Consider the following 72,089-nt stretch of genomic DNA (forward strand, 5'->3'; position numbering starts at 1 on the left):
TAGGATAGCAGATGAACAAGGAGGCTTTAGGAAAGGTAGGGGGTGTGTGGACCAGGTGTTTACAGTGAAACATATAAGTGAACAGTATTTAGATAAGGCTAAAGAGGTCTTTGTGGCATTTATGGATTTGGAAAAGGCGTATGACAGGGTGGATAGGGGGGCAATGTGGCAGATGTTGCAAGTGTATGGTGTAGGAGGTAGGTTACTGAAAGCAGTGAAGAGTTTTTACGAGGATAGTGAGGCTCAAGTTAGAGTATGTAGAAAAGAGGGAAATTTTTTCCCAGTAAAAGTAGGCCTTAGACAAGGATGTGTGATGTCACCGTGGTTGTTTAATATATTTATAGATGGGGTTGTAAGAGAAGTAAATGCGAGGGTCTTGGCAAGAGGCGTGGAGTTAAAAGATAAAGAATCACACACAGGGTGGGAGTTGTCACAGCTGCTCTTTGCTGATGACACTGTGCTCTTGGGAGATTCTGAAGAGAAGCTGCAGAGATTGGTGGATGAATTTGGTAGGGTGTGCAAAAGAAGAAAATTAAAGGTGAATACAGGAAAGAGTAAGGTTATGAGGATAACAAAAAGATTAGGTGATGAAAGATTGAATATCAGATTGGAGGGAGAGAGTATGGAGGAGGTGAACGTATTCAGATATTTGGGAGTGGACGTGTCAGCGGATGGGTCTATGAAAGATGAGGTGAATCATAGAATTGATGAGGGAAAAAGAGTGAGTGGTGCACTTAGGAGTCTGTGGAGACAGAGAACTTTGTCCTTGGAGGCAAAGAGGGGAATGTATGAGAGTATAGTTTTACCAACGCTCTTATATGGGTGTGAAGCATGGGTGATGAATGTTGCAGCGAGGAGAAGGCTGGAGGCAGTGGAGATGTCATGTCTGAGGGCAATGTGTGGTGTGAATATAATGCAGAGAATTCGTAGTTTGGAAGTTAGGAGGAGGTGCGGGATTACCAAAACTGTTGTCCAGAGGGCTGAGGAAGGGTTGTTGAGGTGGTTCGGACATGTAGAGAGAATGGAGCGAAACAGAATAACTTCAAGAGTGTATCAGTCTGTAGTGGAAGGAAGGCGGGGTAGGGGTCGGCCTAGGAAGGGTTGGAGGGAGGGGGTAAAGGAGGTTTTGTGTGCGAGGGGCTTGGACTTCCAGCAGGCATGCGTGAGCGTGTTTGATAGGAGTGAATGGAGACAAATGGTTTTTAATACTTGACGTGCTGTTGGAGTGTGAGCAAAGTAACATTTATGAAGGGATTCAGGGAAACCGGCAGGCCGGACTTGAGTCCTGGAGATGGGAAGTACAGTGCCTGCACTCTGAAGGAGGGGTGTTAATGTTGCAGTTTAAAAACTGTAGTGTAAAGCACCCTTCTGGCAAGACAGTGATGGAGTGAATGAAGGTGAAAGTTTTTCTTTTTCGGGCCACCCTGCCTTGGTGGGAATCGGCCAGTGTGATAATAATAAAAAATATATATTATGTGTGTGTGTGTGTATATATATATATATATATGTATATATATATATATATATATATATATATATATATATATATATATATATATATATATATATATATATATATATATATATATGTGTGTGTGTGTGTATATATATATATATATATATATATATATATATATATATATATATATATATATATATATATATCACATATATATATATATATATGTGTGTGTGTTTATATATAATATATATATATATATATATATATATATATATATATATATATATATATATATATATATATATATATATATATATATATTCAAAAAGGAAATGTTTTACATCTATATTAGTTTAGAGTTATATAAATTTGATTAATTTAGAATTTTTAATTCATTCACGAACGAGTGATTTTAAGTAATTAATAATACCATGACTGGCCTGTTATCGAACCCCCTGATCTTTTAGCGTTCCTCATGACAAGCCCACCAAAATTCCAAGACACCTTAGTCCACTTGGCCAACAGCGTTTCATACATCATGTGGCCAGTACCACTGGACACGTTACCCCTGATGAGAGGTCATACGAGGCCGCGGAAACTACAAGACTAATTTCCTTCTCTTATTTGGAATATCAGTCATCACGAGCAGTACACATATTAATACATCCATGAACTCGTGGTTTTAAGTAATTAATTCAATTCCCGGGCAGTTGCAGTGTTGTTACTAGCTTAAAACCACGTAGGTGCTGACATCAGGGGTGACATGTTCAGTGGTACTCGCCAACTGATGTGTGAACTAGTTAAGTCGTCTCGGAATTTTGGTAGGCTTTTCAGAGGCACATATGGGTAAATATAAGAGTGATAAAGCACCTAAATTACTGAGAACGGTTAACACAAAAAGTGTTAGTGGCCCAAGACTGTTAAACTGCCTCCCAGCATATATAAGGGTGATTACCAATAGGCCAATGACTGTCTTCAAGGCGCTGGACAGGGACCTAAAGTCAATACCTAACTAGTTGGGCTGTGGTTCATACGTCGATTTGCGTGCGGTTAGCAGTAAGAGCCTGGTTGCTCAACCAGGCTGCTACTGATGACCAGGACTTGATACACCATGGGTCCTGGTCACGGACCGGTCCGTAGGAGCGTTGACACCCGAAACCACCTCCCGGTATAATCCACTTAGAGAGAAGTTAAAGACTCGGTGTTTAATTATCGGCCAGTCGCAGTACTGTTAATCATAAATAATATAATTTGTAAGGAATTCAAGCTATGTCTGACATGTCATAACTTGACACAGCATGCTGGGTCAGGTGTCAGGTTATATGTGAGGCGATATCTCAGCCTTATTAGCCTTCTGCTGTCCTCTTCTATATATATATATATATATATATATATATATATATATATATATATATATATATATATATATCTATATATATATATATATATTATAGTACTGGAAATCATTTTGAAAGCCTGTCATTGAATTAACAGAGAAATGGACGGAAAGTCAGATGGTGGTCCTGTCTGGCAGCAGGTTTAGCGTTGTTCCACGGAGAAAATTTCCCACATTACTGCAGTGTGTTGTCTGCATGAATGGCCACGTCTGTGACCCAGTTGCTCTCTCCCACAGCCCCAGTAGCTATCACAGAACATCTGTGACCCAGTTGTTCTCTCCCACAGCCCCAGTAGTTATCACAGAGCATCTGTGACCCAGTAGCTTTCACAGAACATCTGTGACCCAGTTGTTCTCTCCCACAGCCCCAGTAGTTATCACAGAGCATCTGTGACCCAGTAGCTGCCACAGAACATCTGTTTTCACACCCCTCGACTGAATCGGGCTGATACGAAAAGGGAGAGCGGACGGCCGGTAATGACCCCTGTAATAGATTCTGATTGCTTTGCCGTGATTATAACAGAATATTCTGTGTGCAACAGAATATTCACCTTAATACATCAAGTGCCCCCTATTTCAGGACTCCATTAACTCATTTGGTCAACAGTGAAAGTAATAGCGCCTGTGTTTATGGATGCTGTAAACATATGAATTATCTGAGTGGTGTTTTGATTTAGAAATACCTGATTATACTTTAACACTCAGTGGCTGTCGAAGGAGGATACACGTCTACTAAAGTAAGCAAAGTAAGTCCCTGGATCCAGTATGTACCTTTGATCAGGTGTAGACGTGTGAATGGTTCATTACCTTTGTAACCTGTTCAGCTATCAAACTTTGGGACCCAGTCCCTGGACCCAATATGTACCATACCCCCGGCCGGGATTGAACCCGCGGGTTCAATCCCGGCCGGGGGTATGGTTTATTTGCAATCGTGTCATTACGATTTCTTGAGCCAATATGTACCTCTGTAATCTTTTTGACTACCGCCCTCAGGACGGGTATGGGGTGCACAATAAAGATATAAAACTAACTACAGTAAGCAAGCCTGGGCAATATCAATCACCTTTTAAAAAGACAAAAGAATTTGGGGTTATTAAAACCGCCTATTAATTGTTCCAGTCTCTGTAGATCATTCAGCGTGTCCTCAAGGATTGCTGCAGTATCTTGAGAATTTGTAGGAGCTCCCAGCTAGCCACTTATTTGGTGTGATAGTTGAGGTTTCAGGCTGGTGGAACTAACTACAGCTAAAGTGGTTTAGTTGGATGAGATTTCGTAATACATCTCAGTGTGGCTTCACGACCTGACAGAGTATCAGCATCCAGTAACTAGATATTAAATTTACTTACCCATTTGCTCAGTTTCCTTTGGCTTTATTCCGATGATGAATGTGGTGAGTGGTTCTTCACGCTGGAAGCTTCACAAACAACAACAGAGAAGTGAAGACGTAGAGGATATGGAAGTTACATTTGAAACTATTAAAACCAAGGCTTTTGATCTGTTTAGAAAGTAATTACTTTTATGTAATTCTAACATTGCTTTATTTCCGCACACGTCATTGATGAAAGCTTTATTAACGTTAGGTTCTGCCTCACAACATTGTGTTGTACACAACCAGGATGACTGTGGGTCACACAATGCTAGAAGAATCTCACTTCAAGTGGTACTGAGTTCGGTAACCAGTGATATTCCAGCTCAGCGTCCAGCTAACTGGGACGCTAGATCAAAACATCGAACTGATCAAGCAAGATGTATGAATATTTTAGAATGACAGAGGCGTCAGCATACACATAGGTGCTGATTCCCATATATTAAATGATCGCTGGAAGGAACTGAGAAGATGTTGTTGTGAGGGGAATACTCTGTGTAAGGAACTGAGAAGACAATACTTAAATGAATACTCGCTGCAATTAGAAGGCAGTATTAAGGTGAATATTCATTATATTAGGGTGAATAGTCATTGAATTAAGGTGAACAAACACTGTATTAATGTAAATACACAATACATCGAGTATTCATCTTAATACATCGAGTATTCACCTTAATATAAGGTGAATACTTGATGTATTAAGGTGAATACTTGATGTACTAAGGTGAATACTCGATGTATTAAGGTGAATACTCGATGTATTAAGGTGAATACTCGATCAATTAAGGTAAATACTCGATGTATTAAGGTGAATACTCGATGTATTAAGGTGAATACTCGATGTATTAAGGTGAATACTCGATCAATTAAGGTAAATACTCGATGTATTAAGGTGAATACTCGATGTATTAAGGTAAATACTCGGTGTATTAATGTGAATACTCGATGTATTAAGGTGAATACTCGATGTATTAAGGCGAATACTCGATGTATTAAGGTGAATACTCGATGTATTAAGATGAATACTCGATGTATTAAGGCGAATACTCGATGTATTAAGGTGAATACTCGATGTATTAAGATGAATACTCGATGTATTAAGGTGAATACTCGATGTATTAAGATGAATACTCGATGTATTAAGATGAATACTCGATGTATTAAGATGAATACTCGATGTATTAAGATGAATACTCGATGTATTAAGGTGAATACTCGATGTATTAAGGTAAATACTCGGTGTATTAATGTGAATACTCGATGTATTAAGGTGAATACTCGATGTATTAAGGTGAATACTCGATGTATTAAGGTAAATACTCGATGTATTAAGGTGAATACTCGATGTATTAAGGTAAATACTCGGTGTATTAATGTGAATACTCGATGTATTAAGGTAAATACTCGATGTATTAAGGTGAATACTCGATGTATTAAGGTAAATACTCGATGTATTAATGTGAATACTCGATGTATTTAGGTGAGTACTCGATGTATTAGGTGAATACTCGATGTATTAAGGTGAATACTCGATGTATTAAGGTGAATACTCGATGTATTAAGGTGAATACTCACTACAAAGAAATAAGGTATACGAGAAAAAATATAGATGGTAACACTGATAATTGTGACGGCAGTGAAAGTCTCTTGTACAGAGCATCAACAAGTCTTGTGCAGAGCATCAACAAGTCTTGTACAGAGCATCAACAAGTCTTGTGCAGAGCATCAACAAGTCTTGTGCAGAGCATCAACAAGTCTTGTGCAGAGCATCAACAAGTCTTGTGCAGAGCATCAACAAGTCTTGTACAGAGCATCAACAAGTCTTGTACAGAGCATCAACAAGTCTTGTGCAGAGCATCAACAAGTCTTGTGCAGAGCATCAACAAGTCTTGTACAGAGCATCAACAAGTCTTGTACAGAGCATCAACAAGTCTTGTGCAGAGCATCAACAAGTCTTGTACAGAGCATCAACAAGTCTTGTACAGAGCATCAACAAGTCTTGTACAGAGCATCAACAAGTCTTGTACAGAGCATCAACAAGTCTTGTACAGAGCATCAACAAGTCTTGTGCAGAGCATCAACAAGTCTTGTACAGAGCATCAACAAGTCTTGTACAGAGCATCAACAAGTCTTGTACAGAGCATCAACAAGTCTTGTACAGAGCATCAACAAGTCTTGTGCAGAGCATCAACAAGTCTTGTACAGAGCATCAACAAGTCTTGTGCAGAGCATCAACAAGTCTTGTGCAGAGCATCAACAAGTCTTGTACAGAGCATCAACAAGTCTTGTACAGAGCATCAACAAGTCTTGTGCAGAGCATCAACAAGTCTTGTACAGAGCATCAACAAGTCTTGTACAGAGCATCAACAAGTCTTGTACAGAGCATCAACAAGTCTTGTACAGAGCATCAACAAGTCTTGTGCAGAGCATCAACAAGTCTTGTGCAGAGCATCAACAAGTCTTGTGCAGAGCATCAACAAGTCTTGTACAGAGCATCAACAAGTCTTGTACAGAGCATCAACAAGTCTTGTACAGAGCATCAACAAGTCTTGTGCAGAGCATCAACAAGTCTTGTACAGAGCATCAACAAGTCTTGTACAGAGCATCAACAAGTCTTGTGCAGAGCATCAACAAGTCTTGTACAGAGCATCAACAAGTCTTGTGCAGAGCATCAACAAGTCTTGTACAGAGCATCAACAAGTCTTGTACAGAGCATCAACAAGTCTTGTACAGAGCATCAACAAGTCTTGTGCAGAGCATCAACAAGTCTTGTACAGAGCATCAACAAGTCTTGTACAGAGCATCAACAAGTCTTGTGCAGAGCATCAACAAGTCTTGTACAGAGCATCAACAAGTCTTGTACAGAGCATCAACAAGTCTTGTGCAGAGCATCAACAAGTCTTGTACAGAGCATCAACAAGTCTTGTGCAGAGCATCAACAAGTCTTGTACAGAGCATCAACAAGTCTTGTACAGAGCATCAACAAGTCTTGTGCAGAGCATCAACAAGTCTTGTACAGAGCATCAACAAGTCTTGTGCAGAGCATCAACAAGTCTTGTACAGAGCATCAACAAGTCTTGTACAGAGCATCAACAAGTCTTGTACAGAGCATCAACAAGTCTTGTACAGAGCATCAACAAGTCTTGTGCAGAGCATCAACAAGTCTTGTACAGAGCATCAACAAGTCTTGTGCAGAGCATCAACAAGTCTTGTACAGAGCATCAACAAGTCTTGTGCAGAGCATCAACAAGTCTTGTGCAGAGCATCAACAAGTCTTGTACAGAGCATCAACAAGTCTTGTACAGAGCATTGTACAGAGCATCAACAAGTCTTGTACAGAGCATCAACAAGTCTTGTACAGAGCATCAACAAGTCTTGTGCAGAGCATCAACAAGTCTTGTGCAGAGCATCAACAAGTCTTGTACAGAGCATCAACAAGTCTTGTGCAGAGCATCAACAAGTCTTGTACAGAGCATCAACAAGTCTTGTGCAGAGCATCAACAAGTCTTGTGCAGAGCATCAACAAGTCTTGTACAGAGCATCAACAAGTCTTGTACAGAGCATCAACAAGTCTTGTACAGAGCATCAACAAGTCTTGTACAGAGCATCAACAAGTCTTGTGCAGAGCATCAACAAGTCTTGTGCAGAGCATCAACAAGTCTTGTGCAGAGCATCAACAAGTCTTGTGCAGAGCATCAACAAGTCTTGTGCAGAGCATCAACAAGTCTTGTGCAGAGCATCAACAAGTCTTGTACAGAGCATCAACAAGTCTTGTGCAGAGCATCAACAAGTCTTGTACAGAGCATCAACAAGTCTTGTACAGAGCATCAACAAGTCTTGTACAGAGCAACAAGTCTTGTACAGAGCATTAACAAGTCTTGTACAGAGCATCAACAAGTCTTGTGCAGAGCATCAACAAGTCTTGTACAGAGCATCAACAAGTCTTGTACAGAGCATCAACAAGTCTTGTGCAGAGCATCAACAAGTCTTGTACAGAGCATCAACAAGTCTTGTGCAGAGCATCAACAAGTCTTGTACAGAGCATCAACAAGTCTTGTACAGAGCATCAACAAGTCTTGTACAGAGCATCAACAAGTCTTGTGCAGAGCATCAACAAGTCTTGTACAGAGCATCAACAAGTCTTGTACAGAGCATCAACAAGTCTTGTACAGAGCATCAACAAGTCTTGTACAGAGCATCAACAAGTCTTGTGCAGAGCATCAACAAGTCTTGTACAGAGCATCAACAAGTCTTGTGCAGAGCATCAACAAGTCTTGTACAGAGCATCAACAAGTCTTGTACAGAGCATCAACAAGTCTTGTACAGAGCATCAACAAGTCTTGTACAGAGCATCAACAAGTCTTGTGCAGAGCATCAACAAGTCTTGTGCAGAGCATCAACAAGTCTTGTACAGAGCATCAACAAGTCTTGTACAGAGCATCAACAAGTCTTGTACAGAGCATCAACAAGTCTTGTGCAGAGCATCAACAAGTCTTGTGCAGAGCATCAACAAGTCTTGTACAGAGCATCAACAAGTCTTGTGCAGAGCATCAACAAGTCTTGTACAGAGCATCAACAAGTCTTGTACAGAGCATCAACAAGTCTTGTGCAGAGCATCAACAAGTCTTGTACAGAGCATCAACAAGTCTTGTACAGAGCATCAACAAGTCTTGTACAGAGCATCAACAAGTCTTGTACAGAGCATCAACAAGTCTTGTGCAGAGCATCAACAAGTCTTGTGCAGAGCATCAACAAGTCTTGTGCAGAGCATCAACAAGTCTTGTGCAGAGCATCAACAAGTCTTGTACAGAGCATCAACAAGTCTTGTACAGAGCATCAACAAGTCTTGTGCAGAGCATCAACAAGTCTTGTGCAGAGCATCAACAAGTCTTGTACAGAGCATCAACAAGTCTTGTACAGAGCATCAACAAGTCTTGTACAGAGCATCAACAAGTCTTGTGCAGAGCATCAACAAGTCTTGTGCAGAGCATCAACAAGTCTTGTGCAGAGCATCAACAAGTCTTGTACAGAGCATCAACAAGTCTTGTGCAGAGCATCAACAAGTCTTGTACAGAGCATCAACAAGTCTTGTGCAGAGCATCAACAAGTCTTGTGCAGAGCATCAACAAGTCTTGTGCAGAGCATCAACAAGTCTTGTACAGAGCATCAACAAGTCTTGTACAGAGCATCAACAAGTCTTGTACAGAGCATCAACAAGTCTTGTACAGAGCATCAACAAGTCTTGTGCAGAGCATCAACAAGTCTTGTACAGAGCATCAACAAGTCTTGTACAGAGCATCAACAAGTCTTGTACAGAGCATCAACAAGTCTTGTACAGAGCATCAACAAGTCTTGTAAACAACAGAGCATCAACAAGTCTTGTTCAGAGCATCAACAAGTCTTGTACAGAGCATCAACAAGTCTTGTACAGAGCATCAACAAGTCTTGTACAGAGCATCAACAAGTCTTGTACAGAGCATCAACAAGTCTTGTACAGAGCATCAACAAGTCTTGTACAGAGCATCAACAAGTCTTGTACAGAGCATCAACAAGTCTTGTACAGAGCATCAACAAGTCTTGTACAGAGCATCAACAAGTCTTGTACAGAGCATCAACAAGTCTTGTGCAGAGCATCAACAAGTCTTGTGCAGAGCATCAACAAGTCTTGTGCAGAGCATCAACAAGTCTTGTGCAGAGCATCAACAAGTCTTGTGCAGAGCATCAACAAGTCTTGTGCAGAGCATCAACAAGTCTTGTGCAGAGCATCAACAAGTCTTGTGCAGAGCATCAACAAGTCTTGTGCAGAGCATCAACAAGTCTTGTGCAGAGCATCAACAAGTCTTGTGCAGAGCATCAACAAGTCTTGTGCAGAGCATCAACAAGTCTTGTGCAGAGCATCAACAAGTCTTGTGCAGAGCATCAACAAGTCTTGTGCAGAGCATCAACAAGTCTTGTGCAGAGCATCAACAAGTCTTGTGCAGAGCATCAACAAGTCTTGTGCAGAGCATCAACAAGTCTTGTGCAGAGCATCAACAAGTCTTGTGCAGAGCATCAACAAGTCTTGTGCAGAGCATCAACAAGTCTTGTACAGAGCATCAACAAGTCTTGTACAGAGCATCAACAAGTCTTGTGCAGAGCATCAACAAGTCTTGTGCAGAGCATCAACAAGTCTTGTACAGAGCATCAACAAGTCTTGTGCAGAGCATCAACAAGTCTTGTGCAGAACATCAACAAGTCTTGTGCAGAGCATCAACAAGTCTTGTGCAGAGCATCAACAAGTCTTGTACAGAGCATCAACAAGTCTTGTACAGAGCATCAACAAGTCTTGTACAGAGCATCAACAAGTCTTGTGCAGAGCATCAACAAGTCTTGTGCAGAGCATCAACAAGTCTTGTGCAGAGCATCAACAAGTCTTGTGCAGAGCATCAACAAGTCTTGTACAGAGCATCAACAAGTCTTGTACAGAGCATCAACAAGTCTTGTACAGAGCATCAACAAGTCTTGTGCAGAGCATCAACAAGTCTTGTGCAGAGCATCAACAAGTCTTGTGCAGAGCATCAACAAGTCTTGTGCAGAGCATCAACAAGTCTTGTGCAGAGCATCAACAAGTCTTGTGCAGAGCATCAACAAGTCTTGTGCAGAGCATCAACAAGTCTTGTGCAGAGCATCAACAAGTCTTGTGCAGAGCATCAACAAGTCTTGTGCAGAGCATCAACAAGTCTTGTGCAGAGCATCAACAAGTCTTGTGCAGAGCATCAACAAGTCTTGTGCAGAGCATCAACAAGTCTTGTGCAGAGCATCAACAAGTCTTGTGCAGAGCATCAACAAGTCTTGTGCAGAGCATCAACAAGTCTTGTGCAGAGCATCAACAAGTCTTGTGCAGAGCATCAACAAGTCTTGTGCAGAGCATCAACAAGTCTTGTGCAGAGCATCAACAAGTCTTGTGCAGAGCATCAACAAGTCTTGTGCAGAGCATCAACAAGTCTTGTGCAGAGCATCAACAAGTCTTGTGCAGAGCATCAACAAGTCTTGTACAGAGCATCAACAAGTCTTGTACAGAGCATCAACAAGTCTTGTGCAGAGCATCAACAAGTCTTGTGCAGAGCATCAACAAGTCTTGTACAGAGCATCAACAAGTCTTGTGCAGAGCATCAACAAGTCTTGTGCAGAACATCAACAAGTCTTGTGCAGAGCATCAACAAGTCTTGTGCAGAGCATCAACAAGTCTTGTACAGAGCATCAACAAGTCTTGTACAGAGCATCAACAAGTCTTGTACAGAGCATCAACAAGTCTTGTGCAGAGCATCAACAAGTCTTGTGCAGAACATCAACAAGTCTTGTGCAGAGCATCAACAAGTCTTGTGCAGAGCATCAACAAGTCTTGTACAGAGCATCAACAAGTCTTGTGCAGAGCATCAACAAGTCTTGTACAGAGCATCAACAAGTCTTGTACAGAGCATCAACAAGTCTTGTGCAGAGCATCAACAAGTCTTGTGCAGAGCATCAACAAGTCTTGTGCAGAGCATCAACAAGTCTTGTACAGAGCATCAACAAGTCTTGTACAGAGCATCAACAAGTCTTGTACAGAGCATCAACAAGTCTTGTGCAGAGCATCAACAAGTCTTGTACAGAGCATCAACAAGTCTTGTACAGAGCATCAACAAGTCTTGTGCAGAGCATCAACAAGTCTTGTACAGAGCATCAACAAGTCTTGTGCAGAGCATCAACAAGTCTTGTACAGAGCATCAACAAGTCTTGTGCAGAGCATCAACAAGTCTTGTACAGAGCATCAACAAGTCTTGTGCAGAGCATCAACAAGTCTTGTACAGAGCATCAACAAGTCTTGTGCAGAGCATCAACAAGTCTTGTGCAGAGCATCAACAAGTCTTGTACAGAGCATCAACAAGTCTTGTGCAGAGCATCAACAAGTCTTGTACAGAGCATCAACAAGTCTTGTACAGAGCATCAACAAGTCTTGTGCAGAGCATCAACAAGTCTTGTACAGAGCATCAACAAGTCTTGTGCAGAGCATCAACAAGTCTTGTACAGAGCATCAACAAGTCTTGTGCAGAGCATCAACAAGTCTTGTGCAGAGCATCAACAAGTCTTGTACAGAGCATCAACAAGTCTTGTGCAGAGCATCAACAAGTCTTGTGCAGAGCATCAACAAGTCTTGTACAGAGCATCAACAAGTCTTGTACAGAGCATCAACAAGTCTTGTACAGAGCATCAACAAGTCTTGTGCAGAGCATCAACAAGTCTTGTACAGAGCATCAACAAGTCTTGTGCAGAGCATCAACAAGTCTTGTACAGAGCATCAACAAGTCTTGTACAGAGCATCAACAAGTCTTGTACAGAGCATCAACAAGTCTTGTACAGAGCATCAACAAGTCTTGTACAGAGCATCAACAAGTCTTGTACAGAGCATCAACAAGTCTTGTACAGAGCATCAACAAGTCTTGTGCAGAGCATCAACAAGTCTTGTACAGAGCATCAACAAGTCTTGTACAGAGCATCAACAAGTCTTGTACAGAGCATCAACAAGTCTTGTACAGAGCATCAACAAGTCTTGTACAGAGCATCAACAAGTCTTGTACAGAGCATCAACAAGTCTTGTGCAGAGCATCAACAAGTCTTGTGCAGAGCATCAACAAGTCTTGTACAGAGCATCAACAAGTCTTGTACAGAGCATCAACAAGTCTTGTACAGAGCATCAACAAATCTTGTACAGAGCATCAACAAGTCTTGTGCAGAGCATCAACAAGTCTTGTGCAGAGCATCAACAAGTCTTGTACAGAGCATAAACAAACAGAGCATCAACAAATCTTGTACAGAGCATCAACAAGTCTTGTGCAGAGCATCAACAAGTCTTGTGCAGAGCATCAACAAGTCTTGTACAGAGCATCAACAAGAGGTGTACAGAGCAACAACAAGTCTTGTGCAGAGCATCAACAAGTCTTGTGCAGAGCATCAACAAGTCTTGTGCAGAGCATCAACAAGTCTTGTACAGAGCATCAACAAGTCTTGTACAGAGCATCAACAAGTCTTGTACAGAGCATCAACAAGTCTTGTACAGAGCATCAACAAGTCTTGTACAGAGCATCAACAAGTCTTGTACAGAGCATCAACAAGTCTTGTACAGAGCATCAACAAGTCTTGTACAGAGCATCAACAAGTCTTGTACAGAGCATCAACAAGTCTTGTACAGAGCATCAACAAGTCTTGTACAGAGCATCAACAAGTCTTGTGCAGAGCATCAACAAGTCTTGTGCAGAGCATCAACAAGTCTTGTACAGAGCATTAACAAGTCTTGTACAGAGCATCAACAAGTCTTGTACAGAGCATCAACAAGTCTTGTACAGAGCATCAACAAGTCTTGTACAGAGCATCAACAAGTCTTGTACAGAGCATCAACAAGTCTTGTACAGAGCATCAACAAGTCTTGTACAGAGCATCAACAAGTCTTGTACAGAGCATCAACAAGTCTTGTGCAGAGCATCAACAACAGAGCATCAACAAGTCTTGTACAGAGCATCAACAAGTCTTGTGCAGAGCATCAACAAGTCTTGTGCAGAGCATCAACAAGTCTTGTGCAGAGCATCAACAAATCTTGTGCAGAGCATCAATAAGTCTTGTGCAGAGCATCAACAAGTCTTGTGCAGAGCATCAACAAGTCTTGTGCAGAGCATCAACAAGTCTTGTGCAGAGCATCAACAAGTCTTGTGCAGAGCATCAACAAGTCTTGTAGTCTTGTGCAGAGCATCAACAAGTCTTGTGCAGAGCATCAACAAGTCTTGTGCAGAGCATCAACAAGTCTTGTACAGAGCATCAACAAGTCTTGTACAGAGCATCATCAAGTCTTGTACAGAGCATCAACAAGTCTTGTACAGAGCATCAACAAGTCTTGTGCAGAGCATCAACAAGTCTTGTACAGAGCATCAACAAGTCTTGTGCAGAGCATCAACAAGTCTTGTGCAGAGCATCAACAAGTCTTGTACAGAGCATCAACAAGTCTTGTGCAGAGCATCAACAAGTCTTGTACAGAGCATCAACAAGTCTTGTACAGAGCATCAACAAGTCTTGTACAGAGCATCAACAAGTCTTGTGCAGAGCATCAACAAGTCTTGTACAGAGCATCAACAAGTCTTGCAGAGCATCAACAAGTCTTGTACAGAGCATCAACAAGTCTTGTGCAGAGCATCAACAAGTCTTGTGCAGAGCATCAACAAGTCTTGTACAGAGCATCAACAAGTCTTGTGCAGAGCATCAACAAGTCTTGTACAGAGCATCAACAAGTCTTGTACAGAGCATCAACAAGTCTTGTGCAGAGCATCAACAAGTCTTGTGCAGAGCATCAACAAGTCTTGTGCAGAGCATCAACAAGTCTTGTGCAGAGCATCAACAAGTCTTGTACAGAGCATCAACAAGTCTTGTACAGAGCATCAACAAGTCTTGTACAGAGCATCAACAAGTCTTGTACAGAGCATCAACAAGTCTTGTACAGAGCATCAACAAGTCTTGTACAGAGCATCAACAAGTCTTGTGCAGAGCATCAACAAGTCTTGTGCAGAGCATCAACAAGTCTTGTGCAGAGCATCAACAAGTCTTGTGCAGAGCATCAACAAGTCTTGTGCAGAGCATCAACAAGTCTTGTACAGAGCATCAACAAGTCTTGTACAGAGCATCAACAAGTCTTGTACAGAGCATCAACAAGTCTTGTACAGAGCATCAACAAGTCTTGTGCAGAGCATCAACAAGTCTTGTGCAGAGCATCAACAAGTCTTGTACAGAGCATCAACAAGTCTTGTACAGAGCATCAACAAGTCTTGTACAGAGCATCAACAAGTCTTGTACAGAGCATCAACAAGTCTTGTGCAGAGCATCAACAAGTCTTGTGCAGAGCATCAACAAGTCTTGTACAGAGCATCAACAAGTCTTGTACAGAGCATCAACAAGTCTTGTACAGAGCATCAACAAGTCTTGTGCAGAGCATCAACAAGTCTTGTGCAGAGCATCAACAAGTCTTGTACAGAGCATCAACAAGTCTTGTACAGAGCATCAACAAGTCTTGTGCAGAGCATCAACAAGTCTTGTGCAGAGCATCAACAAGTCTTGTGCAGAGCATCAACAAGTCTTGTACAGAGCATCAACAAGTCTTGTACAGAGCATCAACAAGTCTTGTACAGAGCATCAACAAGTCTTGTACAGAGCATCAACAAGTCTTGTACAGAGCATCAACAAGTCTTGTGCAGAGTAGTCTTGTGCAGAGCATCAACAAGTCTTGTGCAGAGCATCAACAAGTCTTGTGCAGAGCATCAACAAGTCTTGTACAGAGCATCAACAAGTCTTGTGCAGAGCATCAACAAGTCTTGTACAGAGCATCAACAAGTCTTGTACAGAGCATCAACAAGTCTTGTGTACTTGTACAGAGCATCAACAAGTCTTGTACAGAGCATCAACAAGTCTTGTGCAGAGCATCAACAAGTCTTGTGCAGAGCATCAACAAGTCTTGTGCAGAGCATCAACAAGTCTTGTACAGAGCATTAACAAGTCTTGTACAGAGCATCAACAAATCTTGTACAGAGCATCAACAAGTCTTGTGCAGAGCATCAACAAGTCTTGTGCAGAGCATCAACAAGTCTTGTACAGAGCATCAACAAGTCTTGCACAGAGCATCAACAAGTCTTGTGCAGAGCATCAACAAGTCTTGTGCAGAGCATCAACAAGTCTTGTGCAGAGCATCAACAAGTCTTGTACAGAGCATCAACAAGTCTTGTACAGAGCATCAACAACAGAGCATCAAGTCTTGTACAGAGCATCAACAAGTCTTGTACAGAGCATCAACAAGTCTTGTACAGAGCATCAACAAGTCTTGTGCAGAGCATCAACAAGTCTTGTGCAGAGCATCAACAACAGAGCATCAACAAGTCTTGTACAGAGCATCAACAAGTCTTGTGCAGAGCATCAACAAGTCTTGTACAGAGCATCAACAAGTCTTGTACAGAGCATCAACAAGTCTTGTACAGAGCATCAACAAGTCTTGTACAGAGCATCAACAAGTCTTGTGCAGAGCATCAACAAGTCTTGTACAGAGCATCAACAAGTCTTGTACAGAGCATCAACAAGTCTTGTGCAGAGCATCAACAAGTCTTGTACAGAGCATCAACAAGTCTTGTACAGAGCATCAACAAGTCTTGTACAGAGCATCAACAAGTCTTGTGCAGAGCATCAACAAGTCTTGTACAGAGCATCAACAAGTCTTGTACAGAGCATCAACAAGTCTTGTACAGAGCATCAACAAGTCTTGTGCAGAGCATCAACAAGTCTTGTGCAGAGCATCAACAAGTCTTGTACAGAGCATCAACAAGTCTTGTGCAGAGCATCAACAAGTCTTGTACAGAGCATCAACAAGTCTTGTGCAGAGCATCAACAAGTCTTGTGCAGAGCATCAACAAGTCTTGTACAGAGCATCAACAAGTCTTGTACAGAGCATCAACAAGTCTTGTACAGAGCATCAACAAGTCTTGTACAGAGCATCAACAAGTCTTGTACAGAGCATCAACAAGTCTTGTGCAGAGCATCAACAAGTCTTGTACAGAGCATCAACAAGTCTTGTACAGAGCATCAACAAGTCTTGTACAGAGCATCAACAAGTCTTGTACAGAGCATCAACAAGTCTTGTGCAGAGCATCAACAAGTCTTGCACAGAGCATCAACAAGTCTTGTGCAGAGCATCAACAAGTCTTGTACAGAGCATCAACAAGTCTTGTACAGAGCATCAACAAGTCTTGTACAGAGCAGCATCAACAAGTCTTGTACAGAGCATCAACAAGTCTTGTACAGAGCATCAACAAGTCTTGTGCAGAGCATCAACAAGTCTTGTACAGAGCATCAACAAGTCTTGTACAGAGCGTCAGCAAGTCTTGTGCAGAGCATCAACAAGTCTTGTGCAGAGCATCAACAAGTCTTGTACAGAGCATCAACAAGTCTTGTACAGAGCATCAACAAGTCTTGTACAGAGCATCAACAAGTCTTGTACAGAGCATCAACAAGTCTTGTACAGAGCATCAACAAGTCTTGTGCAGAGCATCAACAAGTCTTGTGCAGAGCATCAACAAGTCTTGTGCAGAGCATCAACAAGTCTTGTACAGAGCATCAACAAGTCTTGTACAGAGCATCAACAAGTCTTGTACAGAGCATCAACAAGTCTTGTACAGAGCATCAACAAGTCTTGTACAGAGCATCAACAAGTCTTGTACAGAGCATCAACAAGTCTTGTGCAGAGCATCAACAAGTCTTGTGCAGAGCATCAACAAGTCTTGTACAGAGCATCAACAAGTCTTGTGCAGAGCATCAACAAGTATTGTGTTGAGCATCAAGAAGTCTTGTGCAGAGCATCAACAAGTCTTGTACAGAGCATCAACAAGTCTTGTGCAGAGCATCAACAAGTCTTGTGCAGAGCATCAACAAGTCTTGTACAGAGCATCAACAAGTCTTGTGCAGAGCATCAACAAGTCTTGTACAGAGCATCAACAAGTCTTGTACAGAGCATCAACAAGTCTTGTGCAGAGCATCAACAAGTCTTGTACAGAGCATCAACAAGTCTTGTGCAGAGCATCAACAAGTCTTGTACAGAGCATCAACAAGTCTTGTACAGAGCATCAACAAGTCTTGTGCAGAGCATCAACAAGTCTTGTACAGAGCATCAACAAGTCTTGTGCAGAGCATCAACAAGTCTTGTACAGAGCATCAACAAGTCTTGTACAGAGCATCAACAAGTCTTGTACAGAGCATCAACAAGTCTTGTGCAGAGCATCAACAAGTCTTGTGCAGAGCATCAACAAGTCTTGTGCAGAGCATCAACAAGTCTTGTACAGAGCATCAACAAGTCTTGTACAGAGCATCAACAAGTCTTGTACAGAGCATCAACAAGTCTTGTACAGAGCATCAACAAGTCTTGTACAGAGCATCAACAAGTCTTGTACAGAGCATCAACAAGTCTTGTACAGAGCATCAACAAGTCTTGTGCAGAGCATCAACAAGTCTTGTGCAGAGCATCAACAAGTCTTGTGCAGAGCATCAACAAGTCTTGTACAGAGCATCAACAAGTCTTGTACAGAGCATCAACAAGTCTTGTACAGAGCATCAACAAGTCTTGTACAGAGCATCAACAAGTCTTGTACAGAGCATCAACAAGTCTTGTACAGAGCATCAACTAGTCTTGTGCAGAGCATCAACAAGTCTTGTGCAGAGCATCAACAAGTCTTGTGCAGAGCATCAACAAGTCTTGTACAGAGCATCAACAAGTCTTGTGCAGAGCATCAACAAGTCTTGTACAGAGCATCAACAAGTCTTGTACAGAGCATCAACAAGTCTTGTACAGAGCATCAACAAGTCTTGTACAGAGCATCAACAAGTCTTGTGCAGAGCATCAACAAGTCTTGTGCAGAGCATCAACAAGTCTTGTACAGAGCATCAACAAGTCTTGTACAGAGCATCAACAAGTCTTGTACAGAGCATCAACAAATCTTGTACAGAGCATCAACAAGTCTTGTGCAGAGCATCAACAAGTCTTGTGCAGAGCATCAACAAGTCTTGTACAGAGCATTAACAAGTCTTGTACAGAGCATCAACAAATCTTGTACAGAGCATCAACAAGTCTTGTGCAGAGCATCAACAAGTCTTGTGCAGAGCATCAACAAGTCTTGTACAGAGCATCAACAAGTCTTGTACAGAGCATCAACAAGTCTTGTGCAGAGCATCAACAAGTCTTGTGCAGAGCATCAACAAGTCTTGTGCAGAGCATCAACAAGTCTTGTACAGAGCATTAACAAGTCTTGTACAGAGCATCAACAAGTCTTGTACAGAGCATCAACAAGTCTTGTACAGAGCATCAACAAGTCTTGTACAGAGCATCAACAAGTCTTGTACAGAGCATCAACAAGTCTTGTACAGAGCATCAACAAGTCTTGTACAGAGCATCAACAAGTCTTGTACAGAGCATCAACAAGTCTTGTACAGAGCATCAACAAGTCTTGTACAGAGCATCAACAAGTCTTGTACAGAGCATCAACAAGTCTTGTGCAGAGCATCAACAAGTCTTGTGCAGAGCATCAACAAGTCTTGTACAGAGCATTCAACAAGTCTTGTACAGAGCATCAACAAGTCTTGTACAGAGCATCAACAAGTCTTGTACAGAGCATCAACAAGTCTTGTACAGAGCATCAACAAGTCTTGTACAGAGCATCAACAAGTCTTGTACAGAGCATCAACAAGTCTTGTACAGAGCATCAACAAGTCTTGTACAGAGCATCAACAAGTCTTGTACAGAGCATCAACAAGTCTTGTACAGAGCATCAACAAGTCTTGTACAGAGCATCAACAAGTCTTGTGCAGAGCATCAACAAGTCTTGTGCAGAGCATCAACAAGTCTTGTACAGAGCATCAACAAGTCTTGTACAGAGCATCAACAAGTCTTGTACAGAGCATCAACAAGTCTTGTACAGAGCATCAACAAGTCTTGTGCAGAGCATCAACAAGTCTTGTGCAGAGCATCAACAAGTCTTGTACAGAGCATCAACAAGTCTTGTACAGAGCATCAACAAGTCTTGTACAGAGCATCAACAAGTCTTGTACAGAGCATCAACAAGTCTTGTGCAGAGCATCAACAAGTCTTGTGCAGAGCATCAACAAGTCTTGTACAGAGCATTAACAAGTCTTGTACAGAGCATCAACAAGTCTTGTACAGAGCATCAACAAGTCTTGTGCAGAGCATCAACAAGTCTTGTGCAGAGCATCAACAAGTCTTGTACAGAGCATCAACAAGTCTTGTACAGAGCATCAACAAGTCTTGTGCAGAGCATCAACAAGTCTTGTGCAGAGCATCAACAAGTCTTGTGCAGAGCATCAACAAGTCTTGTACAGAGCATCAACAAGTCTTGTACAGAGCATCAACAAGTCTTGTACAGAGCATCAACAAGTCTTGTACAGAGCATCAACAAGTCTTGTACAGAGCATCAACAAGTCTTGTACAGAGCATCAACAAGTCTTGTACAGAGCATCAACAAGTCTTGTCAACACGTCTTGTTCAGAGCATCAACAAGTCTTGTACAGAGCATCAACAAGTCTTGTACAGAGCATCAACAAGTCTTGTACAGAGCATCAACAAGTCTTGTACAGAGCATCAACAAGTCTTGTGCAGAGCATCAACAAGTCTTGTGCAGAGCATCAACAAGTCTTGTACAGAGCATCAACAAGTCTTGTACAGAGCATCAACAAGTCTTGTACAGAGCATCAACAAGTCTTGTACAGAGCATCAACAAGTCTTGTGCAGAGCATCAACAAGTCTTGTGCAGAGCATCAACAAGTCTTGTGCAGAGCATCAACAAGTCTTGTGCAGAGCATCAACAAGTCTTGTGCAGAGCATCAACAAGTCTTGTACAGAGCATCAACAAGTCTTGTACAGAGCATCAACAAGTCTTGTACAGAGCATCAACAAGTCTTGTACAGAGCATCAACAAGTCTTGTGCAGAGCATCAACAAGTCTTGTGCAGAGCATCAACAAGTCTTGTACAGAGCATCAACAAGTCTTGTACAGAGCATCAACAAGTCTTGTACAGAGCATCAACAAGTCTTGTACAGAGCATCAACAAGTCTTGTGCAGAGCATCAACAAGTCTTGTGCAGAGCATCAACAAGTCTTGTACAGAGCATCAACAAGTCTTGTACAGAGCATCAACAAATCTTGTACAGAGCATCAACAAGTCTTGTGCAGAGCATCAACAAGTCTTGTGCAGAGCATCAACAAGTCTTGTACAGAGCATCAACAAGTCTTGTACAGAGCATCAACAAGTCTTGTGCAGAGCATCAACAAGTCTTGTGCAGAGCATCAACAAGTCTTGTGCAGAGCATCAACAAGTCTTGTACAGAGCATTAACAAGTCTTGTACAGAGCATCAATAAGTCTTGTACAGAGCATCAACAAGTCTTGTACAGAGCATCAACAAGTCTTGTACAGAGCATCAACAAGTCTTGTACAGAGCATCAACTAGTCTTGTGCAGAGCATCAACAAGTCTTGTGCAGAGCATCAACAAGTCTTGTGCAGAGCATCAACAAGTCTTGTACAGAGCATCAACAAGTCTTGTGCAGAGCATCAACAAGTCTTGTACAGAGCATCAACAAGTCTTGTACAGAGCATCAACAAGTCTTGTACAGAGCATCAACAAGTCTTGTACAGAGCATCAACAAGTCTTGTGCAGAGCATCAACAAGTCTTGTGCAGAGCATCAACAAGTCTTGTACAGAGCATCAACAAGTCTTGTACAGAGCATCAACAAGTCTTGTACAGAGCATCAACAAATCTTGTACAGAGCATCAACAAGTCTTGTGCAGAGCATCAACAAGTCTTGTGCAGAGCATCAACAAGTCTTGTACAGAGCATTAACAAGTCTTGTACAGAGCATCAACAAATCTTGTACAGAGCATCAACAAGTCTTGTTCAGAGCATCAACAAGTCTTGTGCAGAGCATCAACAAGTCTTGTACAGAGCATCAACAAGTCTTGTACAGAGCATCAACAAGTCTTGTGCAGAGCATCAACAAGTTTTGTGCAGAGCATCAACAAGTCTTGTGCAGAGCATCAACAAGTCTTGTACAGAGCATTAACAAGTCTTGTACAGAGCATCAACAAGTCTTGTACAGAGCATCAACAAGTCTTGTACAGAGCATCAACAAGTCTTATACAGAGCATCAACAAGTCTTGTACAGAGCATCAACAAGTCTTGTACAGAGCATCAACAAGTCTTGTACAGAGCATCAACAAGTCTTGTACAGAGCATCAACAAGTCTTGTACAGAGCATCAACAAGTCTTGTACAGAGCATCAACAAGTCTTGTACAGAGCATCAACAAGTCTTGTACAGAGCATCAACAAGTCTTGTGCAGAGCATCAACAAGTCTTGTGCAGAGCATCAACAAGTCTTGTACAGAGCATTAACAAGTCTTGTACAGAGCATCAACAAGTCTTGTACAGAGCATCAACAAGTCTTGTACAGAGCATCAACAAGTCTTGTACAGAGCATCAACAAGTCTTGTACAGAGCATCAACAAGTCTTGTACAGAGCATCAACAAGTCTTGTACAGAGCATCAACAAGTCTTGTACAGAGCATCAACAAGTCTTGTACAGAGCATCAACAAGTCTTGTACAGAGCATCAACAAGTCTTGTACAGAGCATCAACAAGTCTTGTGCAGAGCATCAACAAGTCTTGTGCAGAGCATCAACAAGTCTTGTACAGAGCATCAACAAGTCTTGTACAGAGCATCAACAAGTCTTGTACAGAGCATCAACAAGTCTTGTACAGAGCATCAACAAGTCTTGTGCAGAGCATCAACAAGTCTTGTGCAGAGCATCAACAAGTCTTGTACAGAGCATTAACAAGTCTTGTACAGAGCATCAACAAGTCTTGTACAGAGCATCAACAAGTCTTGTACAGAGCATCAACAAGTCTTGTACAGAGCATCAACAAGTCTTGTACAGAGCATCAACAAGTCTTGTACAGAGCATCAACAAGTCTTGTACAGAGCATCAACAAGTCTTGTACAGAGCATCAACAAGTCTTGTGCAGAGCATCAACAAGTCTTGTGCAGAGCATCAACAAGTCTTGTACAGAGCATCAACAAGTCTTGTACAGAGCATCAACAAGTCTTGTGCAGAGCATCAACAAGTCTTGTACAGAGCATCAACAAGTCTTGTGCAGAGCATCAACAAGTCTTGTACAGAGCATCAACAAGTCTTGTACAGAGCATCAACAAGTCTTGTGCAGAGCATCAACAAGTCTTGTACAGAGCATCAGCAAGTCTTGTGCAGAGCATCAACAAGTCTTGTACAGAGCATCAACAAGTCTTGTACAGAGCATCAACAAGTCTTGTACAGAGCATCAACAAGTCTTGTGCAGAGCATCAACAAGTCTTGTACAGAGCATCAACAAGTCTTGTGCAGAGCATCAACAAGTCTTGTACAGAGCATCAACAAGTCTTGTACAGAGCATCAACAAGTCTTGTGCAGAGCATCAACAAGTCTTGTACAGAGCATCAACAAGTCTTGTACAGAGCATCAACAAGTCTTTTGTTGAGCATCAACAAGTCTTGTACAGAGCATCAACAAGTCTTGTACAGAGCATCAACAAGTCTTGTGCAGAGCATCAACAAGTCTTGTGCAGAGCATCAACAAGTCTTGTACAGAGCATCAATAAGTCTTGTGCAGAGCATCAACAAGTCTTGTGAAGAGCATCAATAAGTCTTGTGCAGAGCATCAACAAGTCTTGTGCAGAGCATCAACAAGTCTTGTACAGAGCATCAACAAGTCTTGTACAGAGCATCAACAAGTTTTGTACAGAGCATCAACAAGTCTTGTACAGAGCATCAACAAGTCTTGTGCAGAGCATCAACAAGTCTTGTACAGAGCATCAACAAGTCTTGTGCAGAGCATCAACAAGTCTTGTACAGAGCATCAACAAGTCTTGTGCAGAGCATCAACAAGTCTTGTACAGAGCATCAACAAGTCTTGTACAGAGCATCAACAAGTCTTGTGCAGAGCATCAACAAGTCTTGTACAGAGCATCAACAAGTCTTGTACAGAGCATCAACAAGTCTTTTGCAGAGCATCAACAAGTCTTGTACAGAGCATCAACAAGTCTTGTACAGAGCATCAACAAGTCTTGTGCAGAGCATCAACAAGTCTTGTACAGAGCATCAACAAGTCTTGTACAGAGCATCAACAAGTTTTGTACAGAGCATCAACAAGTCTTGTACAGAGCATCAACAAGTCTTGTGCAGAGCATCAACAAGTCTTGTACAGAGCATCAACAAGTCTTGTGCAGAGCATCAACAAGTCTTGTACAGAGCATCAACAAGTCTTGTGCAGAGCATCAACAAGTCTTGGACAGAGCATCAACAAGTCTTGTACAGTGCATCAACAAGTCTTGTACAGAGCATCAACAAGTCTTGTACAGAGCATCAACAAGTCTTGTACAGAGCATCAACAAGTCTTGTACAGAGCATCAACAAGTCTTGTGCAGAGCATCAACAAGTCTTGTACAGAGCATCAACAAGTCTTGTGCAGAGCATCAACAAGTCTTGTACAGAGCATCAACAAGTCTTGTACAGAGCATCAACAAGTCTTGTGCAGAGCATCAACAAGTCTTGCACAGAGCATCAACAAGTCTTGTGCAGAGAATCAACAAGTCTTGTACAGAGCATCAACAAGTCTTGTACAGAGCATCAACAAGTATTGTACAGAGCATCAAGTCTTGTACAGAGCATCAACAAGTCTTGTACAGAGCATCGACAAGTCTTGTGCAGAGCATCAACAAGTCTTGTACAGAGCATCAACAAGTCTTGTACAGAGCATCAGCAAGTCTTGTACAGAGCATCAACAAGTCTTGTGCAGAGCATCAAAAAGTCTTGTGCAGAGCATCAACAAGTCTTGTACAGAGCATCAACAAGTCTTGTGCAGAGCATCAACAAGTCTTGTACAGAGCATCAACAAGTCTTGTACAGAGCATCAACAAGTCCTGTGCAGAGCATCAACAAGTCTTGTACAGAGCATCAACAAGTCTTGTGCAGAGCATCAACAAGTCTTGTGCAGAGCATCAACAAGTCTTGTACAGAGCATCAACAAGTCTTGTGCAGAGCATCAACAAGTATTGTGTTGAGCATCAAGAAGTCTTGTGCAGAGCATCAACAAGTCTTGTACAGAGCATCAACAAGTCTTGTGCAGAGCATCAACAAGTCTTGTGCAGAGCATCAACAAGTCTTGTACAGAGCATCAACAAGTTTTGTGCAGAGCATCAACAAGTCTTGTACAGAGCGTCAACAAGTCTTGTACAGAGCATCAACAAGTCTTGTGCAGAGCATCAACAAGTCTTGTGCAGAGCATCAACAAGTCTTGTGCAGAGCATCAACAAGTCTTGTACAGAGCAACAAGTCTTGTACAGAGCATCAACAAGTCTTGTGCAGAGCATCAACAAGTCTTGTGCAGAGCATCAACAAGTCTTGTGCAGAGCATCAACAAGTCTTGTACAGAGCATCAACAAGTCTTGTACAGAGCATCAACAAGTCTTGTTCAGAGCATCAACAAGTCTTGTGCAGAGCATCAACAAGTCTTGTGCTGAGCATCAACAAATCTTGTGCAGAGCATCAACAAGTCTTGTACAGAGCATCAACAAGTCTTGTACAGAGCATCAATAAGTCTTGTACAGAGCATCAACAAGTCTTGTACAGAGCATCAACAAGTCTTGTACAGAGCATCAAGTCTTGTACAGCGCATCAACAAGTCTTGTACAGAGCATCAACAAGTCTTGTGCAGAGCATCAACAAGTCTTGTGCAGAGCATCAACAAGTCTTGTGCAGAGCATCAACAAGTCTTGTACAGAGCATTAACAAGTCTTGTACAGAGCATCAACAAGTCTTGTACAGAGCATCAACAAGTCTTGTACAGAGCATCAACAAGTCTTTTACAGAGCATCAACAAGTCTTGTACAGAGCATCAACTAGTCTTGTGCAGAGCATCAACAAGTCTTGTGCAGAGCATCAACAAGTCTTGTGCAGAGCATCAACAAGTCTTGTACAGAGCATCAACAAGTCTTGTGCAGAGCATCAACAAGTCTTGTACAGAGCATCAACAAGTCTTGTACAGAGAATCAACAAGTCTTGTACAGAGCATCAACAAGTCTTGTACAGAGCATCAACAAGTCTTGTGCAGAGCATCAACAAGTCTTGTGCAGAGCATCAACAAGTCTTGTACAGAGCATCAACAAGTCTTGTACAGAGCATCAACAAGTCTTGTACAGAGCATCAACAAATCTTGTACAGAGCATCAACAAGTCTTGTGCAGAGCATCAACAAGTCTTGTGCAGAGCATCAACAAGTCTTGTACAGAGCATTAACAAGTCTTGTACAGAGCATCAACAAATCTTGTACAGAGCATCAACAAGTCTTGTGCAGAGCATCAACAAGTCTTGTGCAGAGCATCAACAAGTCTTGTACAGAGCATCAACAAGTCTTGTACAGAGCATCAACAAGTCTTGTGCAGAGCATCAACAAGTCTTGTGCAGAGCATCAACAAGTCTTGTGCAGAGCATCAACAAGTCTTGTACAGAGCATTAACAAGTCTTGTACAGAGCATCAACAAGTCTTGTACAGAGCATCAACAAGTCTTGTACAGAGCATCAACAAGTCTTATACAGAGCATCAACAAGTCTTGTACAGAGCATCAACAAGTCTTGTACAGAGCATCAACAAGTCTTGTACAGAGCATCAACAAGTCTTGTACAGAGCATCAACAAGTCTTGTACAGAGCATCAACAAGTCTTGTACAGAGCATCAACAAGTCTTGTACAGAGCATCAACAAGTCTTGTGCAGAGCATCAACAAGTCTTGTGCAGAGCATCAACAAGTCTTGTACAGAGCATTAACAAGTCTTGTACAGATCATCAACAAGTCTTGTACAGAGCATCAACAAGTCTTGTACAGAGCATCAACAAGTCTTGTACAGAGCATCAACAAGTCTTGTACAGAGCATCAACAAGTCTTGTACAGAGCATCAACAAGTCTTGTACAGAGCATCAACAAGTCTTGTACAGAGCATCAACAAGTCTTGTACAGAGCATCAACAAGTCTTGTACAGAGCATCAACAAGTCTTGTACAGAGCATCAACAAGTCTTGTGCAGAGCATCAACAAGTCTTGTGCAGAGCATCAACAAGTCTTGTACAGAGCATCAACAAGTCTTGTACAGAGCATCAACAAGTCTTGTACAGAGCATCAACAAGTCTTGTACAGAGCATCAACAAGTCTTGTGCAGAGCATCAACAAGTCTTGTGCAGAGCATCAACAAGTCTTGTACAGAGCATCAACAAGTCTTGTACAGAGCATCAACAAGTCTTGTACAGAGCATCAACAAATCTTGTACAGAGCATCAACAAGTCTTGTGCAGAGCATCAACAAGTCTTGTGCAGAGCATCAACAAGTCTTGTACAGAGCATTAACAAGTCTTGTACAGAGCATCAACAAATCTTGTACAGAGCATCAACAAGTCTTGTGCAGAGCATCAACAAGTCTTGTACAGAGCATCAACAAGTCTTGTACAGAGCATCAACAAGTCTTGTGCAGAGCATCAACAAGTCTTGTGCAGAGCATCAACAAGTCTTGTGCAGAGCATCAACAAGTCTTGTACAGAGCATTAACAAGTCTTGTACAGAGCATCAACAAGTCTTGTACAGAGCATCAACAAGTCTTGTACAGAGCATCAACAAGTCTTGTACAGAGCATCAACAAGTCTTGTACAGAGCATCAACAAGTCTTGTACAGAGCATCAACAAGTCTTGTACAGAGCATCAACAAGTCTTGTACAGAGCATCAACAAGTCTTGTACAGAGCATCAACAAGTCTTGTACAGAGCATCAACAAGTCTTGTGCAGAGCATCAACAAGTCTTGTGCAGAGCATCAACAAGTCTTGTACAGAGCATTAACAAGTCTTGTACAGAGCATCAACAAGTCTTGTACAGAGCATCAACAAGTCTTGTACAGAGCATCAACAAGTCTTGTACAGAGCATCAACAAGTCTTGTACAGAGCATCAACAAGTCTTGTACAGAGCATCAACAAGTCTTGTACAGATCATCAACAAGTCTTGTACAGAGCATCAACAAGTCTTGTACAGAGCATCAACAAGTCTTGTGCAGAGCATCAACAAGTCTTGTGCAGAGCATCAACAAGTCTTGTACAGAGCATCAACAAGTCTTGTACAGAGCATCAACAAGTCTTGTGCAGAGCATCAACAAGTCTTGTACAGATCATCAACAAGTCTTGTGCAGAGCATCAACAAGTCTTGTACAGAGCATCAACAAGTCTTGTACAGAGCATCAACAAGTCTTGTGCAGAGCATCAACAAGTCTTGTACAGAGCATCAACAAGTCTTGTGCAGAGCATCAACAAGTCTTGTACAGAGCATCAACAAGTCTTGTACAGAGCATCAACAAGTCTTGTACAGAGCATCAACAAGTCTTGTGCAGAGCATCAACAAGTCTTGTACAGAGCATCAACAAGTCTTGTGCAGAGCATCAACAAGTCTTGTACAGAGCATCAACAAGTCTTGTGCAGAGCATCAACAAGTCTTGTGCAGAGCATCAACAAGTGTTGTACAGAGCATCAACAAGTCTTGTACAGAGCATCAACAAGTCTTTTGCATAGCATCAACCAGTCTTGTACAGAGCATCAACAAGTCTTGTACAGAGCATCAACAAGTCTTGTACAGAGCATCAACAAGTCTTGTGCAGAGCATCAACAAGTCTTGTGCAGAGCATCAACAAGTCTTGTACAGAGCATCAATAAGTCTTGTGCAGAGCATCAACAAGTCTTGTGAAGAGCATCAATAAGTCTTGTGCAGAGCATCAACAAGTCTTGTGCAGAGCATCAACAAGTCTTGTACAGAGCATCAACAAGTCTTGTACAGAGCATCAACAAGTTTTGTACAGAGCATCAACAAGTCTTGTACAGAGCATCAACAAGTCTTGTGCAGAGCATCAACAAGTCTTGTACAGAGCATCAACAAGTCTTGTGCAGAGCATCAACAAGTCTTGTGCAGAGCATCAACAAGTCTTGTACAGAGCATCAACAAGTCTTGTGCAGAGCATCAACAAGTCTTGTACAGAGCATCAACAAGTCTTGTACAGAGCATCAACAAGTCTTGTGCAGAGCATCAACAAGTCTTGTACAGAGCATCAACAAGTCTTGTACAGAGCATCAACAAGTCTTTTGCAGAGCATCAACAAGTCTTGTACAGAGCATCAACAAGTCTTGTACAGAGCATCAACAAGTCTTGTACAGAGCATCAACAAGTCTTGTGCAGAGCATCAACAAGTCTTGTGCAGAGCATCAACAAGTCTTGTACAGAGCATCAACAAGTCTTGTACAGAGCATCAACAAGTCTTGTGAAGAGCATCAATAAGTCTTGTGCAGAGCATCAACAAGTCTTGTGCAGAGCATCAACAAGTCTTGTACAGAGCATCAACAAGTCTTGTACAGAGCATCAACAAGTTTTGTACAGAGCATCAACAAGTCTTGTACAGAGCATCAACAAGTCTTGTGCAGAGCATCAACAAGTCTTGTACAGAGCATCAACAAGTCTTGTGCAGAGCATCAACAAGTCTTGTACAGAGCATCAACAAGTCTTGTGCAGAGCATCAACAAGTCTTGGACAGAGCATCAACAAGTCTTGTACAGTGCATCAACAAGTCTTGTACAGAGCATCAACAAGTCTTGTACAGAGCATCAACAAGTCTTGTACAGAGCATCAACAAGTCTTGTACAGAGCATCAACAAGTCTTGTGCAGAGCATCAACAAGTCTTGTACAGAGCATCAACAAGTCTTGTGCAGAGCATCAACAAGTCTTGTACAGAGCATCAACAAGTCTTGTACAGAGCATCAACAAGTCTTGTGCAGAGCATCAACAAGTCTTGCACAGAGCATCAACAAGTCTTGTGCAGAGAATCAACAAGTCTTGTACAGAGCATCAACAAGTCTTGTACAGAGCATCAACAAGTCTTGTACAGAGCATCAAGTCTTGTACAGAGCATCAACAAGTCTTGTACAGAGCATCGACAAGTCTTGTGCAGAGCATCAACAAGTCTTGTACAGAGCATCAACAAGTCTTGTACAGAGCATCAGCAAGTCTTGTACAGAGCATCAACAAGTCTTGTGCAGAGCATCAAAAAGTCTTGTGCAGAGCATCAACAAGTCTTGTACAGAGCATCAACAAGTCTTGTGCAGAGCATCAACAAGTCTTGTACAGAGCATCAACAAGTCTTGTACAGAGCATCAACAAGTCCTGTGCAGAGCATCAACAAGTCTTGTACAGAGCATCAACAAGTCTTGTGCAGAGCATCAACAAGTCTTGTGCAGAGCATCAACAAGTCTTGTACAGAGCATCAACAAGTCTTGTGCAGAGCATCAACAAGTATTGTTGAGCATCAAGAAGTCTTGTGCAGAGCATCAACAAGTCTTGTACAGAGCATCAACAAGTCTTGTGCAGAGCATCAACAAGTCTTGTGCAGAGCATCAACAAGTCTTGTACAGAGCATCAACAAGTTTTGTGCAGAGCATCAACAAGTCTTGTACAGAGCGTCAACAAGTCTTGTACAGAGCATCAACAAGTCTTGTGCAGAGCATCAACAAGTCTTGTGCAGAGCATCAACAAGTCTTGTGCAGAGCATCAACAAGTCTTGTACAGAGCATCAACAAGTCTTGTACAGAGCATCAACAAGTCTTGTGCAGAGCATCAACAAGTCTTGTGCAGAGCATCAACAAGTCTTGTGCAGAGCATCAACAAGTCTTGTACAGAGCATCAACAAGTCTTGTACAGAGCATCAACAAGTCTTGTGCAGAGCATCAACAAGTCTTGTGCAGAGCATCAACAAGTCTTGTGCTGAGCATCAACAAATCTTGTGCAGAGCATCAACAAGTCTTGTACAGAGCATCAACAAGTCTTGTACAGAGCATCAATAAGTCTTGTACAGAGCATCAACAAGTCTTGTACAGAGCATCAACAAGTCTTGTACAGAGCATCAAGTCTTGTACAGCGCATCAACAAGTCTTGTACAGAGCATCGACAAGTCTTGTGCAGAGCATCAACAAGTCTTGTGCTGAGCATCAACAAATCTTGTGCAGAGCATCAACAAGTCTTGTACAGAGCATCAACAAGTCTTGTACAGAGCATCAATAAGTCTTGTACAGAGCATCAAGTCTTGTACAGAGCATCAACAAGTCTTGTACAGAGCATCGACAAGTCTTGTGCAGAGCATGAACAAGTCTTTTACAGAGCATCAACAAGTCTTGTACAGAGCATCAGCAAGTCTTGTACAGAGCATCAACAAGTCTTGTGCAGAGCATCAAAAAGTCTTGTGCAGAGCATCAACAAGTCTTGTACAGAGCATCAACAAGTCTTGTGCAGAGCATCAACAAGTCTTGTACAGAGCATCAACAAGTCTTGTACAGAGCATCAACAAGTCTTGTGCAGAGCATCAACAAGTCTTGTACAGAGCATCAACAAGTCTTGTGCAGAGCATCAACAAGTCTTGTGCAGAGCATCAACAAGTCTTGTACAGAGCATCAACAAGTCTTGTACAGAGCATCAACAAGTCTTGTGCAGAGCATCAACAAGTATTGTGTTGAGCATCAACAAGTCTTGTGCAGAGCATCAACAAGTCTTGTACAGAGCATCAAGTCTTGTGCAGAGCATCAACAAGTCTTGTGCAGAGCATCAACAAGTCTTGTGAAGAGCATCAACAAGTCTTGTGAAGAGCATCAACAAGTTTTGTGCAGAGCATCAACAAGTCTTGTACAGAGCATCAACAAGTCTTGTCCAGAGCATCAACAAGTCTTGTGCAGAGCATCAACAAGTCTTGTACAGAGCATCAACAAGTCTTGTACAGAGCATCAACAAGTCTTGTGCAGAGCATCAACAAGTCTTGTGCAGAGCATCAACAAGTCTTGTGCAGAGCATCAACAAGTCTTGTACAGAGCATCAACAAGTCTTGTACAGAGCATCAACAAGTCTTGTGCAGAGCATCAACAAGTCTTGTGCAGAGCATCAACAAGTCTTGTGAAGAGCATCAACAAGTCTTGTACAGAGCATCAACAAGTTTTGTGCAGAGCATCAACAAGTCTTGTACAGAGCATCAACAAGTCTTGTACAGAGCATCAACAAGTCTTGTACAGAGCATCAACAAGTCTTGTGCAGAGCATCAACAAGTCTTGTACAGAGCATCAACAAGTCTTGTACAGAGCATCAACAAGTCTTGTGCAGAGCATCAACAAGTCTTGTGCAGAGCATCAACAAGTCTTGTGCAGAGCATCAACAAGTCTTGTACAGAGCATCAACAAGTCTTGTGCAGAGCATCAACAAGTCTTGTGCAGAGCATCAACAAGTCTTGTGCTGAGCATCAACAAATCTTGTGCAGAGCATCAACAAGTCTTGTACAGAGCATCAATAAGTCTTGTACAGAGCATCAACAAGTCTTGTACAGAGCATCAACAAGTCTTGTACAGAGCATCAAGTCTTGTACAGCGCATCAACAAGTCTTGTGCAGAGCATCAACAAGTCTTGTACAGAGCATCAACAAGTCTTGTACAGAGCATCAACAAGTCTTGTACAGAGCATCAACAAGTCTTGTACAGAGCATCAACAAGTCTTGTACAGAGCATCAACAAGTCTTGTACAGAGCATCAACAAGTCTTGTACAGAGCATCAACAAGTCTTGTGCAGAGCATCAACAAGTCTTGTACAGAACATCAACAAGTCTTGTACAGAGCATCAACAAGTCTTGTGCAGAGCATCAACAAGTCTTGTGCAGAGCATCAACAAGTCTTGTACAGAGCATCAACAAGTCTTGTACAGAGGATCAACAAGTCTTGTACAGAGCATCAACAAGTCTTGTACACAGCATCAACAAGTCTTGTACAGAGCATCAACAAGTCTTGTACAGAGCATCAACAAGTCTTGTACAGAGCGTCAATAAGTCTTGTACAGAGCATCAACAAGTCTTGTACAGAGCATCAACAAGTCGAATAAAGAAAACGGCAGTGCCTTGTAGCCCAGATATATTACCACATAATAAAAGGATTACCTATTTTCTCTGGCGGAGTGAGTGTTGATGCTGCTGTTAGGACGAGAGGTAGAGACCACAGGTCGACCTATTCATCGCTCTTAATAATAACAATATCTTGTACAAGTACGAGGAATACAGACCATAGCTGACATCAATGATATACTACTATATAGAAAGCCGCTTGTTATACAGAGTATTTCCCGCAAATTAGGTAAATTTTGTCCCAGGATGCGACCCACACCAGTCCACTAACACCCAGGTACCCACTTTACTGATGGGTGAACATAGACAACCGGTGTAAGGAAACACGCCCAATGTTTCTACCCTCGTCGGGAATCGAACCCGGAAATTCGCCGTGTGAAGCGAGAGATCTTGCCTCCAGTCCACTGGGCATCTTTAGGTCTAGGGTGAGAGATGGTGAGAGCCACCCAGGGTGGTGGTAGATGGTAGTGGTGGTGGTGCAATATTTGCATTTAGATCGACGGTCCTGGGTTGAAATAGATTCTCAGGCGTTTCTTTTTCCACTGCCTTTGCTGCTCTGCAGAAACAGGTTTGCTGATAGATTTCACGCTGATGAGGATATTTGTGGTGAACTTTGAGCCAACAAGGGAAGCCCGGGACAACTCGCAGTGCAAGGGTAGGTTAAACCATACCACGGATGGGGATAGAACCCACGGCCAGTAGGTCAAGCTTTTTGCTGAATACGGATTGTACTAACATTGGTAGAATTGACTATGTTAGGTAAAAGGACACAAATGTAAGTAATGGGACATTTTTGTTGTGGTAACGTTTCGCTCTCCATGAGATTTGTCAAGACGTAACAGCCTAACAAAGCTCATGGAGAGAGAAACGTAGCCACAGTAAATATGTCACAGTAGTTGCACCTGTGTCCTTTTACCTAACAATAAATTCGGACACTCTAGTTTGTTGCAAATCTAGTTTTCCTGGCCGGAATATCTCCCAGCCGGGTGTACAAACAATCTAAGCTTCTAAACCATCTGGGTTTACGAACCAACTGATGTATTCTGGATACAGCGGTGATGGACGTAGTTATACGGTGGAAACTATGGTAAACATTGATTAAAACTGTCAGTGAAGACGTAAACAAGGAAGTACCAGAGAGCCAGCAAAGTGTAACCTACCGATTAATCCGTCTCTTTGCTCAATAATACGATTATTCTCTACCTTTATATTAAGAATTTGGGCTTTTAGGGCTGGTGTTATTATAGTACTTAATAAGAGTAATTAAAAATAAGAAATGAACATGTTGCATTTGAATATAAGTCGAGCACTATGTTGTAGTCGGGATTTATTCAGTAGTTATATACCTTGTGTTAATATTGTTAGAATTACCTACAGTATGTTAAGTAAAAGGACACAAATGCAACTACTGTGACATTTTATTGTGGCAACGTTTCGCTCTTCAGGAGCTTTGTCAAGTTGTTACAAACAATACACGGACACAGAGCCCGTATATACCCTCTGTGCCCGTGCATTGTTTGTGTCCTATTACTTAACAGGTATATATACCTTGTATACAACATAATGTCAGTCTCTATTTAGATGTCATAATTAAGACGTTTATGCAGTACTTGAGAATCCTTAAGAAACAGAACATAAGAAGGAACACTGCAGCAGGCCTACTGGCCCATGCGAGGCAGGCCCAAGTCTCCTACCAGTGTAAGCCAATTACCCAACCAGTGACTTCTTCAGTCCAATGCAGAGAAATGGTGGAAGATGAAGAGTTTGAGGTGATCAGTCCCTCAGCCTGGAGTTGATGTGTTGAATCCACAAGTCTCGGAACAAGTACAGAATATCTACGAAGATGGGACTTATATACTGCAGACAGAAGTGATAGAGCAGTGGTAGGCGGGGCCACCAGTGCTTAACATTAGGAAGGACGAACACTGCAGCAGGGCCACCAGCCCATACTAGGCAGGTTCCACTCAAACGTAACCTCCCCACCAGCAAAAATATTTGCCCAACCCATTTTCAGTGCTACCTAAGGAATAAGTTTTGATAACCTTGATAATTCATATACAAGTCCCACTCAAAATGAACCCCTTTAATACTGAGGGATGTAAGCGGCAGCAGTAGCCCCGAGGTCACTTCCGAGACCTCGGGGCTACTGCTGCTGCCCCGAGGTCTCGGAAATGCACTAATCCTACACTCGACAGGTGTTTACACGTCTTCACTCCTCTTATTTTAACCTGCAATGCAGACGTAGAACTCAATTCATTCTTCACAATTCACCAAAAGCCAGATATAACACAAATTTCTGGTGTTACCTTGCAATGATGTGGTCACATAACACACGAGGTCTTGGCAGGTTGTTACAGCTTACCTCTTCGGTCGGCGACCTCACCAAGACCAAATTTCCACGTTCTCTTTCTCGGGAAATAAGAGAACAGTATACATGAGGAAAAACAAGAAGACTTGAATACGAGAATTTATTAGCATAAAAAAAACTCCAGTAGCCGGGATGGCGCTAGTAACGTTGAGTCACATACATAAATACCCAGGGATATTACGTGTGTTAGGAAAGTGCTAAAATGAATTACTTCAGACCAGTTTTCAGAAAAAGAGGATGGTTAGAAGAGAGATCCATCCCAGCCTTTACTCGTCCCAGCCTTCACTCGTCCCAGCCTTCACTCGTCCCAGCCTTCACTCGTCCCAGCCTTCACTCGTCTCAGCCTTCACTCGTCTCAGCCTTCACTCGTCTCAGCCTTCACTCGTCCCAGCCTTCACTCGTCCCAGCCTTCACTCGTCTCAGCCTTCACTCGTCCCAGCCTTCACTCGTCCCAGCCTTCACTCGTCTCAGCCTTCCCTCGTCTCAGCCTTCACTCGTCTCAGCCTTCACTCGTCCCAGCCTTCACTCGTCTCAGCCTTCACTCGTCCCAGCCTTCACTCGTCTCAGCCTTCACTCGTCCTAGCCTTCACTCGTCCCAGCCTTCACTCGTCCCAGCATTCACTCGTCTCAGCCTTCACTCGTCTCAGCCTTCACTCGTCCCAGCCTTCACTCGTCCCAGCCTTCACTCGTCTCAGCCTTCACTCGTCCCAGCCTTCACTCGTCCCAGCCTTCACTCGTCTCAGCCTTCACTCGTCCCAGCCTTCACTCGTCCCAGCCTTCACTCGTCCCAGACTTCACTCGTCTCAGCCTTCACTCGTCTCAGCCTTCACTCGTCTCAGCCTTCACTCGTCCCAGACTTCACTCGTCCCAGCCTTCACTCGTCTCAGCCTTCACTCGTCCCAGCCTTCACTCGTCTCAGCCTTCACTCGTCCCAGCCTTCACTCGTCCCAGCCTTCACTCGTCCCAGCCTTCACTCGTCCCAGCCTTCACTCGTCCCAGCCTTCACTCGTCCCAGCCTTCACTCGTCTCAGCCTTCACTCGTCTCAGCCTTCACTCGTCCCAGCCTTCACTCGTCTCAGCCTTCACTCGTCCCAGCCTTCACTCGTCTCAGCCTTCACTCGTCCCAGCCTTCACTCGTCTCAGCCTTCACTCGTCCCAGCCTTCACTCGTCCCAGCCTTCACTCGTCCCAGCCTTCACTCGTCTCAGCCTTCACTCGTCTCAGCCTTCACTCGTCCCAGCCTTCACTCGTCTCAGCCTTCACTCGTCCCAGCCTTCACTCGTCCCAGCCTTCACTCGTCTCAGCCTTCACTCGTCCCAGCCTTCACTCGTCTCAGCCTTCACTCGTCTCAGCCTTCACTCGTCTCAGCCTTCACTCGTCCCAGCCTTCACTCGTCCCAGCCTTCACTCGTCCCAGCCTTCACTCGTCCCAGCCTTCACTCGACCCAGCCTTCACTCGTCCCAGCCTTCACTCGTCTCAGCCTTCACTCGTCTCAGCCTTCACTCGTCTCAGCCTTCACTCGTCTCAGCCTTCACTCGTCTCAGCCTTCACTCGTCTCAGCCTTCACTCGTCCCAGCCTTCACTCGTCCCAGCCTTCACTCGTCCCAGCCTTCACTCGTCCCAGCCTTCACTCGACCCAGCCTTCACTCGTCACAGCCTTCACTCGTCTCAGCATTCACTCGTCTCAGCCTTCACTCGTCCCAGCCTTCACTCGACCCAGCCTTCAATCGACCCAGCCTTCACTCGTCCCAGCCTTCACTCATCCCAGCCTTCACTCATCTCAGCCTTCACTCGTCCCAGCCTTCACTCATCCAGTCTTCACTCATCCCAGCCTTCACTCATCCAGCCTTCACTAATCCCAGCCTTCACTCATCCCAGCCTTCACTCATCCCAGCCTTCATTCATCACAGCCTTCACTCATCCACCCTTCACTCACCCCAGCCTTCACTCGTCCCAGCCTTCACTCGTCCCAGCCTTCATTCGTCCCAGCCTTCACTCGTCTCAGCCTTCACTCGTCTCAGCCTTCACTCGTCCCAGCCTTCACTCATCCCAGCCTTCACTCGTCCCAGCCTTCACTCACCCCAGCCTTCACTCATCCAGCTTTCACTCAACCCAGTCTTCACTCATCCCAGCCTTCACTCATCCCAGCCTTCACTCATCCCAGCCTTCACTCATCCCAGCCTTCACTCATCCCAGCGTTCACTCATCCCAGCCTTCACTCATCCCAGCCTTCACTCATCCAGCCTTCACTCATCCCAGCCTTCACTCATTCAGCCTTCACTCATCCAACCTTCACTCATCCCAGCCTTCACTCATCCCAGCCTTCACTCATCCCAGCCTTCACTCATCCCAGTCTTTACTCATCCCAGCCTTCACTCATCCCAGCCTTCACTCATCCAGCCTTCACTCATCCCAGCGTTCACTCATCCAGCCTTCACTCATCCCAGCCTTCACTCATCCCGCCTTTACTCATCCAAGCTTTCACTCATCCCAGCGTTCACTCATCCAGCCTTCACTCATCCCAGCCTTCACTCATCCCGCCTTTACTCATCCCAGCCTTCACTCATCCCAGCCTTCACTCATCCAGTCTTCACTCATCCCAGCCTTCACTAATCCCAGCCTTCACTCATCCCAGCCTTCACTCATCCAGCCTTCACTCATCCCAGCCTTCACTCATCCAGCCTTCACTCATCCCAGCCTTCACTCATCCAACCTTCACTCATCCCAGCCTACACTCATCCCAGCCTTCACTCATCCCAGCCTTCACTCATCCCAGCCTTCACTCATCCAGCCTTCACTCATCCCAGCCTTCACTCATCCCAGCCTTCACTCATCCCAGCCTTCACTCATCCCAGCCTTCACTCACCCCAGCCTTCACTCACCCCAACCTTCACACATCCCAGCCTTCACTCACCCCAGCCATCACTCATCCCAGCCTTCACTCACCCCAGCCTTCACTCACCCCAACCTTCACACATCCCAGCCTTCACTCATCCCAGCCTTCACTCATCCCAGCCTTCACTCATCCCAGCCTTCACTCACCCCAGCCATCACTCATCGCAGCCTTCACTCATCCAGCCTTCACTCATCCCAGCCTTCACTCATCCCAGTCTTCACTCATCCCAGCCTTCACTCATCCCAGCCTTCACTCATCCGATCCTTCACTCATCCCAGCCTTCACTCATCCAGCCTTCACTCATCCCAACCTTCACTCAACCCAGACTTCACTCATTCCAGCCTTCACTCATCCCAGCCTTCACTCATCCCAGCTTTCACTCATCCAGCCTTCACTCATCCCAGCCTTCACTCATCCCAGCCTTCACTCATCCCAGCCTTCACTCATCCAGCCTTCACTCATCCAGCCTTCACTCATCCCAGCCTTCACTCATCCCAGCCTTCACTCATCCCAGCCTTCACTCATCCCAGCCTTCACTCATCCCAGCCTTCACTCATCCCAGCCTTCACTCATCCCAGCCTTCACTCATACCAGCCTTCACTCATCCCAGCCTTCACTCATACCAGCCTTCACTCATCCCAGCCTTCACTCATCCCAGCCTTCACTCATCCAGCCTTCACTCATCCCAGCCTTCACTCATCCCAGCCTTCACTCATCCCAGCCTTCACTCATCCCAGCCTTCACTCATCCCAGCCTTCACTCATCCCAGCCTTCACTCATCACAGCCTTCACTCATCCCAGCTTTCACTCATCCCAGCTTTCACTCATCCCAGCCTTCACCCATCGCAGCCTTCACTCATCCCAGCCTTCACTCATCCCAGCCTTCACTCATCCCAGCCTTCACTCATCCAGCCTTCACTCATCGCAGCCTTCACTCATCCCAGCCTTCACTCATCACAGCCTTCACTCATCCAGCCTTCACTCATCCAGCCTTCACTCATCCCAGCCTTCACTCATCCCAGCCTTCACTCATCCCAGCCTTCACTCATACCAGCCTTCACTCATCCCAGCCTTCACTCATCCCAGCCTTCACTCATCACAGCCTTCACTCATCCAGCCTTCACTCATCCAGCCTTCACTCATCCCAGCCTTCACTCATCCCAGCCTTCACTCATCCCAGCCTTCACTCATCCAAGCCTTCACTCCTCCCAGCTTTCACTCATCCCAGCATTCACTCATCCCAGCCTTCACTCATCCCAGCCTTCACTCACCCCAGCCTTCACTCATCCCAGCCTTCACTCATCCAGCCTTCACTCATCCCAGCCTTCACTCATCCCAGCCTTCACTCATCCCAGCCTTCACTCATCCCAGCCTTCACTCATCCAGCCTTCACTCATCCCAGCCTTCACTCATCCCAGCCTTCACTCATCCCAGCCTTCACTCACCCCAGCCTTCACTCATCCCAGCCTTCACTCATCCAGCCTTCACTCATCCCAGCCTTCACTCATCCCAGCCTTCACTCATCCCAGCCTTCACTCATCCCAGCCTTCACTCATCCCAGCCTTCACTCATCCCAGCCTTCACTCATCCCAGCCTTCACTCATCCCAGCCTTCACTCATCCCAGCCTTCACTCATCCCAGCCTTCACTCATCCCAGCCTTCACTCATCCCAGCTTTCACTCACCCCAGCCTTCACTCATCCCAGCCTTCACTCATCCAGCCTTCACTCATCCCATCCTTCACTCATCCCAGCCTTCACTCATCCCAGCCTTCACTCATCCCAGCCTTCACTCATCCCAGCCTTCATTCATCCCAGCCTTCACTCATCCCAGCCTTCACTCATCCCAGCCTTCACTCATCCCAGCCTTCACTCATCCCAGCCTTCACTCATCCCAGCCTTCACTCATCCCATCCTTCACTCATCCCAGCCTTCACTCATCCCATCCTTCACTCATCCCAGCCTTCACTCATCCCATCCTTCACTCATCCCAGCCTTCACTCATCCCATCCTTCACTCATCCCAGCCTTCACTCATCCCAGCATTCACTCATCCCAGCCTTCACTCATCCCAGCCTTCACTCATCCCATCCTTCCCTCATCCCAGCCTTCACTCATCCCATCCTTCATTCATCCCAGCCTTCACTCATCCCAGCATTCACTCATCCCAGCCTTCACTCATCCCAGCCTTCACTCATCCCATCCTTCACTCATCCCAGCATTCACTCATCCCAGCCTTCACTCATCCCATCCTTCACTCATCCCAGCATTCACTCATCCCAGCCTTCACTCATCCCATCCTTCACTCATCCCAGCATTCACTCATCCCAGCCTTCACTCATCCCATCCTTCACTCATCCCAGCATTCACTCATCCCAGCCTTCACTCATCCAGTCTCCAACACAACCGTTCAAATAATTGACAGTTGTAATATACAATATTTATTAGCCTATATGATTTTAGACCAAACTGTCACCAGATGAGGAGAAGTTTTTTCTCCAGGAGGGGGGTATCAGCCCCCTTCAGCCCCTTTCAGCCCCTTTCAGCTCTGAGGGGCCCAGCCCTCTCAGAAAGGGCAAGCATCTTGTTTACTGCTACAGTGAGTAATTGATCGCAGATGCAGTACGAGTATGCGACGTGGTCAAGCGACCGCTGCTCCTTGCAGTGTTGCAGAGTGTATTTTAATAAGAGACAGTACACCTCTTACCTTAGCAGGACAATTAAGGAAAATCCTGCTCCCACTTTATTACCATAGTAAAGATAGTGGACATTGTTGTCTATGCTTAAGACAGCAAGATTTAAACATTCTTCTTTGTTTCATCGAGGAAGTGGCAAGGAAGCAAAAGTACTAGGTCAGCTTTTCCTTTGTGCTGGGGGCAGTGACGGCATGGGGTGCTGTGGCGTCTTCAGATTACTTTTGACTCTACTGAGAGTGACACTGATGCCAGGATAACCAACAAAGAACGATCTGTGCGTTAGTGTGAACAAAGTGTCTCACAAAACACAATAAACACTTACAGAGAAATGTGATCAACTTCTTCAGTGATATTGTGTGAACAATTATTGATGAAGAGTGTAACAACGAGTGTTGTGATCCAACAGAGTGCAGTGCGACATTCTTCAAAGAACACTATTCTTCAATCAACTCAACGGATATCCGGGCGTAATTACGAGTCAGATACATATACCCAGGTAAGTGTTCTAACTCGTGATGTGCTACTATTGACTGTGCAGTTGAGTATAAAATCGTGAGTTAGTCACTTATAAACCCCGGTAATATGCAGACTTTTGAGTCCACACAAGTAAGTTTGTCAGCCATCAGTGAATGAAATATGCTGACATAACACCCCCTAGGGGTAATTTATAATCTTACAAATTATAACTCATTACAGCCCTTGAGAGATGACTTCGACAGCTTCTCAAGACCTCGTCTGCAGGGGCGGCTGTGCAGGCGATGAGCTGTCTTTCTAAGCTGTAATGTAACTGAAGCCGTTAAGGTTTTGTTTATCGTAATTTATACATGTTATTATGTATGATAATTTGTGTAACTGAATTTATGCGAACCTGTAAATAAACTTACATTGTAACGTTTACATTGAAGTTGTCGACAATATTCGTGTTCATATCCCTCAAGTTGTCGCCAGTATTCGAACACATATCCCTCAAGTTGTCGCCAGTATTCGAACACATTTCCCTCAAGTTGTCGCCAGTATTCGAACACATTTCCCTCAAGTTGTCGCCAGAATTCGTGTTCATTTCCCTCAAGTTGTCGCCAGTATTCGTGTTCATTTCCCTCAAGTTATCGCCAGTATTCGAACACATTTCCCTCAAGTTGTCGCCAGTATTCGAACACATTTCCCTCAAGTTGTCGCCAGAATTCGTGTTCATTTCCCTCAAGTTGTCGCCAGTATTCGTGTTCATTTCCCTCAAGTTGTCGCCAGTATTCGTGTTCATTTCCCTCAAGTTATCGCCAGTATTCGTGTTCTTAATACAGACACTCAGCCTAATATCACTGACTGGATTATAATCTCTAGATTGAAAAGGTAGTAATAAACTGCCTTGCGAGGCGGACATAAAACTTTGGTAGGGAAGCAAACAACCCTTCACATACCCGAGGTAATAGATGGTAGGGAAGCAAACAACCCTTCACATACCCGAGGTAATAGATGGTAGGGAAGCAAACAACCCTTCATATACCCGAGGTAATAGATGGTAGGGAAGCAAGCAACCCTTCATATACCCGAGGTAATAGATGGTAGGGAAGCAAACAACCCTTCACATACCCGAGGTAATAGATGGTAGGTAAGCAAACAACCCTTCATATACCCGAGGTAATAGATGGTAGGGAAGCAAACAACCCTTCACATACCCGAGGTAATAGATGGTAGGGAAGCAAACAACCCTTCACATACCCGAGGTAATAGATGGTAGGGAAGCAAACAACCCTTCACATACCCGAGGTAATAGATGGTAGGGAAGCAAACAACCCTTCACATACCCGAGGTAATAGATGGTAGGGAAGCAAACAACCCTTCATATACCCGAGGTAATAGATGGTAGGGAAGCAAACAACCCTTCACATACCCGAGGTCATAGATGGTAGGAAAGCAAACAACCCTTCACATACCCGAGGTAATAGATGGTAGGGAAGCAAACAACCCTTCACATACCCGAGGTAATAGATGGTAGGGAAGCAAACAACCCTTCACATACCCGAGGTAATAGATGGTAGGGAAGCAAACAACCCTTCATATACCCGAGGTAATATATAGTAGGGAAGCAAACAACCCTTCATATACCCGAGGTAATAGATGGTAGGGAAGCAAACAACCCTTCATATACCCGAGGTAATAGATGGTAGGGAAGCAAACAACCCTTCATATACCCGAGGTAATAGATGGTAGGGAAGCAAACAACCCTTCATATACCCGAGGTAATAGATGGTAGGGAAGCAAACAACCATTCATATACCCGAGGTAATAGACGGTAGGGAAGCAAACAACCCTTCATATACCCGAGGTAATAGATGGTAGGGAAGCAAACAACCCTTCACATACCCGAGGTAATAGATGGTAGGGAAGCAAACAACCCTTCACATACCCGAGGTAATAGATGGTAGGGAAGCAAACAACCCTTCACATACCCGAGGTAATAGATGGTAGGGAAGCAAACAACTCTTCACATACCCGAGGTAATAGATGGTAGAGAAACAAACAACCCTTCACATACCCGAGGTAATAGATGGTAGGGAAGCAAACAACCCTTCATATACCCGAGGTAATAGATGGTAGGTAAGCAAACAACCCTTCATATACCCGAGGTAATAGATGGTAGGTAAGCAAACAACCCTTCATATACCCGAGGTAATGTAGATGAATGGTTCAGAGAACCGACATGTTGATAAATTCAAGATTGATGGACTGACCACATCGACTCAAGGTTGAGGGACTGATTACCTCATTCTCCTGTTCTTCAAGTTTCTCCTACGTATGGACTGATGAAGCCACTGTGTGGCGATACGTTTCCTCAATAAAGATACCCAAGAGTTGCACCCGAGGTAATAGATGGTAGGGAAGCAAACAACCGTTCATATACCCGAGGTAATGGTAGGGAAGCAAACAACCCTTCATATTTCCGAGGTAATAGATGGTAGGGAAGCAAACAGCCCTTCATATACCCGAGGTAATAGGTGGTAGGGAAGCAAACAACCCTTCATATACCCGAGATAATGGTAGGGAAGCAAACAACCCTTCATATTTCCGAGGTAATAGATGGTAGGGAAGCAAACAACCCTTCATATACCCGAGGTAATAGATGGTAGGGACGCAAACAACCATTCATATACCCGAGGTAATAGATGGTAGGGAAGCAAACAACCCTTCATATTTCCGAGGTAATAGATGGTAGGGAAGCAAACAACCCTTCATATACCCGAGGTAATAGATGGTAGGGAAGCAAACAACCCTTCATATACCCGAGGTAATAGATGGTAGGTAAGCAAACAACCTTTCATATACCCGAGGTAATAGATGGTAGGGAAGCAAACAGCCGTTCATATACCCGAGGTAATAGATGGTAGGGAAGCAAACAACCATTCATATACCCGAGGTGATGGTAGGGAAGCAAACAACCCTTCATATTTCCGAGGTAATAGATGGTAGGGAAGCAAACAACCGTTCATATACCCGAGGTAATAGATGGTAGGGAAGCAAACAACCCTTCATATACCCGAGGTAATAGATGGGAAGCAAACAACCTTTCATATTCCCAAGGTAATATATGGTAGGAAAGCAAACAACCATTCATATACCCGAGGTGATGGTAGGGAAGCAAACAACCCTTCATATTTCCGAGGTAATAGATGGTAGGGAAGCAAACAACCCTTCATATTTCCGAGGTAATAGATGGTAGGGAAGCAAACAGCCGTTCATATACCCGAGGTAATAGATGGTAGGGAAGCAAACAACCATTCATATACCCGAGGTAATAGATGGTAGGGAAGCAAACAACCCTTCATATTTCCGAGGTAATAGATGGTAGGGAAGCAAACAACCCTTCATATACCCGAGGTAATAGATGGTAGGGAAGCAAACAACTGTTCATGTACCCGAGGTAATAGGTGGTAGGTGAGCAAACAACCCTTCATATACCCGAGGTAATAGATGGTAGGGAAGCAAACAACCCTTCATATACCCGAGGTAATAGGTGGTAGGGAAGCAAACAACCCTTCTTATACCCGAGGTAATAGATGGTAGGGAAGCAAACAACCCTTCATCTATCCGAGGCAATAGATGGTAGGGAAGCAAACAACCCTTTATATACCCGAGGTAATAGATGGTAGGTGAGCAAACAACCCTTCATATACCCGAGGTAGAAGATGGTAGGGAAGCAAACAACCTTTCACATACCCGAGGTAATAGATGGTAGGGAAGCAAACAGCCGATCATATACCCGAGGTAATAGATGGTAGGGAAGCAAACAACTGTTCATATACCCGAGGTAATAGATGGTAGGTAAGCAAACAACCCTTCATATACCCGAGGTAATAGATGGTAGGGAAGCAAACAACCCTTCATATACCCGAGGTAATAGATGGTAGGTAAGCAAACAACCTTTCATATACCCGAGGTAATAAATGGTAGGGAAGTAAACAACCATTCATATACCCGAGGTAATAGATGGTAAGGAAGCAAACAACCCTTCATGTACCCGAGGTAATAGATGGTAGGGAAGCAAACAACCCTTCATATACCCGAGGTAATAGATGGTAGGTAAGCAAGCAACCTTTCATATACCCGAGGTAATAGATGGTAGGTAAGCAAACAACCCTTCATATACCCGAGGTAATAGATGGTAGGTAAGCAAACAACCTTTCATATACCCGAGGTAATAGATGGTAGGTAAGCAAACAACCCTTCATATACCCGAGGTAATAGATGGTAGGGAAGCAAACAACCCTTCATATACCCGAGGTAATAGATGGTAGGGAAGCAAACAACCCTTCATATACCCGAGGTAATAGATGGTAGGTGAGCAAACAACCCTTCATATACCCGAGGTAGAAGATAGTAGGGAAGCAAACAACCTTTCACATACCCGAGGTAATAGATGGTAGGGAAGCAAACAGCCGATCATATACCCGAGGTAATAGATGGTAGGGAAGCAAACAACTGTTCATATACCCGAGGTAATAGATGGTAGGTAAGCAAACAACCCTTCACATACCCGAGGTAATAGATGGTAGGGAAGCAAGCAACCCTTCATATACCCGAGGTAATAGATGGTAGGTAAGCAAACAACCCTTCATATACCCGAGGTAATAGATGGTAGGGAAGCAAACAACCCTTCACATACCCGAGGTAATAGATGGTAGGTAAGCAAACAACCCTTCATATACCCGAGGTAATAGATGGTAGGGAAGCAAACAACCCTTCACATACCCGAGGTAATAGATGGTAGGGAAGCAAACAACCCTTCACATACCCGAGGTAATAGATGGTAGGGAAGCAAACAACCCTTCATATAACCGAGGTAATAGATGGTAGGGAAGCAAACAACCCTTCATATACCCGAGGTAATAGATGGTAGGGAAGCAAACAACCCTTCACATACCCGAGGTCATAGATGGTAGGAAAGCAAACAACCCTTCACATACCCGAGGTAATAGATGGTAGGGAAGCAAACAACCCTTCACATACCCGAGGTAATAGATGGTAGGGAAGCAAACAACCCTTCACATACCCGAGGTAATAGATGGTAGGGAAGCAAACAACCCTTCACATACCCGAGGTAATAGATGGTAGGGAAGCAAACAACCCTTCATATACCCGAGGTAATAGATGGTAGGGAAGCAAACAACCCTTCATATACCCGAGGTAATAGACGGTAGGGAAGCAAACAACCCTTCATATACCCGAGGTAATAGATGGTAGGGAAGCAAACAACCCTTCACATACCCGAGGTAATAGATGGTAGGGAAGCAAACAACCCTTCACATACCCGAGGTAATAGATGGTAGGGAAGCAAACAACCCTTCACATACCCGAGGTAATAGATGGTAGGGAAGCAAACAACCCTTCACATACCCGAGGTAATAGATGGTAGAGAAGCAAACAACCCTTCACATACCCGAGGTAATAGATGGTAGGGAAGCAAACAACCCTTCATATACCCGAGGTAATAGATGGTAGGTAAGCAAACAACCCTTCATATACCCGAGGTAATAGATGGTAGGTAATCAAACAACCCTTCATATACCCGAGGTAATGTAGATGAATGGTTCAGAGAACCGACATGTTGATAAATTCAAGATTGATGGACTGACCACATCGACTCAAGGTTGAGGGACTGATTACCTCATTCTCCTGTTCTTCAAGTTTCTCCTACGTATGGACTGATGAAGCCACTGTGTGGCGATACGTTTCCTCAATAAAGATACCCAAGAGTTGCACCCGAGGTAATAGATGGTAGGGAAGCAAACAACCGTTCATATACCCGAGGTAATGGTAGGGAAGCAAACAACCCTTCATATTTCCGAGGTAATAGATGGTAGGGAAGCAAACAGCCCTTCATATACCCGAGGTAATAGGTGGTAGGGAAGCAAACAACCCTTCATATACCCGAGGTAATGGTAGGGAAGCAAACAACCCTTCATATTTCCGAGGTAATAGATGGTAGGGAAGCAAACAACCCTTCATATACCCGAGGTAATAGATGGTAGGGAAGCAAACAATCCTTCATATACCCGAGGTAATAGATGGTAGGGAAGCAAACAACCGTTCATACACCCGAGGTAATAGATGGTAGGGACGCAAACAACCATTCATATACCCGAGGTAATAGATGGTAGGGAAGCAAACAACCCTTCATATTTCCGAGGTAATAGATGGTAGGGAAGCAAACAACCCTTCATATACCCGAGGTAATAGATGGTAGGGAAGCAAACAACCCTTCATATACCCGAGGTAATAGATGGTAGGTAAGCAAACAACCTTTCATATACCCGAGGTAATAGATGGTAGGGAAGCAAACAGCCGTTCATATACCCGAGGTAATAGATGGTAGGGAAGCAAACAACCATTCATATACCCGAGGTGATGGTAGGGAAGCAAACAACCCTTCATATTTCCGAGGTAATAGATGGTAGGGAAGCAAACAACCGTTCATATACCCGAGGTAATAGATGGTAGGGAAGCAAACAACCCTTCATATACCCGAGGTAATAGATGGGAAGCAAACAACCTTTCATATTCCCAAGGTAATATATGGTAGGAAAGCAAACAACCATTCATATACCCGAGGTGATGGTAGGGAAGCAAACAACCCTTCATATTTCCGAGGTAATAGATGGTAGGGAAGCAAACAACCCTTCATATTTCCGAGGTAATAGATGGTAGGGAAGCAAACAGCCGTTCATATACCCGAGGTAATAGATGGTAGGGAAGCAAACAACCATTCATATACCCGAGGTAATAGATGGTAGGGAAGCAAACAACCCTTCATATTTCCGAGGTAATAGATGGTAGGGAAGCAAACAACCCTTCATATACCCGAGGTAATAGATGGTAGGGAAGCAAACAACCCTTCATATACCCGAGGTAATAGGTGGTAGGGAAGCAAACAACCCTTCTTATACCCGAAGTAATAGATGGTAGGGAAGCAAACAACCCTTCATATATCCGAGGCAATAGATGGTAGGGAAGCAAACAACCCTTTATATACCCGAGGTAATAGATGGTAGGTGAGCAAACAACCCTTCATATACCCGAGGTAGAAGATGGTAGGGAAGCAAACAACCTTTCACATACCCGAGGTAATAGATGGTAGGGAAGCAAACAGCCGATCATATACCCGAGGTAATAGATGGTAGGGAAGCTAACAACTGTTCATATACCCGAGGTAATAGATGGTAGGTAAGCAAACAACCCTTCATATACCCGAGGTAATAGATGGTAGGGAAGCAAACAACCCTTCATATACCCGAGGTAATAGATGGTAGGTAAGCAAACAACCTTTCATATACCCGAGGTAATAAATGGTAGGGAAGCAAACAACCATTCATATACCCGAGGTAATAGATGGTAAGGAAGCAAACAACCCTTCATGTACCCGAGGTAATAGATGGTAGGGAAGCAAACAACCCTTCATATACCCGAGGTAATAGATGGTAGGTAAGCAAGCAACCTTTCATATACCCGAGGTAATAGATGGTAGGTATGCAAACAACCCTTCATATACCCGAGGTAATAGATGGTAGGTAAGCAAACAACCTTTCATATACCCGAGGTAATAGATGGTAGGTAAGCAAACAACCCTTCATATACCCGAGGTAATAGATGGTAGGGAAGCAAACAACCCTTCATATACCCGAGGTAATAGATGGTAGGGAAGCAAACAACCCTTCATATACCCGAGGTAATAGATGGTAGGTGAGCAAACAACCCTTCATATACCCGAGGTAGAAGATAGTAGGGAAGCAAACAACCTTTCACATACCCGAGGTAATAGATGGTAGGGAAGCAAACAGCCGATCATATACCCGAGGTAATAGATGGTAGGGAAGCAAACAACTGTTCATATACCCGAGGTAATAGATGGTAGGTAAGCAAACAACCCTTCATATACCCGAGGTAATAGATGGTAGGGAAGCAAACAACCCTTCATATACCCGAGGTAATAGATGGTAGGTAAGCAAACAACCTTTCATATACCCGAGGTAATAAATGGTAGGGAAGCAAACAACCATTCATATACCCGAGGTAATAGATGGTAAGGAAGCAAACAACCCTTCATGTACCCGAGGTAATAGATGGTAGGGAAGCAAACAATCCTTCATATACCCGAGGTAATAGATGGTAGGGAAGCAAACAACCGTTCATATACCCGAGGTAATAGATGGTAGGGACGCAAACAACCATTCATATACCCGAGGTAATAGATGGTAGGGAAGCAAACAACCCTTCATATTTCCGAGGTAATAGATGGTAGGGAAGCAAACAACCCTTCATATACCCGAGGTAATAGATGGTAGGGAAGCAAACAACCCTTCATATACCCGAGGTAATAGATGGTAGGTAAGCAAACAACCTTTCATATACCCGAGGTAATAGATGGTAGGGAAGCAAACAGCCGTTCATATACCCGAGGTAATAGATGGTAGGGAAGCAAACAACCATTCATATACCTGAGGTGATGGTAGGGAAGCAAACAACCCTTCATATTTCCGAGGTAATAGATGGTAGGGAAACAAACAACCGTTTATATACCCGAGGTAATAGATGGTAGGGAAGCAAACAACCCTTCATATACCCGAGGTAATAGATGGGAAGCAAACAACCTTTCATATTCCCAAGGTAATATATGGTAGGAAAGCAAACAACCATTCATATACCCGAGGTGATGGTAGGGAAGCAAACAACCCTTCATATTTCCGAGGTAATAGATGGTAGGGAAGCAAACAACCCTTCATATTTCCGAGGTAATAGATGGTAGGGAAGCAAACAGCCGTTCATATACCCGAGGTAATAGATGGTAGGGAAGCAAACAACCATTCATATACCCGAGGTAATAGATGGTAGGGAAGCAAACAACCCTTCATATTTCCGAGGTAATAGATGGTAGGGAAGCAAACAACCCTTCATATACCCGAGGTAATAGATGGTAGGGAAGCAAACAACCCTTCATATACCCGAGGTAATAGGTGGTAGGGAAGCAAACAACCCTTCTTATACCCGAAGTAATAGATGGTAGGGAAGCAAACAACCCTTCATATATCCAAGGCAATAGATGGTAGGGAAGCAAACAACCCTTTATATACCCGAGGTAATAGATGGTAGGTGAGCAAACAACCCTTCATATACCCGAGGTAGAAGATGGTAGGGAAGCAAACAACCTTTCACATACCCGAGGTAATAGATGGTAGGGAAGCAAACAGCCGATCATATACCCGAGGTAATAGATGGTAGGGAAGCTAACAACTGTTCATATACCCGAGGTAATAGATGGTAGGTAAGCAAACAACCCTTCATATACCCGAGGTAATAGATGGTAGGGAAGCAAACAACCCTTCATATACCCGAGGTAATAGATGGTAGGTAAGCAAACAACCTTTCATATACCCGAGGTAATAAATGGTAGGGAAGCAAACAACCATTCATATACCCGAGGTAATAGATGGTAAGGAAGCAAACAACCCTTCATGTACCCGAGGTAATAGATGGTAGGGAAGCAAACAACCCTTCATATACCCGAGGTAATAGATGGTAGGTAAGCAAGCAACCTTTCATATACCCGAGGTAATAGATGGTAGGTAAGCAAACAACCCTTCATATACCCGAGGTAATAGATGGTAGGTAAGCAAACAACCTTTCATATACCCGAGGTAATAGATGGTAGGTAAGCAAACAACCCTTCATATACCCGAGGTAATAGATGGTAGGGAAGCAAACAACCCTTCATATACCCGAGGTAATAGATGGTAGGGAAGCAAACAACCCTTCATATACCCGAGGTAATAGATGGTAGGTGAGCAAACAACCCTTCATATACCCGAGGTAGAAGATAGTAGGGAAGCAAACAACCTTTCACATACCCGAGGTAATAGATGGTAGGGAAGCAAACAGCCGATCATATACCCGAGGTAATAGATGGTAGGGAAGCAAACAACTGTTCATATACCCGAGGTAATAGATGGTAGGTAAGCAAACAACCCTTCATATACCCGAGGTAATAGATGGTAGGGAAGCAAACAACCCTTCATATACCCGAGGTAATAGATGGTAGGTAAGCAAACAACCTTTCATATACCCGAGGTAATAAATGGTAGGGAAGCAAACAACCATTCATATACCCGAGGTAATAGATGGTAAGGAAGCAAACAACCCTTCATGTACCCGAGGTAATAGATGGTAGGGAAGCAAACAACCCTTCATATACCCGAGGTAATAGATGGTAGGTAAGCAAACAACCTTTCATATACCCGAGGTAATAGATGGTAGGTAAGCAAACAACCCTTCATATACCCGAGGTAATAGGTGGTAGGTAAGCAAACAACCTTTCATATACCCGAGGTAATAGATGGTAGGTAAGCAAACAACCCTTCATATACCCGAGGTAATAGATGGTAGGGAAGCAAACAACCCTTCATATACCCGAGGTAATAGATGGTAGGGAAGCAAACAACCCTTCATATACCCGAGGTAATAGATGGTATTGAAGCAAACAACACTTCATATACCCGAGGTAATAGATGGTAAGGAAGCAAACAACCCTTCATGTACCCGAGGTAATAGATGGTAGGGAAGCAAACAACCCTCTCAGATACCCGAGGTAATAGATGGTAGTGAAGCAAACAACCGTTCATATACCCGAGTTAATAGATGGTTGGGAAGCAAACAACCCTTCATATACCCGAGGTAATAGATGGTAAGGAAGCAAACAACCCTTCATATACCCGAGGTAATAGATGGTAGGGAAGCAAACAACCCTTTATATACCCGAGGTAACATATGGTTGATATTCAATGCAGGATCTACAAGTGAAAATAATACCAGAAACATTCCCTTACAAGCAGATGTGTCCCTCATATAGGGACATAATTCGACAGTACAGGACACCTCTGTAATTAGAAGACGTCCAAAGACACTCGACATTAGTATTCACACGAGTTCAACTGATGACATCTGTATCCGGCAAAGATCCATCATCTTGCTTTATTTTACCTCAAGTATTTATGAAGACAGTTTTTTATTTGATAATCATAATTTTAAGTTTTGTCATAAAGAATAAAATGGGAACAATAGTGACTAGAACGATGCACAACCCGCAGTTAGGAGACTGAAATTTATGATGTTTGAGTTCGACTTGTACCATTAAGTAGTTCCACTGTTGCGTCGTTAAGTAGTTCCACTGTTGCGTCGTTACATGTATCACTCTCCTATGGCCGAGTTATGAGACAATAATAACTGCTGCTGTAATAATCTGAACTTCAACTTATTAGGAAAAAAAATCTTAATGTATGTTGATTGAAATTTGTGTAGTGACTGCGGTCCTTAGACAGTCCGGTCATATAACAATTATTGTGCAAATTGCATAAATACGCTTATACATGCTGACATTATCTCGCAGGAGTAATAATATTCTTTGTCTCCATTCTATGCCACTGTTGGTCCCAGTTTTCTAACATTCTTTGTCTCCATTCTATGCCACTGTTGGTCCCAGTTTTCTAACATTCTTTGTCTCCATTCTATGCCACTGTTGGTCCCAGTTTTCTAACATTCTTTGTCTCCATTCTATGCCACTGTTGGTCCCAGTTTTCCTTCTTTTTAAAAAAGAACTTGAAATACGAATTTTCTCGCGGTAATCTATGCCAGAATTATCCCACTGCCTTCAACGCTGACAACCTGATAATGCGATTTACGGTCGGCTTCAAACTTAAGTGTGCTGGTGTTTTTAAAGCTTTTGATCTCTCTGAGACAAGAAGAGAATTCCTCTTCATTTTGGCTTGAACGCTGCTGCTTTCTAGGGTGAAGTTTGACTTAATTTAGAGTTCTGCAAACACTAATTTCCCGTTTTTATTCAAACTGGGATTTTACTCTCCTTGGGATAACTTATGAATACTAAATCTTTTTGGATTCAAATTGTCAGTGCAATAGAAACTTAAGTCACACCACCCTGCCTACCCAGAGGGTGTACCGGGGATCAACGCCCCCGCGGCCCGGTCTGAGACCAGGCCTCACTATCGAGATGAAATAATTGCATGCTGTAGACTTCGCCTAATATTTGTAGATTCGATAAAAAGGGAGTGAATTCTGCACCTTACTGTACAGACGAGACACCTTGTTAACATCATGTAAATACTGCAGGAGTTTGGCGAATGTTTGTGTTTAACAGTTATGAACCATCAAGCTTGGAGACTTCTGCAACGTTGAGAACCGTAAAGCTTGGAGACTTCTGCAACGTTGAGAACCGTCAAGCTTGGAGACTTCTGCAACGTTGAGAACCGTAAAGCTTGGAGACTTCTGCAACGTTGAGAACCGTCAAGCTTGGAGACTTCTGCAACGTTGAGAACCATCAAGCATAGAGACTTCTGCAACGTTGAGAACCGTCAAGCATAGAGGCTTCTGCAACGTTGAGAACCGTCAAGCTTGGAGACTTCTGCAACGTTGAGAACCATCAAGCATAGAGACTTCTGCAACGTTGAGAACCGTCAAGCTTGGAGACTTCTGCAACGTTGAGAACCGTCAAGCTTGGAGACTTCTGCAACGTTGAGAACCGTCAAGCATAGAGACTTCTGCAACGTTGAGAACCGTCAAGCTTGGAGACTTCTGCAACGTTGAGAACCGTCAAGCTTGGAGACTTCTGCAACGTTGAGAACTGTCAAGCTTGGAGACTTCTGCAACGTTGAGAACCATCAAGCATAGAGACTTCTGCAACGTTGAGAACCGTCAAGCATAGAGACTTCTGCAACGTTGAGAACCGTCAAGCTTGGAGACTTCTGCAACGTTGAGAACCATCAAGCATAGAGACTTCTGCAACGTTGAGAACCGTCAAGCTTGGAGACTTCTGCAACGTTGAGAACCGTCAAGCTTGGAGACTTCTGCAACGTTGAGAACCGTCAAGCATAGAGACTTCTGCAACGTTGAGAACCGTCAAGCTTGGAGACTTCTGCAAAGTTGAGAACTGTCAAGCTTGGAGACTTCTGCAACGTTGAGAACTGTCAAGCTTGGAGACTTCTGCAACGTTGAGAACCGTCAAGATTGGAAACTTCTGCAACGTTGAGAACTGTCAAGCTTGGAGACTTCTGCAACGTTGAGAACTGTCAAGCTTGGAGACTTCTGCAACGTTGAGAACTGTCAAGCTTGGAGACTTCTGCAACGTTGAGAACTGTCAAGCTTGAAGACTTTTGCAACGTTGAGAACCGTCAAGCTTGGAGACTTCTGCAACGTTGAGAACCGTCAAGCTTGGAGACTTCTGCAACGTTGAGAACCGTCAAGCTTGGAGACTTCTGCACCGTTGAAAACCGTCAAGCTTGGAGACTTCTGCAACGTTGAGAACCGTAAAGCTTGGAGACTTCTGCAACGTTGAGAACCGTCAAGCTTGGAGACTTCTGCAATGTTGAGAACTGTCAAGCTTGGAGACTCTTGCAACGTTAACCAATCAAGTAAATGATCTAATGTGATTAATTTTCCAATCCCCTACATGTGTTCCACGACCTTTTCCCTCTCCTTTATACGTCTTCTGTGACCTTTTTGTTTCCTCCTAAACACGTCTCCCTCGACCTGTGTTCTCCTACACACATCTCCCTCGACCTGTGTTCTCATACACACGTCTCCCTCGACCTGTGTTCTCCTACACACGTTTCCCTCGACCTGTGTTCTCCTACACATGTCTCCCTCGACCTGTGTTCTACACACGTCTCCCTCGACCTGTGTTCTCCTACACACGTCTCCATATACCTGTGATCTGTTACACACGTCTCCCTCGACCTGTGTTCTACACACGTCTCCCTCGAACTGTGTTCTTCTACATACGTCTCCCTAGACCTGTGTTCTCCTACATACGTCTCACTCGACCTGTGTTCTACACACGTCTCCCTCGACCTGTGTTCTCCTACACACATCTCCCTCGACCTGTGTTCTACACACGTCTTTCTCGACCTGTGTTCTCCTACACACGTCTCCCTCGACCAGTGTTCTCATACACACGTCTCCCTCGACCTGTGTTCCCCTACACACGTCTCCCTCGACCTGTGTTCTCCTACACACGTCTCTCTCGACCTGTGTTCTACACACGTCTCCCTCGACCTGTGTTCTCCTACACACGTTTCCGTCGACCTGTGTTCTACACATGTTTCCCTCGACCTGTGTTCTACACACGTCTCCCTCGACCTGTGCTCTCCTACACACGTCTCCCTCGACCTGTGTTCTCCTACACACGTCTCCCTCGACCTGTCTTCTCCTACACACGTCTCCCTCGACCTGTGTTCTCCTACACACGTCTCCCTCGACCTGTGTTCTACACACGTCTCCCTCGACCTGTTTTCTCCTACACACGTTTCCTTCGACCTGTGTTCTACACATGTTTCCCTCGACCTGTGTTCTACACACGTCTCCCTCGACCTGTGCTCTCCTACACACGTCTCCCTCTACCTGTGTTCTCCTACACACGTCTCCCTCGACCTATGTTCTCCTACATACGTCTCCCTCGACCAGTGTTCTCCTACACACGTCTCCCTCGACCTGTGTTCTCCTACACTCGTCTCCCTCGACCTGTGCTTTCGTACACACGTCTCCCTCGACCTGTGTTCTCCTACATACGTCTCCCTCGACCTGTGCTCTCCTACACACGTCTCCCTCGACCTGTGTTCTCCTACACACGTCTCCCTCGACCTGTGTTCTCCTACACACATCTCCCTCGACCTGTGTTCTCCTACACACGTCTCCCTCGACCTGTGTTCTCCTACACACGTCTCCCTCGACCTGTGTTCTCCTACACACGTCTCCCTCGACCTGTGTTCTACACATGTCTCCCTCGACCTGTGTTCTACACACGTCTCCATCGACCTGTGATCTCCTACACACGTCTCCCTCGACCTGTGTTCTACACACGTCTCCCTCGACCTGTGTTCTCCTACACACATCTCCCTCGAACTGTGTTCTACACACGTCTTCCTCGACCTGTGTTCTCCTACACACGTCTCCCTCGACCAGTGTTCTCATACACACGTCTCCCTCGACCTGTGTTCTCCTACACACGTCTCCCTCGACCTGTGTTCTCCTACACACGTCTCTCTCGACCTGTGTTCTACACACGTCTCCCTCGACCTGTGTTCTCCTACACACGTTTCCCTCGACCTGTGTTCTACACATGTTTCCCTCGACCTTTGTTCTACACACGTCTCCCTCGACCTGTGCTCTCCTACACACGTCTCCCTCGACCTGTGTTCTCCTACACACGTCTCCCTCGACCTGTCTTCTCCTACACGCGTCTCCCTCGACCTGTGTTCTCCTACACACGTCTCCCTCGACCTGTGTTCTCCTACACTCGTCTCCCTCGACCTGTGCTCTCCTACACACGTCTCCCTCGACCTGTGTTCTCCTACATACGTCTCCCTCGACCTGTGTTCTCCTACACACGTCTCCCTCGACCTGTGTTCTCCTACACACGTCTCCCTCGACCTGTGTTCTCCTACACACGTCTCCCTCGACCTGTGTTCTCCTACACACGTCTCCCTCGACCTGTGCTCTCCTACACACGTCTCCTTCGACCTGTGTTCTCCTATACACGTTTCCCTCGACCAGTGTTCTACACACGTCTCCCTCGACCTGTGTTCTCCTACACACGTTTCCCTCGACCTGTGTTCTACACATGTTTCCCTCGATCTGTGTTCTACACACGTCTCCCTCGACCTGTGCTCTCCTACACACGTCTCCCTCGACCTGTGTTCTCCTACACACGTTTCCCTCGACCTGTGTTCTCCTACACACGTCTCCCTCGACCTGTGTTCTACACAAGCCTCCCTAGACCTGTGTTCTCCTGCACACGTTTCCCACGACCTGTGTTCTACACATGTTTCCCTCGACCTGTGCTCTCCTACACACGTCTCCCTCGACCTGTGCTCTCCTACACACGTCTCCCTCGACCTGTGTTCTCCTACACACGTCTCCCTCGACCTTTGTTCTCCTACACACGTCTCCCTCGACATGTGTTCTCCTACACACGTCTCCCTCGACCTGTGTTCTACACACGCCTCCCTCGACCTGTGTTGTACACACGCCTCCCTCGATCTGTGTTCTCCTACACACGTCTCCCTCGACATGTGTTCTACACACGCCTCCCTCGACCTGTGTTCTCCTACACACGTCTCCCTCAACCTGTGTTCTACACACGTCACCCTCTACCACTGTCTTCTCCTACACTCAATTCCTTCGACCACTAATGGTCATAGACCATTAACCACAGTTGTACATTAAGTGCTGACTGACTTCATAGTTTAACCAATATTCCTTACGTCCCACCAGCTGAAGCTCTGGGATGGTGATGTCCTCTTGGCCCCAACACTTTTGCTCACTACTTCCTTCATCTTCACTTATGTATTGCCCTGGGTCATTTATCGTCGATGATGTATTACTCCTGGGTCACTTATCGTGCATGATATATTACCCCTGGGTTACTTATCGTGAATGTATTACCCCTGGGTTACTTATCGTGAATGGTGTATTACCCTGGGTTACTTATCGTGGATGATGTATTACCCCTGGGTTACTTATCGTGGGTGATGTATTAACCGTGGGTTGCTTATCGTGGGTGATGTATTACCCCTGGGTTACTTGTCGTGGATGATGTATTACTCCTGGGTTACTTGTCGTGGATGATGTATTACCCCTGGGTTACTTGTCGTGGATGATGTATTACCCCTGGGTTACTTGTCGTGGATGATGTATTACCCCTGGGTTACTTGTCGTGGATGATGTATTACCCCTGGGTTACTTGTCGTGGGTGATGTATTACCCCTGGGTTACTTGTCGTGGATGATGTATTACCCCTGGGTTACTTGTCGTGGATGATGTATTACCCCTGGGTTACTTATCGTGGATGATGTATTACCCCTGGGTTACTTATCGTGGGTGATGTATTAACCCTGGGTTACTTATTGTGAATGGTGTATTACCCCTGGGTTACTTATCGTGGGTGACGTATTACCCCTGGGTTACTTATCGTGGATGATGTATCACCCATGGGTTACTTATCGTGGGTGATGTATTAACCCTGGGTTGCTTATCGTGGGTGATGTATTACCCCTGGGTTACTTGTCGTGGATGATGTATTACCCCTGGGTTACTTATCGTGGATGATGTATTACCCCTGGGTTACTTATCGTGGATGATGTATTACCCCGGGGTTACTTATCGTGGATGATGTATTACCCCTTGGATATCGTGAATGAGGTATTACCCCTGGGTTATCGTGAATGATGTATTACCCCTGGGTTGATTATCGTGGATGATGTATTACCCCTGGGTTATCGTGGATGATGTATTACCCCTGGGTTACTTATCGTGGATGATGTATTACCCCTGGGTTATCGTCGATGTATTACCCCTGGGTTACTTATCGTGGATGATGTATTACCCCTGGATTACTTTCGTGGACGATGTATTACCCCTGGGTTACTTATCGTGGATGATGTATTACCCCTGGGTTACTTATCGTGGATGATGTATTACCCCTGGGTTACTTATCGTGGATGATGTATTACCCCTGGGTTACTTATCGTGGATGATGTATTACCCCTGGGTTACTTATCGTGGATGATGTATTACCCCTGGGTTATCGTGGATGATGTATTACCCCTGGGTTACTTATCGTGGATGATGTATTACCCCTGGTTATCGTGGATGTATTACCCCTGGGTTACTTATCGTGGAAGATGTATTACCCCTGGATTACTTATCGTGGATGATGTATTACCCCTGGGTTACTTATAGTGGATGATGTATTACCCCGGGGTTATCGTGGATGATGTATTACCCCTGGGTTTTCGTGGATGATGTATTACCACTGGGTCATCGTGGATGATGTATTACCCCTGGGTTATCGTGGAAGATGTATTACCCCTGGGTTATCGTGGACGATGTATTACCCCTGGGTTATCGTGGATGATGTATTACCCCTGGGTTATCGTGGATGATGTATTACCCCTGGGTTATCGTGGATGATGTATTACCCCTGGGTTATCGTGGCTGATGTATTACCCCTGGGTTACTTATCGTGGATGATGTATTACCCCTGGATTACTTATCGTGGATGATGTATTACCCTTGGGTTACTTATCGTGGATGATGTATTACCCCTGGGTTACTTATCGTGGATGATGTATTACCCCTGGGTTACTTATCGTGGATGATGTATTACCCCTGGGTTACTTATCGTGGATGACGTATTATCCCTGGGTTATCGTGAATGATGTATTACCCCTGGGTTGCTTATCGTGGATGATGTATTACCCCTGGGTTATCGTGGATGATGTATTACCCCTGGGTTACTTATCGTGGATGATGTATTACCCCTGGGTTATCGTGGATGTATTACCCCTGGATTACTTATCGTGGATGATGTATTACTCCTGGGTTACTTATAGTGGATGATGTATTACCCCTGGGTTACTTATCGTGGATGATGTATTACCCCTGGGTTACTTATCGTGGATGATGTATTACCCCTGGGTTATCGTCGATGTATTACCCCTGGGTTACTTATCGTGGATGATGTATTACCCATGGGTTATCGTGAATGATGTATTACCCCTGGGTTGCTTATCGTGGATGATGTATTACCCCTGGGTTATCGTGGATGATGTATTACCCCTGGGTTACTTATCGTGGATGATGTATTACCCCTGGATTACTTATCGTGGATGATGTATTACCCCTGGGTTACTTATAGTGGATGATGTATTACCCCGGGGTTATCGTGGATGATGTATTACCCCTGGGTTATCGTGGATGATGTATTACCTCTGGGTTATCGTGGATGATGTATTACCCCTGGGTTATCGTGGATGATGTATTACCCCTGGGTTATCGTGGACGATGTATTACCCTGGGTTATCGTGGATGTATTACCCCTGGGTTATCGTAGATGTATTACCCCTGGGTTATCGTGGATGATGTATTACCCCTGGGTTATCGTGGATGATGCATTACCCCTGGATTATCGTGGATGTATTACCCCTGGGTTATCGTGGATGATGTATTACTCCTGGGTTATCGTGGATGATGTATTACCCCTGGGTTATCGTGGATGATGTATTACCCCTGGGTTATCGTGGATGATGTATTACCCCTGGGTTATCGTGGATGTATTACCCCTGGATTATCGTGGATGATGTATTACCCTTGGGTTATCGTGGATGATGTATTACCCCTGGGTTATCGTGGATGATGTTTTACCGCTGGGTTATCGTGGATGATGTATTACCCTGGGTTATCGTGGATGATGTATTACCCCTGGGTTATCGTGGATGATGTATTACCCCTGGGTTATCGTGGATGATGTATTACCCTGGGTTATCGTTGATGTATTACCCCTGGGTTGCTTATCGTGGATGATGTATTACCCCTGGGTTGTCGTGGATGTATTACCCCTGGGTTATCGTGGATGATGTATTACCCCTGGGTTATCGTGGATGTATTACCCCTGGGTTATCGTGGATGACGTATTACCCCTGGGTTATCGTGGATGATGTAGTACCCCTGGGTTACTTATCGTGGATGATGTTTTACCCGTGGGTTATCGTGATTTATGTATTACCCCTGGGTTATCGTGGATGATGTTTTACCCCTGGGTTATCGTGGATGTATTACCCCTGGGTTATCGTGCATGATGTATTGCCCCTTCGTTTTCGTGGATGATGTATTACCCCTGGGTTATCGTGGTTGATGTATTACCCCTGGGTTATCGTGGATGATGTATTACCCCTGGGTTATCGTGGATAATGTATTACCCCTGGGTTATCGTGGATGATGTATTACCCCTGGGTTATCGTGGATGATGTATTACCCCTGGGTTATCGCGGATGTATTACACCTGGGTTATCGTGGATGTATTACCCCTGGGTTATCGTGGATGTATTACCCTTGGGTTATCGTGGATGTATTACCCCTGGGTTATCGTGGATGTATTACCCTTGGGTTATCGTGGATGTATTACCCCTGGGTTATCGTGGATGCTTTGGGATAATCCATCCTTCTTGTTATTGCTGGTTACTTAGTACTTGTGTATGTTCCTGATGTCCTACCTATTGTGTGTTCTGCTGGCTTACTGCTGGCTTGGTGCTTGCTGCGCACTTACTGCTTTCTCTTGGCTTACTGCTTGCTGCTTGCTTACTGCTTCATGCTGGCTTGCTGCTGGCTTTCTGCTTGCTGCTGGCTTTCTGCTTGCTGCTAGATTACTGCTTCCTTACAGCTTGGTGCTGGCTTGCTGCTTTGTGCTGGCTTACTGCTTGCTGCTAGATTACTGCTTGCTGCTAGATTACTGCTTTCTGCTGGCTTACTACTTGCTGCTGGCTTACTGCTTGCTGCTTGCTTACTGCTGGCTTACTGCTTGCTTACTGCTGGCTTACTGCTTGCTTACTGATGGCTTACTGCTTGCTGCTTGCTTACTGCTGGCTTACTGCTTGCTTACTGATGGCTTACTGCTTGCTGCTAGATTACTGCTTGCTGTTTGCTGCTATATTACTGCTTGCTGCTATATTACTTCTTGCTGCTAGATTACTGCTTGCTGCTAGATTACTGCTTGCTGCTAGATTACTGCTTGCTGCTAGATTACTGCTTGCTGCTAGATTACTGCTTGCTGCTGGATTACTGCTTGCTGCTAGATTACTGTTTGCTGCTAGATTACTGCTTGCTGCTTGCTTACTGCTTGCTGCTTGCTTGCTGCTAGATTACTGCTTGCTGCTAGATTACTGCTTGCTGCTAGATTACTGCTTGCTGCTTGCTTGCTGCTAGATTACTGCTTGCTGCTAGATTACTGCTTGCTGCTGGATTACTGCTTGCTGCTAGATTACTGCTTGCTGCTAGATTACTGCTTGCTGCTGGATTACTGCTTGCTGCTAGATTACTGCTTGCTGCTAGATTACTGCTTGCTGCTTGCTTATTGCTTGCTGCTTGCTTGCTGCTAGATTACTGCTTGCTGCTGGATTACTGCTTGCTGCTAGATTACTGCTTGCTGCTAGATTACTGCTTGCTGCTTGCTTAGTGCTTGCTGCTTGCTTGCTGCTTGCTTGCTGCTAGATTACTGCTTGCTGCTAGATTACTGCTTGCTGCTAGATTACTGCTTGCTGCTAGATTACTGCTTGCTGATACTGCTACTTACTGCCTGCTTGTACTTACTGCTACTTACTGCTTGCTGCTACTTACTGCTACTTACTGCCTGCTGCTACTTACTGCTTGCTGCTACTTATTGCTTGCTGCTACATGCTACTTGCTGCTACTTGCTACTTGCTGCTACATGCTACTTGCTGCTACTTGCTGCTACTTGCTGCTATTTGCTACTTGCTGTTTGCTGCTACTTGCTGCTACTTGCTGTTTGCTGCTACTTGCTGTTTGCTGCTACTTGCTGTTTGCTGCTACTTGCTGCTACTTGCTGCTTGCTGCTACTTGCTGTTTGCTGCTACTTGCTGCTTGCTGCTAATTGCTGTTTGCTGCTACATGCTACTTGCTGCTACTTGCTGCTACTTGCTGCTATTTGCTACTTGCTGTTTGCTGCTACTTGCTGCTACTTGCTGTTTGCTGCTACTTGCTGTTTGCTGCTACTTGCTGTTTGCTGCTACTTGCTGTTTGCTGCTACTTGCTGCTACTTGCTGCTTGCTGCTACTTGCTGTTTGCTGCTACTTGCTGCTTGCTGCTAATTGCTGTTTGCTGCTACTTGCTGCTTGCTGCTACTTGCTGCTTGCTGCTACATGCTACTTGCTGCTGCTTGCTGCTACATGCTGCTTGCTGCTACTTGCTGCTTGCTGCTACTCGCTGCTTGCTGCGAAATGCTACTTGCTGTTTGCTGCTACTTGCTGCTACTTGCTGTTTGCCGCTACTTGCTGCTTGCTGCTGGCTTACTGCTTGCTGCTACTTACTGCTACTTGCTGTTTGCTGCTGTTTGCTGCTACTTGCTGCTTGCTGCTACATGCTTCTTGCTGCTACTTGCTGCTTGCTGCTACTTGCTGCTTGCTGTTACATGCTACTTGCTGCTGCTTGCTGCTACATGCTGCTTGCTGCTACTTGCTGCTTGCTGCTACTCGCTGCTTGCTGCGAAATGCTTCTTGCTGCTACTTGCTGCTACTTGCTGCTACTTGCTGTTTGCTGCTACTTGCTGCTACTTGCTGCTACATGCTGCTTGCTGCTACATGCTTCTTGCTGCTACTTGCTGCTACTTGCTGCTACTTGCTGCTACATGCTACTTGCTGCTACATGCTACTTGCTGCTACTTGCTGTTTGCTGCTACTTGCTGCTACATGCTACTTGCTGCTACTTGCTGCTTGTTGCTACTTGCTGTATTGTTTAGAAGAACAAAAATTCACACTTTTGTGACTGGAACAATACACAATTAACTCGCACAGTTTAATATCTTTATTCTGGATGGTAGGATAGAGATTAAAGACACATAATGGGTCCAGGGACTGTACCTCAACTTTAGAGGTACGTAATGGGTCTAGGGACTGTACCTCAACATTACAGAGGTACGTAATGGGTCTAAGGACAGTACCTCAACATTACAGAGGTACGTAATGGGTCTAGGGACTGTATCTCAACATTACAGAGGTACGTAATGGGTCTAGGGGCTGTACCTCAACATTAGAGGTACGTAATGGGTCTAGGGACTGTATCTCAACATTACAGAGGTACGTAATGGGTCTAGGGGCTGTACCTCAACATTAGAGGTACGTAATGGGTCTAGGGACTGTACCTCAACATTACAGAGGTACGTAATGGATCTAGGGACTGTACCTCAACATTACGGAGGTACGTAATGGGTCTAGGGACTGTACCTCAACATTAGAGGTACGTAATGGGTCTAAGGACAGTACCTCAACATTACAGAGATACGTAATGGGTCTAGGGACTGTACCTCAGCATTACAGAGGTACGTAATGGATCTAGGGACTGTACCTCAACATTACAGAGGTACGTAATGGGTCTAGGGACTGTACCTCAACATTACAGAGGTACGTAATGGATCTAGGGACTGTACCTCATCATTACAGAGGTACGTAATGGATCTAGAGACTGTACCTCAACATTACAGAGGTACGTAATGGGTCTAGGGACTGTACCTCAACATTACAGAGGTACGTAATGGGTCTAGGGACTGTACCTCAACATTACAGAGGTTAGTAATGGATCTAGGGACAGTACATCACAATTACAGAGGTACGTAATGGGTCTAGGGACTGTACCTCAACATTACAGAGGTACGTAATGGGTCTAGGGACTGTACCTCAACATTACAGAGGTACGTAGTGGGTCTAGGGACTGTACCTCAACATTACAGAGGTACGTAATGGATCTAGGGACTGTACCTCAACATTACAGAGGTACGTAATGGGTCTAGGGACTGTACCTCAACATTACAGAGGTACGTAATGGATCTAGGGACTGAGCTGCTATAAACTGATATAAACCAGATATAAACTGTTTACATGTTATATCTGGTTACAATCGTAGTGAGTTATTTATGCAGACGTGAATTAGATCACACACTGACAAAAAGTTAGTGGTAATGCGTTATTTAACAGTGGGCAAAGTCATGGTGTTTTTCCAGAATGTTTAGTAATATACCACTGTGCATAAGATACTTAGATGTTTTTGGAACATTTTTAAGTGAGTTTTCTCTGAACTTAAATTTTGTCGCTTATTGCATATATATATATATATATATATATATATATATATATATATATATATATATATATATATATATATATATATATGCAAAACAACCACTCTGAAAGAACAGAGAAATTCCAAGCGCTTTCGTGACTACTCACTTTATCAAGGAACTATGTATATATATATATATATATATATATATATATATATATATATATATATATATATATATATATATATATATATATATATATATATATATATTTTTTTTTTTTTTTTTCAACAAGTCGGTCGTCTCCCACCGAGGCAGGGTGACCCAAAAAAAAAGAAAGAAAATCCCCGAAAAGAAAATACTTTCATCATCATTCAACACTTTCACCACACTCACACATTATCACTGCTTTTGCAGAGGTGCTCAGAATATAACAGTTTAGAAGCATATACGTATAAAGATACACAACATATCCCTCCAAACTGCCAATATCCCAAACCCCTCCTTTAAAGTGCAGGCATTGTACTTCCCATTTCCAGGACTCAAGTCCGACAATATGAAAATAACCGGTTTCCCTGAATCCCTTCACTAAATATTACCCTGCTCACACTCCAACAGATCGTCAGGTCCCAAGTATCATTCGTCTCCATTCACTCCTATCTAACACGCTCATGCACGCTTGCTGGAAGTCCAAGCCCCTCACCCACAAAACCTCCTTTACCCCCTCTTTCCAACCCTTTCGAGGACGACCCCTACCCCTCTTTCCTTCCCCTATAGATTTATATGCTTTCCATGTCATTCTACTTTGATCCATTCTCTCTAAATGACCAAACCACCTCAACAACCCCTCTTCTGCCCTCTGACTAATGCTTTTATTAACTCCACACCTTCTCCTAATTTCCACACTCCGAATTTTCTGCATAATATTTACACCACACATTGCCCTTAGACAGGACATCTCCACTGCCTCCAACCGTCTCCTCGCTGCTGCATTTACCACCCAAGCTTCACACCCATATAAAAGTGTTGGCACTACTATACTTTCATACATTCCCTTCTTTGCCTCCATAGATAACGTATTTGACTCCACATATACCTCAACGCACCACTCACCTTTTTTCCCTCATCAATTCTATGATTAACCTCATCCTTCATAAATCCATCCGCCGACACGTCAACTCCCAAGTATCTGAAAACATTCACTTCTTCCATACTCCTCCCCAATTTGATATCCAATTTTTCTTTATCTAAATCATTTGATACCCTCATCACCTTACTCTTTTCTATGTTCACTTTCAACTTTCTACCTTTACACACATTCTCAAACTCATCCACTAACCTTTGCAATTTTTCTTTAGAATCTCCCATAAGCACAGTGTCATCAGCAAAAAGTAACTGTGTCAATTCCCATTTTAAATTTGATTCCCCATAATTTAATCCCACCCCTCTCCCGAACACCCTAGCATTTACTTCTTTTACAACCCCATCTATAAATATATTAAACAACCATGGTGACATTACACATCCCTGTCTAAGACCTACTTTTACCGGGAAGTATTCTCCCTCTCTTCTACACACCCTAACCTGAGCCTCACTATCCTCATAAAAGCTCTTTACAGCATTTAGTAACTTACCACCTATTCCATATACTTGCAACATCTGCCACATTGCTCCTCTATCCACTCTATCATATGCCTTTTCTAAATCCATAAATGCAATAAAAACTTCCCTACCTTTATCTAAATACTGTTCACATATATGCTTCAATGTAAACACTTGATCTACACATCCCCTACCCACTCTGAAACCTCCTTGCTCGTCCGCAATTCTACATTCTGTCTTACCTCTAATTCTTTCAATTATAACCCTACCGTATACTTTTCCTGGTATACTCAATAAACTTATTCCTCTATAATTTTTACAATCTCTTTTGTCCCCTTTCCCTTTATATAAAGGGACTATACATGCTCTCCGCCAATCCCTAGGTACCTTCCCCTCTTTCATACATTTATTAAACAAAAGTACCAACCACTCCAACACTATATCCCCCCCTGCTTTTAACATTTCTGTCATGATCCCATCAGTTCCAGCTGCTTTACCCCCTTTCATTCTACGTAATGCCTCACGTACCTCCACCACACTTACATTCTGCTCTTCTTCACTCCTAAAAAATGGTATACCTCCCTGGCCAGTGCATGAAATTACCGCCTCCCTTTCTTCCTTAACATTTAAAAGTTCCTCAAAATATTCTCGCCATCTACCTAATACCTCCCTCTGCCCATCTACTAACTCCCCTACTCTGTTTTTAACTGACAAATCCATACTTTCCCTAGGCTTTCTTAACTTGTTTAACTCCCTCCAAAATTTTTTCTTATTTTCATTAAAATTTCTTGACAGTGCCTCTCCCACTCTTTCATCTGCTCTCCTTTTGCACTCTCTCACCACTCTCTTCACCTTTCTTTTACTCTCCATATACTCTGCTCTTCTTATAACACTTCTGCTTTGTAAAAACCTCTCGTAAGCTACCTTTTTCTCTTTTATCACACCCTTTACTTCATCATTCCACCAATCACTCCTCTTTCCTCCTGCCCCCACCCTTCTATAACCACAAACTTCTGCCCCACATTCTAATACTGCATTTTTAAAACTATTCCAACCCTCTTCTGTATATATATATATATATATATATATATATATATATATATATATATATATATATATATATATATATATATATATACAGTGGTCCCTTGTTTTCCGTAATTAATCCGTTCCTGGAGGAGCTACTATAAACGAAATTTACGATTTGCTAATCAATTTTCCCCCTAAGAAATAATGTAAATACAATTAATCCGTTTCTGACACTCAGAAGTATTAAAACAAAAAAAAATTTTTTACATGAAATATACATGTAGTACATAAACAATACACTGGAAAATGATGAATGAAACATTAACAGCATAACACTTACCTTTACTGGAGATTCTTCTTAGTGTATGGGAGACTGGAGGAGGAGAGAGAGTGGATTGGTTACAGTTCGGAAGGGGAATCCCCTTCCAGCAACACCTCAGGTACCAATTGCTTCTCTGGAGTTGCTTCTCTTCTCTGTTTCTTAATGCCACTAGGACCACCTTGAGAGTCACTCTAGTCCTGTCTCACAAAGTAACTGTGGAGAGAGCTCTGTTTCTGGCGTCTCTTAAACACTTCCCTAAAATGGTACAAGACTTTGTCACTGTACATATTTCTCACCTTCTTTACCACAGGCTTGTTATAACAAGCACAGTTTACCTGACCTTGTTATAACAAGCACAGTTTACCTGACCTTGTTATAACAAGCACTGTTTACCTGGCCTTGTTATAACAAGCACAGTTTACCTGACCTTGTATAACAAGCACAGTTTACCTGACCTTGTTATAACAAGCACAGTTTACCTGACCTTGTTATAACAAGCACAGTTTACCTGACCTTGTTATAACAAGCACAGTTTACCTGACCTTGTTATAACAAGCACAGTTTACCTGACCTTGTTATAACAAGCACAATTTACCTGACCTTGTTATAACAAGCACAGTTTACCTGACCTTGTTATAACAAGCACAGTTTACCTGACCTTGTTATAACAAGCACAGTTTACCTGACCTTGTTATAACAAGCACAGTTTACCTGACCTTGTTATAACAAGCACTGTTTACCTGGCCTTGTTATAACAAGCACAGTTTACCTGACCTTGTATAACAAGCACAGTTTACCTGACCTTGTTATAACAAGCACAGTTTACCTGACCTTGTTATAACAAGCACAGTTTACCTGACCTTGTTATAACAAGCACAGTTTACCTGACCTTGTTATAACAAGCACAGTTTACCTGACCTTGTTATAACAAGCACAATTTACCTGACCTTGTTATAACAAGCACAGTTTACCTGACCTTGTTATAACAAGCACAGTTTACCTGACCTTGTTATAACAAGCACAGTTTACCTTACCTTGTTATAACAAGCACAGTTTACCTGACCTTGTTATAACAAGCACAGTTTACCTGACCTTGTTATAACAAGCACAGTTTACCTGACCTTGTTATAACAAGCACAGTTTACCTGACCTTGTTATAACAAGCACAGTTTACCTGACCTTGTTATAACAAGCACAGTTTACCTGACCTTGTTATAACAAGCACAGTTTACCTGACCTTGTTATAACAAGCACAGTTTACCTGACCTTGTTATAACAAGCACAGTTTACCTGTCCTTGTTAAAACAAGCACTATTTACCTGACCTTGTTAAAACAAGCACAGATTACCTGACCTTGTTATAACAAGCACAGTTTACCTGACCCTGTTATAACAAGCACAGTTTACCTGACCTTGTTATAACAAGCACAGTTTACCTGACCTTGTAATAACAAGCACAGTTTACCTGACCTTGTTATAACAAGCACAGTTTACCTGACCTTGTTATAACAAGCACAGTTTACCTGACCTTGTTATAACAAGCACAGTTTACCTGACCTTGTTATAACAAGCACAATTTACCTGACCTTGTTATAACAAGCACAATTTACCTGACCTTGTTATAACAAGCACAGTTTACCTGACCTTGTTATAACAAGCACAGTTTACCTGACCTTGTTATAACAAGCACAGTTTACCTGACCTTGTTAAAACAAGCACAGTTTACCTGACCTTGTTATAACAAGCACAATTTACCTGACCTTGTTATAACAAGCACAGTTTACCTGACCTTGTTATAACAAGCACAGTTTACCTGACCTTGTTATAACAAGCACAGTTTACTGACCTTGTTATAACAAGCACAGTTTACCTGACCTTGTTATAATAAGCACAGTTTACCTGACCTTGTTATAACAAGCACAATTTACCTGACCTTGTTATAACAAGCACAATTTACCTGACCTTGTTATAACAAGCACAGTTTACCTGACCTTGTTATAACAAACACAGTTTACGTGACCTTGTTATAACAAGCACAGTTTACCTGACCTTGTTATAACAAGCACAATTTATCTGACCTTGTTATAACAAGCACAGTTTACCTGACCTTGTTATAACAAGCACAGTTTACCTGACCTTGTTATAACAAGCACAGTTTACCTGACCTTGTTATAACAAGCACAATTTACCTGACCTTGTTATAACAAGCACAATTTACCTGACCTTGTTATAACAAGCACAGTTTACCTGACTTTGTTATAACAAGCACAGTTTACCTGACCTTGTTATAACAAGCACAGTTTACCTGACCTTGTTATAACAAGCACAGTTTACCTGACCTTGTTATAACAAGCACAGTTTACCTGACCTTGTTATAACAATTACAGTTTACCTGACCTTGTTATAACAAGCACAGTTTACCTGACCTTGTTATAACAAGCACAGTTTACCTGACCTTGTTATAACAAGCACAGTTTACCTGACCTTGTTATAACAAGCACAGTTTACCTGACCTTGTTATAACAAGCACAGTTTACCTGACCTTGTTATAACAAGCACAGTTTACATGACCTTGTTATAACAAGCACAGTTTACCTGACCTTGTTATAACAAGCACAGTTTACCTGACCTTGTTATAACAAGCACAGTTTACCTGACCTTGTTATAACAAGCACAATTCACCTGACCTTGTTATAACAAGCACAGTTTACCTGACCTTGTTATAACAAGCACAGTTTACCTGATCTTGTTATAACAAGCACAGTTTACCTGACCTTGTTATAACAAGCACAGATTACCTGACCTTGTTATAACAAGCACAGTTTACCTGACCTTGTTATAACAAGCACAATTTACCTGACCTTGTTATAACAAGCACAGTTTACCTGACCTTGCTATAACAAGCACAGTTTACCTGACCTTGTTATAACAAGCACAGTTTACCTGACCGTGTTATAACAAGCACAGTTTACCTAACCTTGTTATAACAAGCACAGTTTACCTGATCTTGTTATAACAAGCACAATTTACCTGACCTTGTTATAACAAGCACAATTTACCTGACCTTGTTATAACAAGCACAGTTTACCTGACCTTGTTATAACAAGCACAGTGTACCTGACCTTGTTATAACAAGCACAGTTTACCTGACCTTGTTATAACAAGCACAGTTTACCTGACCTTGTTATAACAAGCACAATTTACCTGACCTTGTTGTAACAAGCACAGTTTACCTGACCTTGTTATAACAAGCACAGTTTACCTGACCTTGTTTTAACAAGCACAATTTACCTGACCTTGTTATAACAAGCACAGTTTACCTGACCTTGTTATAACAAGCACAGTTTACCTGACCTTGTTATAACAAGCACAGTTTACCTGACCTTGTTATAACAAGCACAGTTTACCTGACCTTGTTATAACAAGCACAGTTTACCTGACCTTGTTATAACAAACACAGTTTACCTGACCTTGTTATAACAAGCACAGTTTACCTGACCTTGTTGTAACAAGCACAGTTTACCTGACCTTGTTATAAAAAGCACAGTTTACCTGACCTTGTTATAACATGCACAGTTTACCTGACCTTGTTATAACAAGCACGGTTTACCTGACCTTGTTACAACAAGCACAGTTTACCTTACCTTGTTATAACAAGCACAGTTTACCTGACCTTGTTATAACAAGCACAGTTTACCTGACCTTGTTATAACAAGCACAGTTTACCTGACCTTGTTATAACAAGCACAATTTACCTGACCTTGTTATAACAAGCACAGTTTACCTGACCTTGTTATAACAAGCACAATTTACCTGACCTTGTTATAACAAGCACAGTTTACCTGACCTTGTTATAACAAGCACAGTTTACCTGACCTTGTTATAACAAGCACAGTTTACCTGACCTTGTTATAACAAGCACAGTTTACCTGACCCTGTTATAACAAGCACAATTTACCTGACCTTGTTATAACAAGCACAGTTTCCCTGACCTTGTTATAACAAGCACAGTTTACCTGACCTTGTTATAACAAGCACAGTTTACCTGACCTAGTTATAACAAGCACAGTTTACCTGACCTTGTTATAACAAGCACAGTTTACCTGACCTTGTTATAACAAGCACAGATTACCTG

This window comes from Cherax quadricarinatus, chromosome 44 (genome assembly GCF_038502225.1).
Source record: "Cherax quadricarinatus isolate ZL_2023a chromosome 44, ASM3850222v1, whole genome shotgun sequence".
Taxonomy (NCBI): Eukaryota; Metazoa; Arthropoda; class Malacostraca; order Decapoda; family Parastacidae; genus Cherax; species Cherax quadricarinatus.